The 72,089-nt window shown below is 40.7% G+C and overlaps 1 protein-coding gene across 1 annotated transcript; it reads right to left on the reverse strand.

Moving 5' to 3' along the window:
- Positions 1 to 19,275: 19,275 nt before the first annotated feature.
- On the reverse strand, positions 19,276 to 45,829 carry LOC133110310 (teashirt homolog 2-like). Its single transcript, XM_061220318.1, has 2 exons — positions 45,557 to 45,829; positions 19,276 to 22,707 (listed from the first exon to the last, which is right to left on the reverse strand). The coding sequence occupies exons 1-2, from the start codon at positions 45,594 to 45,596 to the stop codon at positions 19,712 to 19,714; spliced, it is 3,036 nt and encodes a 1,011-aa protein (XP_061076302.1). The 5' UTR covers positions 45,597 to 45,829; the 3' UTR covers positions 19,276 to 19,711.
- Positions 45,830 to 72,089: the final 26,260 nt, after the last annotated feature.

The following is a 72,089-nucleotide window of genomic DNA, read 5'->3' on the forward strand; positions in this document are numbered from 1 at the left end:
CACCTTAACATCAACAACCAATTCAGACCCAAGAAACCAGGTGAGGTGACTTAATTGTGTAATGAACTGCTTGGACTGAGCAATTAATTGCTGAGTAACAACAAAAGCCAGCACACCCTGCGGCTGTCCAGGACCAGCCGTGCTACCTTCTGGTCCCCACGAAAGGCTCCAGCCTAGACCACTTAAATTATAGACCCACAACTTAAGAGTCCTATCACAACCCACAACGGCAGTTAGCCTATAGCTCCTGGAGGGAACTCATCAAATCCTGATGGCATCCCTTTGTAGAGACTTGACTGCAGCTACAACTCTGATACGTTTATTGGTTGCTCCAAGGTTCTATTTGGCAGGGTCAAACTATAGACAAAAACACTAAATCTTATTGAATATTTACTTTAAAATGTAAAGGTCACTAAAAAAGGATTTACAGTTGCGTTGGTTACCACTAACCCTCCTTCCTGAATCGAAGGAACTTTGGACCAATAGAAGAAACAGCGACATCTGGTGGTCAGAACCTGCTACTATAAGACGAGACAAGAAACCAACAACTTACTCGAGTTATTTGCCTATTGAGCACGAGAACTTCAAGGAATACTTTGGTCAATTTGGATAACATAATTGGAATCCGCCTGTCTGAATCATTATCACGAAAAGGTCTGATTCAATTTGGAAAATGTAAACAAAAAATATTGAATATTCTTTGAATCATACTGAAAAATATCAGATTTAGCTGTAATGAATTAGCCTTTTTTCCTCACCTAGCCAAACAAACGCTATACAAAATAATATTAGACCTAGGAAAGCCGTAAATTTACAGAAACAATTCGAGATAGTGAGACAAATGTGTGAGAAATACAATGGAATGCCGGCAGCAGTCAGTGAAACCTCTGAATGCGATGCTTTCGTTAACTGCAGTAAGACTTCTGTGGTGACGAAGACAAATTTGCCATCTTTCAATGTATACCATCTTGAGGCCGCCTCCTCCAACTTGGGCGAATCTAATCTTTGTCGGGGTCCTTGGAAGCACGGCTACTTTTACTCGATCGGAAAGACGTTAATTTGACGGTTAGATAATTAAAAATAAATAGTGAGGGACAGGCTGGTAGCCTACGTTCGAATTTCCTGACTAACCCAGCAAGGGAATCCACTTCGGAACGCCAACTGCATCCCATCATGCTCAGCAAGGCCTAGCAGTCTCACATTCCACCGCCGTCTTCCATTAGCAAACGCAGAGGTTCTGTTTCTGCCAATTTGTCGCCTAGTTAGCCGTAAATGAACAGGGAGGAGCCCATAATTGATAAAGAGATAAAGATAAAGAGATAAGTGCATAAATAATGCCTATTCATGAGTTGTATGATTTTTGTGTCAATGTGGGGACGAGGTAAGAGCTGGTCAGGTAGCACTGTAGCACTGTGGTGAACTTGTGCTTTGGGCCAGCAAGTGCACTGCCCACGCTGGTGTAATGATTCCCAACATATTCTGATAAATATGCTTCACATTTATTTATAGTGTTTGGCTGTTTTATTGGTCTTAACTCAGCCATATCCTTGTGTGTCAGACCATTGTTATTTTTGATGATGATGTTGGTGTATACTTGCAGATTACTTATTCTATTTCACTATTCAGTGAACTGACATAGATTCTGAGTTTGCTTACTAAGGCACACCCTTTTCAAATTGAAGGTTTTTTGTTGCCAGGAAGAATTAATATAAATGAGTTTTCTTTAAATATTCATAAAATGCATATGGTAACTATTGAATTTCAGCAAGAAGCAGAACCTTCAATGCTACTAATAAGGCCTTCAGCTCAGACTTCTCTGGCACTCTCACACTTCGTTCAATAGTACTTTATTATGTGTTTTGCGTGGACATGTTTTCTCTCAGAAGCGGTCAGATTCATATTGGATGGGCTTTCCATGGAATTTGCAGGGATTCACAGCAGCTGTGAGTGTTGTAGTGCACATCTTTCAATTTAAAGTTGTTTAGTGGAAATTAGTGAATGCCTTAATGTCTACCATAAAACAAAACAAAAATTGCAACAAAAAAAAAAAGAGAGACTGTGATTTGTGAAAATGATGAAATTCCCTAATTCTTGAGGTCTTCCAGTAAATTAAAACGACAAGTAAAATTTTCTACCAGCACTGGAAGCAGAAAATGACATTTTCTGTTTATTTCTTATCTTTACTCGACACATGAAATACAGAGTCTTTGGTGAAATACAGAGGGTCTGAGCAGGAGTGATAGGCCCACCTTTCAGTGCTGACAGAACTCTTCCCCTGCCTCCCCCACACGGTCTCAGTCACTTTATGGCATCTGCCACCAGCGGACATCATTCTACATCATAAAGTCACTGTGACGCAAATTAACACCCGGGCTCACCGAAGGCCAACAGCTTCATCTCAGAACCTGTCTACTTGCTGGCACCTTGCCCAAAATTAGCCAGCATTACCGCAGGTGAGATCACCCCCTTCCAATTTCTATTTCTGAGCCACTCTACCAAGTATGTGCTGCAAGAATTTGCTTCCTAATTACACAGGTCCAGATGTTGCTGGGACACTGCTTAGACCATGCACATCCAACTTTGACAGCCATGGCGAAATAGAGTGGTCACCCTTCTCATAAGAACACTCTATTAATTTTATCCCCATTAAAGAATACAAAAAAACACAATGGAGTCTCAAAGCACAAGTGTTTTAACTGAAAAATCCCAGTTAGCTGGCCTCATTGTCTTTGTGTAAAAGCCAATATGACAGATCTGTAGAGCTCTTTTAATCTCTTTAGCAGACCTGTGCCCCAGCAGTGATGGCTTGGCCTCAGTTTCAGGGTCTCTTGCTCTGTAGGGACACATATTCTGGAATCCCTCTTCCATTATCCTCACATCACCCCCCCCCCCCCCCCCCCCAACTCTCCCTCACAATCTGCAATTCTTCTCCATTTCACTTCCCGTGTGACAACATATTTATTTTAGCGTAATGGTGGCTTCTAGCTCTGCTTTAAGACACATCCGTTTGGCCTCACTCGTAGTCTTCCATGGCGTCATTTCTACCAAGACAAAAAGGGAAATACATAAGACGCATCATTGCATTAAATACTTTATTGAACATCATTGAACTAAAATTCTCAGTCTCTGTTCTTATTCCAAATAATTTATATGAGAACAAGCAACTGATCTACTGTTTTCAGGCAGCTTGACTTCTTAGTTTGAGGATTCTACAAAGCTTTGTCTATTGCTGTGCAAGTTTTACATTATGAATCGACTTTCTGTAGAGGGATTTTGCTAGTGGCATTTTTACATTGGCTAAAAGTTTTTTGGTGATGTAATCAGTGACAGTGCAGTGGATTCTGCCTGCAGTGTAGGAATGTTTTATGCAGAAAAAAGAGCCAAAATGGAGGGAAGTAAATAAATCCAATGTGTCCTATAAACACAGAATGTTTTATATATTTGTTTAGATTACAACGGGTCATGACCCAGACATCAACTATATAATTAGGCCTACTCCTGTTTCTTTGAACCTGTCATCTTTCAGTGTTTGACATTTGTTTTGTTTATTCATGATAATATTCACACAGCCATTGGTAGCATTGCGAGATTCTGTCGCATTAACAAGCAGCGTGTCCTATGGAGGGCGGGGGGCGTTGGTGGACTAGATGATCAGCTCTTTTCAGTGGTCCACTCCCAATTCTTTTCTTGTCAGTTTTTTATTTTTAGTCCACCATTCCATCCAGGAGGAGATTCTGAATCGTCCTCTGGAGAGTGACCAGGTCTGTTGTTGTTTTTTTGTAGACCTGGCTTGAGGTTCCTCGTCTCTCACAGGACCTGTTTGACGTTGTTGATTATCCTCCACTGACGCTGGAGCTTGGTGGTTTTACAGACTTCTCTTGGCCTGTCGAGAATAGTCCCAGCAGTCAGGTAGGACCTTGGCAGCAACTTGTTCAGGGACACTGAGGAGACAACAAGGTCCCAGACCCGTCTGGCTATGGAGCATTCCCAGAACACATTATGTATGTCAGTGCATCCTTGGGGGAAGCGCTCAGTTAGTGCTAAGTGCTGTTTATATATGAACCCCATGGAGGGGAGACACATAATGAGTGGATGCCCAAGTTATGGCTTTCTGTTTATTTATTTATTTATTTAGGCATGTATGTGGAACATAAGTCCAGATTGTTGCTGGCTCCAGGGTTGGGCCTCCCTTCGGGGGTTTAATGGTTTGGCCAGATATTACAGAAGTCATTATTACTTTATAACTACACATTGTTAGCCGGCCTCTGGACAATCCAATCCTGAAGGCAAAGTCCTTCAGGGCCTGATAGTCATACTATAAGGGGGATCCCATGTATGGTACTGTCAAGTCCAGCATGCACAGGCCCATTGCCCTCAAGAAGGGAGTGGCATAGTACCTGGTAAAGGTACCAGAGACCTCTACATTCTGGACCAGTGTTACCAGACCCTGTACCAAGATGATGTGTCTGAAATCCCCCTCCCCCTATTCCTCTCCTCTTTCATGAGCAATTTTAAGCTTCTCTGTGGTGCTTCCCCAGATAAACGGAAATATGATTTTACCTGTGGCTGTGTCTGGAGGAAACAGCCTGCCCGCATAAAGGAGAATGTGTTTTCAGTGTCTTGGCTGTTGTGAAGCGCAAACCCCTCATGGGAAACCATTCCACTGAGAAAGCTGTGGAAGACCCGTTATGTTTAGCTTGTGCCAGGAGAGGGGATGTCAGGGGGGAGGGGCTGGTGTATCCCACTGACTAAATCCCTCCCTCCCTGGGGATCTTGTGTCCAATCTTGTGCACCCCTGCCTGACTGCAGTCGTCAACATCAAAGGGATTAAATACCAGTCCATGGGGCCCAGCCATGCTCTGCAAGTGTCCTAACAAGATAACACTCAGATGCCCTCATGTAACATATCTTTTGATGTGGGTTAATATTCATGGAGATGATTTTACATTTTTTATCCAGCTTGTAATATGAAATTGAAATCAAGCAACTCCTTCAAGACTGCCTATCAATCATTTGGAAGAATGTCTTTGCAAATTGAGTTCTCTCTGGCACTGTGGAATTATAAAGAGCTCCAACACCAAAATAACTTCTAATCAGTCCAGGTAACATGTCCTACTTTTTATCAATTCCCATAATTAAAAAAGCCAATTATATCTCACATATACAGAAACAAATGTAAATGGATAAGGAAAGAACTAATGGAGATTCGTTGCTCTCCTTTTCAACAGAGCTCACTACACCTGAAGGCAGCTTTGAAACGGAACACAGAACACCTGCACTATGTGTCCATTATCTTCTTTGGCCAATCTTGAACTGCACTACAGGCAGTGAACGAGCTTCAGTCTATATTTCCCCTCAGCCTTCACTTAATACATAACATTTTAATTTTCTTCCCTGATAAAGCAGTTTAGCACTCTCTGAAATTTCAGCTATTCAAACTGTTTTTGCCATTTCTCCTTATTTATAATTTGATGTAAAGTACAAGGTCATAATCTTTGTGTTGTTGTGGTTCTTTTTCCCCATGCATAAAAAACTGTTAAGTGCTGCTACATATCATTGTGAGCCATTTTAAGGCAACCCTTGCTCCATTATTGTTTTATCTGAAAGAGTTGGATCAGTGAATTAAAGCCGGACCTTAATTGCCATTTCTTTTGACATCCTTATCCCATGACGCAATGCCAATTTCTTCTGCCTCCCTTGTTGCCTGTCTGTATCATTCACAGAAACCCATTTCTGCCATACACATTTTCCTCCCAATATACCCCTTCCTCTTTTTTGGTTGCCTATTTTGTTTTATTACTACTACTGTTACTAAAACACTAAATAAACCTGTCACATGAAAACTTTTCTTAAGACAGGGGGCTACAATCCTGGTCCTGGTGTGCATGTGTGTGTTGGTGTGTTTGTGTGTGTGTGCGCATCTCTGTCATGGTGTTTGCGTATGTGTGTGTTTGTGTATATGTGTTTGAATGTGCATTTGTGTGTGTATATAGGTATGTGTGTGTACGGCCACATAGGAGCCATAAGAGGTCTGTGCAGTGAAATGAGTACGGCTTCCAATGAGGCCATAAAGCGGGGCACTGGGACTTGATAAATCACGTCTGTTTCTCATTGCCAGGCCTTACAAATTGTAGAAATGAGTTCTTCGACGTTCCCTGGCCATTATCTCTCCAGTGGCACTTTATTTCAGAGACAGCAGGAGGGGACGGGGGGACCAGGGGCACGGAACAGTTTATCAAACAAACCCTAATGCCGTCCAAGGGAGGGGAACCTGGAAATCAATACTTCATTACCAAATTGTTAGAGAGAATGAGGAATAACCGCGCCCGCTTGTAGGTGGCGGCTGGATGACTTGGGGCGTGAGGAATCGGCATTGTCCTGGGAAATGACGTTACGAGCACTCAAATGGAAAGACACAATTCTGTGATGAGGGTCTGAGCAGAGAGGAGAGAATCGTCACCTTTTTTGTGTGCACTGAAAAGGTTGTAGATTGTGTACCAGAGCTAGTTCCAAGGTATTCTTCTTTAAAAGCAATGTACTCACTACCTAGGCTACACATAGTGGTTAAATGGCCTTCTTCTGGTTTTAGCTTTTGGTCCTCGCATAAGTGCAGTAAATATGTAGCTTACTGACCTAACACCTGGACAGGGGATGAAATTAATTAGTCAATTAAGTGTTAATTAAGAAAGGGATACCTCCTGTATCTTTGAGTAGTATGTTCTCCAGAGCATCAATAATTCCTCCAATATGCACTCTTCAACAAAAAGATGAACCGAGATGTCTCCTTGCAACGGTAAATTTAGGATGCGTTCTTGTATTAATTTTGCCTGTGGGTGGCTGCGAACATCAAGCCATCCCTCAGCGCGGTGACAGTTTCATCTCCCGCAAACTGCTCCCCACGAAAGATGAGAGAAATATGGTTAAAAGAGAAATGCAGTCACTGCAGGAGCCCACAGCTCTAGCCCTAAAGGCACGTGGGTTCAAAGGCAAGTTAACATTCCACAACAAGTCCAAATGGCATTAATCTTTTTTTATGCTTAGAAGAGGATGCTCTCCTGCGCAATGTCACCAGCTGCTTCTTGTCACGCTGCAGCACATAACTTAAGTTCGCATCGACCAATGGGGGTTGCTAAAGAGCACCGCGAGGCAGATCCCGGCGACTAAACTCATCGGCAGTTCCCATTTGATCCCAGACCATAGGGCCCATCCACAAACTAGAACAGTGCCTTAACAGGTTGCACCACCCTCAGAGCTTTAATCTTCAGCATGCTTCTCATAAGCAGTCATCTTGCCTGCCATTTCCATCTATGACCAGTATATACTGTACGGTAACAGTGATAGGGAGACCAGGGATGCACAAGCTCTGACGCTGGCAGGATACACCTTAAACCCATTGAATGACAAATTCTTATAGTGGAGAGAGCAGTCTGGCTTGTGGCTAACTTCCAACATACTGCGTGTCATAAACTTCTTTTTAAAAACCTAATTACAGCATCTAAAACGCATAATATAAAACTGCAGTACATTTTAAATGGAACCAAAAGTGGAAATCGTAGAACACATTTTCCCGTGCCCTTTCCTCCAGTTTCTACTTGGAAAAGAAAGGACAATACATAAGTAAGATAGATAAATAAAAAGTTTTCACAACAGCAAAGCTTTTTTTTAAGGCTGGAATTTTTCAGCTTGCTTGATTATTTCCTTTTTCTAACCAATGACAATCTGGCAAGCCTTCCCGGGGACCTGGGGTTGCCCGAGCCGGCTCTGAACATACTGTCAGCTGATGTGACATTTCACACACAGCTGCCAGTCTGCTGGGGGGGAGGGGGGGGTAAATGACGACGGGCCTGTCCTTGCTCAATTACCGCTCCGCGCTTTGCATATTTTCCACATTCCTGCTGATGAGTGGCAGCTGTGACTTTCTCCTGCTGCCTTTTATTTTCATTAATTTTGACGTGATGTAAGATATGAAAAAGACAATTAAAAAATGATTGACAGAACAAAAAAATGACTTGTGTCATTCTGGTCACGTTTTATTTTTTCTCCGTTTTTTTATGTACAGAGCGATCCGATTAGATCTAAATGGGGTACCTTGTTTTTTCTTTGTAGTCCAGTTGCAGGTTAAGCCCTTAGCAAGTCAAAATACATATGTTTACATGTGAGATGCAGGTTCTTGATATCTCTTGATATCTCGTGCTGGATAGCAGACTGTTGCCTGAAGCTTAACCTGGATAAAACAGAAAGGCTGTTCAGTCCCTCCAAGTCCTTGCCACTACAAAACATCACACTCAGACTTTATGTTACAGGAGAGTTCACTCAGAACATTTTTATCATAAGATAGAGGTAACCCTAGATATTTGACTCCTTCTCCTCCCATATAGGCAGTAAGTTGGGCTTGGAGGAAACAGATCCGTTCTCAGCACTTACTCTTTGCTCTCACTCAACCATGTACTGGCAGTCTCATTAAATGCAATTAACTTCTTGCTGCTCTCTCTGCTTCTGTTATTAAACACCTGCAGCTAATACAGAATGCAGCCGTATGACTTGCATACAGTCTTCTCAAGCATACTCTTGTCACAGCCCTTCCCATCTCACTTTACTGGCTGCCTGTTACAGGTCACATCGACGGAGCAGTGAACCCTTGTGTAAAATCCAGCTATGACCAGCTTGAATGGTCCAGCTGCCTGCTGTACCTTCAAAACCTAGCTTGATCCGTTTTTTCAACAGGGTACCTTAGATGTGCTGGTTTACTTGTAGATTTGACCAGATTAAACATTTTCATATAGTGACTGACAGTCCTGCTTTGTTTTCAGACAGCTGGTAGCTGGTTAACCAGTTCACACCAGCTCCACGGTCAACATGGTTTGTTGTTTTGAAACAGCTGGTGGCTGGTAATTTCAAGGTGGCAATAGCTGGATTTTACAGCAGGGACAACTTATCTAAAATGTCTATCATATACTATATTATTGAGCTAATTAAATAATTAAGAGCAGATGTTGGCAGAAATGGGCCTCTGCCCATGCCTGAGTTATCGGACGATGGTGTCTGGCTACGATAGCTGTTAAGGGGACTGGACAAACCATACTGTTGTGTCATGCAATGGGTAAACTCTGATTTGGAAAGGATTTGTATAAAACGTATTAATCCCTGTATTCAAGGAAAGCTCAAGAATGTTTTCTTAAAGGAAAGCAAATCAAAAACATTTTCAATGTTTTCTGTAATTACAGTGCATGAAATGTAATTGCTGTTCATTAGTAAAGCATACTGTATATTTAATGGGAAATAATTCCTCACTCTCAGAGTTACATGATATCTTTTTAAGTTTTGATTAAGATTTCCCTCTGTTTTCATCTAGACCTCCAAAGCATCAACTGGGAAAACCACTTATTTCATTTCAAATGTTTGATGAATCAATCCATCAGAAAACGCTCGGCAGCGTGTTGATGAAACAGAACAGATGAAATTAGCATTGAATTGGATATGGAAAGCGAGCTCCGTCAAAACCATCGCTGCACTCTGCATAATTACAACGTTAATTTTGCTTGTCATTAAGGGTAGTCAATCTGAAAGTGAGAGGGAATGTCATCAGTGTAGACAGGTGAAAATTAACAAACAACTGGCAACTAGCTACACCGTAACACAGCTTCATAGGGTTATACCCAAACTCACAGCAAGGACTGCATGCGCAGGCTTTTTTTCGTTTTGGCTTTATATTCCATCAGACTTGTAATGAAACTGACACGGACACTTTTGGCTTAACGGATTGAGGGCATCTTCCATTTCCAGACCGTTTTTTCCCGTTTCGAATTGGTGCCCTATTTATTACCACATGCATAAGGCTGGGTTGCGGTCACTGCGCATCTGGTTTTCTTTTTTGGTTTTGTTTTAAAATTGCTAACCAACGCAGGACCAAGAAACCAGTTGAGGTGAGAACAATGTCCAAATAAATGTAAATCCATGAAATTCTGAATCAAAGAGCCAGCAACAATAGAGCTGTATTCACATCCAGCTTTAGGGGAAGCATTCAGTAATGCCCTCTATGGCGAAATGTCCCCCCATTGGTTTCTTTTCGGCATCGCTGTCTCTATATACTCTTAAGATAATTACACAGATCACCCAATATGGATGTAATTACCCTCATATTGAGGCTGACAATCTGCACTTTACCCTCATATTCATTGTTTTATTTCAAATCCAATGTGCTGGTCTACAGAGCCAAGGCAAGAACAATTTGTCCCAGTAAAAAAGATCACTGTAGCAGTACTTTTGCTTTTAACTCAAAAGTTTCCCCCTGACAGCTCGTTACATGTCTCCTATTGTTCTGTTTTGATAATAGTTGAACATTAAAAGGTTTTCTACATGAAAAGGTGTCAAATGCAAACATGATTATTTTGAGAGCTCTGGTTTACACTTTTTCTTCTACACCTTCAATTCAGAACTGATGAAGAGTCTGATGATACAATTACTGATTGATACTGATGATACCACTCCCCAGAAATTAGGTCAAATAAAAATGCTTGTAGCCTAATTATTTGGGCAACTTTCACTGCACCATGGTAGAGAAGTTGAAATCCACATAGCACTGGGGTCGACACAATGCTCCCCTTGGTCGCAGTCTGGGACCAGTAAGCTGCCAGGGAGATGCTGTGGTGTCATTGGGAGCTCCTCTGGGATAGGGGGCTGTCAGCTTGTCTAGGAGCTCTATCTGGGGCTTTGCGGAGCTATAGGTCCCAGTCCTGGTCTCACTGAACATGCAATGCCACTGAGCACCAAGTGTCCAGTTTAGCTGCTCCACTAGCCCATTGCTCTGTGGGTGGAGTGGTGCCGTCCGGGCCTTGCGGGGCACCAAATTCTTGGCAGAACCGAGAGAGGACTCAGAGTTCACCCTTAGTGAGTGTGGATTTCAGAAGAGGCGCTGAATCTAGCAAACATCCCTTCCAATAGCTCCTCACTCTTGGTGGCAGTGTCAGCTTCTTGGTCTGGGACAGCATAAGCCTCTGGCCATTTTGTGAATTAGTAGTCGAGTGCCACAACCACTAACCCCCCAGTGGGGTATGGGGGACAGCCCAAACACATCAACTCCCACTCGATCCATTGGACAGCCCACTTGTCGCTGTTGCTGGGGGACCCTGTTGGACTTTTTCTGACAGTGCAGGCATCACACCTGTGGCAGTGAGCCTCAACATCCAGCCAGCAGATCTCGCAATACAAATCTTGCTAATCCTGCTTCAGGGTCTTGGCAAACCCGCTGGGAAACCTAGTGCCACCTACAGGAATGCCTCCTCACTGGACCACAACCCTGCACTGTGGGAGGTAGCCACTACCTCCGATGCTGGTCGCTGACCATCCTTCCATCTCTAGCCACACACTCACTTCCTTTAAGTCCAGGTCTTCCCATTGGGTGGCTGCTTATGCATAAGGCATGATTGACATTTGTGTTCAAAGCCAAAGTAGTGTTCATTTAAATTTTACTGTTCATTTTACTACTACTTAATAATCATTTTTCTTCATGAGTTCATGTTCCTTTTGCCACAGATTAAATTAATAATTGAATATTTTGTATGTAGTTTGATCTTTATAGTGTCGGCTCAGCAGAGACCATTAGGAAAGTGCTGCTTATGCCAGATATTCCACCTTTAACCAATGAGCAAGCATTTTTTGTCGCATATTAGCAAGAGTTTTATCTACACCGCAATATGTGAACAAATCAGAAAAGTGGCATGAGATCATCTTGTGACTTTTGTTGGCTAATTTATCCTGTACAAGTCTTGTAAAAAGCAATATGCTAAACTAAGGCCAGAGATTAATATGTCAGCCATATGTTAAATCTGGACTTTTCTATAGCTGTGTTGAATTTTAGCCTGCTTCCCATACTAATCTGAAGGTTGTATTCTGCATGACCTTCTGCCTAAATGTACTGGATATGTATAGAGAGAGTGTGTTCACAGACACGATCTATTACAGACACACAAGCAAAGTGTTTTAACCCTCCTATTATGTTCAGAGTTTATGACCGCTTTTATGTTTGGGGTCAGATTGACCCCAACAGTTTAAATGAACGCATAATTATTGCAAAAGAAAAATGTTGACACTGTGTGTCGCCTTCTTATTGTCTCCCAAATTAATAGCCTTTTATCCATAAATATGAAAAATCTGTGAGAAACATATCATTTTAGAGGTATAGGAAGTGAAAGTTTGGCACCTGTATGGGAAGGTGCCACCAAAATCCATCCATCCATCCATCCATTATCTGAACCCGCTTATCCTGAACAGGGTCGCAGGGGGGCTGGAGCCTATCCCAGCATACATTGGGCGAAAGGCAGGAATACACCCTGGACAGGTCGCCAGTCCATCGCAGGGCACACACACCATTCACTCACACACTCATACCTACGGGCAATTTAGACTCTCCAATCAGCCTAACCTGCATGTCTTTGGACTGTGGGAGGAAACCGGAGTACCCGGAGGAAACCCACGCAGACACGGGGAGAACATGCAAACTCCGCACAGAGAGGCCCCGGCCGACGGGGATTCGAACCCAGGACCTCCTTGCTGTGAGGCGGCAGTGCTACCCACTGCGCCATCCGTGCCGCCAGGTGCCACCAAAATCATCCACAAAAATAAAATAAAAATGTTATAGAGTTATAGGGTCAAACTAAGCCAATATAACACTTGCAAAGTTGATACAGGACTTCTGAGAATGTAGCATTATGTTTATTACATGTTTACTATTTAATCCCACCAAAATAGAAAAATCATACAGTCGAATGAATGAAGATGAAGAAAAGGATAACTGGTTTTTCAGAGATGTCAAACACTGAATGTGGTCAAATTGACCCCAAACATAATAGAAGGTTTAACTTTTAAAAGACATGAGAATTAAGACTGCCACAGAGCTTGGCCACCAACACTTTTGATCTATGCTATTGTGGAACCTACTGCTTTGATAGCCACTACACCACTGAACAAAGGTTATTTTAAAACACTATAAAAGGCTTGAGAGTTGCTGGAGATTCATAGAGGGTAGGAACAAGCAGCTAAATTATTTAGTGGACACAGACATAAGCACACGTCTTCATTCCTGCAGTGTTGCAGAGATGGGAACTGAAGCATTTATATTTGTCACAGCACCCCCTACATTCCCCTGAAAATAATATCATATATAAAATGTTTATGGTTCTTTTTGGCTGGCTGAGGGGAGACAAAGCAGGTTTTCCTTTGCTCTAGGTCTATGAACTCTTGGCTCTGTGTTTGAAAAAAGAAAGAAATTGATAAAGATCTGGCAGATTCACTGCACGCTGCTCCCACTGAGTGATGGGTGACCACAGGCAAGCGCCCTGACACCAGGACAGATTAAAAATTAACGGTCATGACATGCCACAGAGTGCCCCTGTGGAGAGAGAGAGAGGGAGGGAGAGAAAGAGAAAGACTGCTTTGACCTCTCATCCTTCTCTAAGCCAGACTGTATGGACAGAAAGATGGAGCAGAGGCTGCTGTTGCTGTTGTTGTTAATAAAGATCATAATTATAATTGAAAATGGCAACTGTGTGGTCATGAATTAACTTCAATTTATAAAATCTGACTTTAATGTATGAATTGAATAATTGTTTATATAATTCATATTAAATGGCACCTAATAAAAACGGGGGTTTTGCAGTGAAAATCCAGCTGACATCTACCTGTATCTATGAAGTTGCATATTGTTTCCTATCAACGCTTCAGTCCTGTTTTTCCACTATAAATCTCCCTTTTAGTGTTTGTTGAGCACCTGTCCTCTGCTCAGTGTCCATTGTTAGCCGTTTTATCTGACACAAAGTATGAGTGTATTTGTCTTCCGAGTCTACACAAAATGCTCAGGCAAATTTGTCAGGTCAGCAGGAATTAGCGACCCGTTCCAGATTGCACAGATTTGAGCCTGAGAGCCGGCCTGATAATTAAGTATGACGATCAATAAAAGGTATGATTTTGCTGCCTCGGTGTTTGGACGGTGTCAGGTTTGATTTGAGCCAGCCTGTCGCTCTGGGCAGCCGGTGTGACATGTCTGATGGAGGTGCTGATAGACTGCTGGCACTGACATAATTTCCATTAGGTTATTTCACTTTGCTCATGTGGCCATGTGAAGGTATCTAATAAAAATATTGCTTGATTATTAACACGCCCGCTCATCCACAGCATATCTCAGTTTACCTTCTCTGCTCTTGCATGTGATACTGAAGCAATTCCATTTGAGTGCCTTGCCCATAGGCTTAACAGCAGAACTACCAAGGCTTCTACCCTGCAACCTCTGAGAAACAAGCCTGCCTCTTAATTCACTTGACTACTCATAGTGCATAAAATAGTCTGTTTTGTTACACTCCTTACCCTTTTAAGTATTTTCTTACAAACCAATTGGGGCTGCATTGCTAGTGGAGTATTTCTCCCCTGGATTAAATCAACACTTGTATTTAACATTGACTGAAAAAAATATTCCACTTCCATGCACCAAAATGAAGCATTTCACATTATCTCCAATAATAACACAACTCAGCAAAGACAGGTACATTTCTTTTTTTTTTATTTGCTAGTCAGAGTTAAGGAAAGTGTTGATTGGGGTTTTAAATAGTTGGAAAATCCAGCTGTGTTTGTGGGTTCCCTTTAGATTCTATTCTGTGTGGCTTGTCGCACAGTGCTGAGTCCAACGTGTAAAGTAGAAGGTAGCCATGCCTGACTAGGTGACGTGAGGTGACAGCTAAAGATTATTCAGATTTCTGCTTTTGGAGTCCAAATAAGCTGTTGAAGCCCCAAAAAACAAATTATAAAGACATGTCTAGAGAGTGAAAAAGGAGAATATGTTTGTATTTATTCAGACCAGATCAAATGTGTACAGCATTTAGTGGTATACTGTGAAGCATGTAAAATGTAACCTTTTAATTTTTTAACGAAACAACATGCATCAGCTGGTCACAGGAGGAAACGTAATGCACACATTCAAGCAGAAAGACTTTACTGTACTTTTACACCAACCCTGCACATCAACATCAGAAAGAGGTGTGCTGGTGCCAAGTGTTATGCATACATTTATCACTGTTTGATAATGGGTATGAAAGATTGGAAGAAAAATAAATGGTAAATAAAGGTAGATTATGTTGCTAAGTTCCATGGAAGGCGATGGGAGATTTTTCCAAGGGTTTGAGTTTGTTGCCTATCTTAGGTATACTGACTTTTCCCTCTTTTCATGGTACTATAGTATTTATGCCCAGTGCTGATTATAATATTCTGAATGAACCCATACGCACCCTCTACTCCCCACCCCCCACATTCTTGCCTCCAGTGCACATTCTTCTTCAGACTATCACATTATTTGTCCATCAGTTGGAATTGACGGAGTAACAACCATGTGAGCTCTGAAATTGAATTTCACTTCGCCAGCACACAAAGTGTTTCAGATTACGGTTTGTGTGGAGACAGGCTATAATTAACACACACATTGTTTTTAGAGCTTGGAATTATAGGGTTCTAACTGACATTTCTGTCAGAACTGAGTTATTAAAACAAGAATTCTCTTAATTATATTCGAGACAACAGACTGTACACCGCAAATGACTTTGTTAAAAGTTACATGGATTTAAGATATGGGACATGATTATTAAGTCAACAATACATTAATGTAATAATTATAGTTTTAAGAAATATTTTATCCTATAATGCATTTATATGTAAACACCTGAAGCCTTTAACATACAGTGAACAGTGTGTCAGTTACAATATATGGTATTCAGTAATTTATTGCAAGAACAGCATTATTTAAAGTACTTATTTTAAAGAAGATAAATACTGTGGGAACCAGAGATTTCTTGCAAGACACCCCGGTACAACTGTCCAATTTCCAAAAGTACTTTATTTATTGTAGCATCAGAAAAATTTATACAGTTTCCCATAAAATAAAGAAACGTTTCTCTAAGTACACAGATAGTTACATACATGGTGCTGATAACAGTCATATTCAAAACCTTGAAATATGATCTAGACTAATTTCTGTTTTCTCCTGGTTTCCTGTATTAAAAACCCACATTAACATGAAGGTGGTATGTTGTGTTTAATGAGTCATGCAGCTTTGCAGACCGATGCTTACATGAACCGAGGTTCCTTCCCATGTTCTTCTGAAGTTAATTAGCCCGCGGCTATACTAACTTGCACCTAACTCCATCCCAGAGGTTAAAGCTAAGCACATTTAAGCTTGGTAGTACCAGCACTCCTATCTATTGTAATTCAGATTGGTATGGTTTTGGATGTTTCTCTGTGTGTGCAATTTGTAAAATGTTTATAGGTTGGCTTGTTAAACTTACATTTATTTATTTTAGTAATGTTGCCAATATACTCACTAGCCTGGGAACACTGTTGTTTTTTGTAAGTTGAGTGAAATCAGTCATGTTCTCTTACATTGTAATTCTCATGATAAGTGTGTTGTAAATTACTAACCACCTAACCACCTACTGACCACCTAAAAATGTTGATGCTGGAAATGGTGATGTGGGTTACTTGGGGTCGGTCTTCTGTCTAGACCAAGCAGAAAACAGAGTGACAAACATTGTGATGTAGGAGTCAGGATACCATGTTTTTCAGATAAGATGCTGGTCCTCAGATGAGTAAGGTGAAACCAAGGAAATATATCGGCCATGTTTAATGGAATTGTCTCATTAGAGAGAAGGAAGGCTTAAATCTGTCCATACAAACTAGAAACTACAGAGAGAAAACCTATATTTTGTTCAACACTTAAATGGCAATTTCCCCTCTCATATTACCAACATTTGCATAGTTGTCTGCTCTGTGTTTCAAGGATGAATTTGGTTTAAGTGATGGTGGAATTATCACACACAGGTTCTTACACAGCACCCTGAAGTACAGGCCTTGTTATTTTTTCTTTAAAAATGTTGCTCAAATTAGTCATTATACAAATGTCCAATGGTAAATGACTGGACATATGATACCAGTCGCCATTTTGCATATTCATAACTAGCATGTCATTTTTAACCCAACTGCTTATTACCTGTAAGTTCCCATGGTTATATCCCATGTCCATTCTGTCCAATATGCATTCTGTACCACCTAAAATATACAACCATTGCAGAGGTTGACTTAATTTAAAGATTAATGCACACAATCAGTATTCATGTAGGAGGAGATGATCCTGTATTTACAAACCTTCTCGCATGTGAACATTGACTCCCATTAGGAAAGTTAGGAATTGTATACAGAGCCATGACAAGTATTTCTCCCCTTGCTAATCTCCTCTATGATTGCATTGTTGTCACACTGAATGGTTTCAGATCTTTTTTGCATTCATTCCTTTTTTCACGGTTAATTTTCAATCACTATGGTAACACGATATACTATTTGAAAGCGTTCTGTGTAACCTATTTACAGTATGTCATTGCTTTAGCAACAACAGTTCTTTATTTTGTAACAAGTGGGTGGCAAAAGAGGGTACAGTGAACCAAATGCATAATAGTTTCTAATTCTAAAGGTAACTCGGATAAATGTCCATTGTTTACTTAGAATATGTCTGGAGGAATTATGTTCGGTGTCTGTTTCGCCATTGCATACTTCTACAAAGGTACCAAAAACTTGTACATATGCTCTCTGGAACACGATGAGGCCATGTATGAGCTTCTCTGACCAGTATCGGTAATGCAGTAAGGCGTTACCCCATCCATACTTCCATCCATACATCCATACCATAGCTTGGTAGGCTAACATAAAACAACACAGAATTTTTTTGCCTGCGTAACAAAATTGTAGCATTTTCAATACGCACGCTAAGACAGATACGCTTTGGAAAAAATGTTTCTTGTGATTTTATGGCAAAAAATGTTTAAATAATAAATAGCATGTGAAATTGTGAAATGTGTTTGACTTGTTTATGGGTTGGGTATTTAACTATGGGCCTCAATGAATATATTAGTATACATGTTATTATTATGATTATTGTACCTATTTTAGAATGCTCATTTTTGGTGATATTGTCATTAAATTTGACGGGATTTGTCCAGTGTTGTGCGCACCAGGCACAGCCACGATGATCTGTATTCACTCAAAAAAAAATATTTTCAGTGAGAAGAAAAGCTTCCACTTTAATTGTGTTTGCACTTCTGTAACTTGTTTTAGTAATTACGACTCCCCAAAGGGTTACCTTTCAGAAGAGACCAGGATTATGCCTCTGGTCAAAAGGGTTCAATGTTGATGTAAATGACTGTTATCAAACTATTAGAATCATTTGGTTGCAATTAGTTAAATGTGGCAAAACTAGATATTAAGGGGGCAATTATTTTTCATATAAGTGATATGAGTATTTGATAACTTTTCATTAAATAAATGAAATAATGGCCTACTTTAAAAATAGCTTTGTGCTTACTCAGGTACCCTTTGTCTAATATTGCATTTTGCCTAAAGATCTGAAATCATTCAGTGTTGCAAATATGCAACAATAGAGGAAATAAGGAAGGGGGCATATACTTTTTCATGGCATTGTCTGGTGAATCAATGAATAAAGCTGTCTTAGGGCACGGGTGAGGGTCTGAGCATTGAAACAAAGCGCAGAGTGAAGTTGCATTTGTTATGAGTGTTGGTGGCTGTGTTGTGCACAGCATACAGCAATAATTTTTCAAACCAGCTGTTCTTACACTATTAAAGAGGATGAGTGGTCAATATTTTCTCTTCTTTGAGGTTGCAACTGTGAAGTACAATAAAAAAGGAGTGAATTTACATACTTTGATCTTGATGAGGTTTTATATTTATACTTCGGTAACTTGCACTTTCTGAATAATGTTCCAGATGAGCTGATTCGTGCTTTGCATGGCAGCCAGTCGCCGTGTGTGTGAATGGGTGAATGAGAGGCATTAATTGTTAAGCACTTTGGATTAAAGCACTATACAAACCATTTAATGTAGTTTGGTTGTTGGATTTTCAAATACTGATGTAAGTGGCAATCTGGATTTCTGGACTAAGTTCATTAGAAAGTTAATTCGAAATCAGAATGTTTCATGTATGTGTACAAAATGTGTCTTTGCTCAAAATGTACTGGTCTACTATTTCTGTTTCATGTAGTGAAAAGTATGATATTTTCATTCTTGTGTATGACTATTATACCCTTTTGGCCTTTCTACAATTGTTCTGCCATTTCAATCATTGACATGATTGACAAAATCTGTGCCTGGTGATGAGAGATTTATTAAAGTGCTTTTCTCTTTTCTGTTTTACAAAGACATTTACCATGAAATAAAAGTACATTTCAGTGTTGCTTCAGTTGAATTGTCATTGAACTTCAAATCACATTAATCAACATATAATTTGTGTACTAAAATGAAACCTTGGCATATCATACAAATAAATGGTCATAGCCAGTGCTATTGCATGCAAATGTCAGCAATTATTTATCAAGCAGTAATACAGCTTATTATTGGTGATGCATCAAAACATATTGCAAAAAGGTTATTTATCCCTGATCTATGTTTCCATCATCAAAACTCCTCAAAGGTCCAACTGTTAAGTAATGTGCATATCAGTTTATTCCAAAATGGATGGTAATATTTTAAGTAATGTTACTTGAAATTATGTTAAGTGAAACTGACCTACAAATGAAAATGAAAATGGCAAACAATTACAATAAATACCAATGACCTAAATTAAATTAAGACTTACATTAAATAGACAGCAACATTTGTTTTTACCAATTACGCTATTCTTGGTCCATTTCTACAAATTGTGAATGGTTCTCTGGTGATTTGCTGTGAGTTTTACTTAAATGGAGTTTGACAGCATGGTTGCTGACGAATGCTCGACAGCAAAGCTTGCACTTGAACTTGGTGTCAATTTCATCTTCTGCAGTTTGTGTTTCAGCTGGTCTTTCCACTACAGACTTGGTGAACTCTGGCTCGGCTTTTGATTGATGGTCAATTGAAAGTTTACCTATGTCTTTTATTTGGAACCCAAGGTGGGATTCTAGATGGGATATGAAAGTGGAAGGTGTCCGGAATTTAATTGCGCAATCATTGCAGTGCAAGACGGGATGGCCCGAGTCCATGTTCTTCAAGAACTTTGTACCTCCTGTTTTCCTCAACTGATATTTCACATTTGCCAACCAGTGGCTAATGGTGGTCAGGGAGAGTCCAGTAAACTTGGATATATGCAATCGTTCCTGAGGTCCAAGGTCTGATAGCAAGTACTTGCCCTCAGTGGTCAGGAAAAGGCTGGAAGCGAACTGAGCTTGCAAAATAAGGAGGTGCTGCGGGTTCCAGTTGGACTGCCTACCCTTTCGCTTATGGGACATGTCTTCAAAGCATTGCATGTCCGTTTCAAGTTTCATCCTGGGCGGTTTTGAAGGCAGTGAAGGCTTTGGCGTTGTGGCTTTTGGAAGAATCTTGACCATATCAGCAATGTCGGATAAAGCGTGTTTCCGCTGTACTGGAGTGCACGACTGCAGGCAGGAGGTGCTTAGTTTAGGCCTTTTGGATTGGGTTAAGTCCATTGGCTGATCACTGCTCTCCGACAGAAACTCCTTGGTAACCCTTCTTGGTCTGGAGGGAACAGTCAGTAAAGCGGGGCTGTCCAGATTTCTGCTGACTTTCGACAGTGTTGTCTGGACACTAGCAAGAAGATCTGTTTCTGACATTTCAATGGATGGTTTTTTATCTTTCCCCAGATGATTGTTAAAAACAGACTGCAGTGCACTTAGAGGGTTTGTGCGCGTCACCTCAGGAGAGTTGCAGATGAGGGCTGACCCGTTGCTGGTAAGAGAATATGGGGAGTCCTTACCTTTCTTGTCTGGGAATTGAGGGCTCAGCCTCTTTTTGATCGCATCACTGCCTTTTTCCCCACAGTCACGAGGCTGTGGAGAAACCTCTTTTCCATCGCCTCCGTCTTTTTCGCCATGGCCAGCCTTCGCGTTTCGGCACCCCTTGCTGGGGTCACGAGGGCCGCCGTTCTCTTTTTTCATGTCCGAACTGTGATGTTGCGCTTGGAAAAACTTTGCCCCCCGGCCAGGCTGGTGCAGCATTCCCTTTGGGGCTATTACTCTCAGTTTATTGTTTAAGGCCTGTTTCAGCTGGACAGGCGGTGCTGTCGGCAGGGTGGAGTTTTTCGGCAGTCCTGAAAACTGGTATGCGGCATGGATGCTGGGATAGGCACTCCAGCTGGGGGTTCCAGTTTGAGCTTTGTTGATGGCAGAGGTGACCGTGTTGGCTAAAGACTTCAGTATATCTCCTCCTCCTGTCGATACCTGCACAAGGTCCTCTTCGCGCAGGTACTGGGTCTTAAACTCTGTGTCCCCTGGCCTTTCGCCCTCAATATTCACTTTGTCTGTATTTCCTTCAGCACTTCTGCTCTTTGTGTCCTCTTCCACCTTTTCCTCATGCATATCCTTAGCGTCCCCAGTAGAGGTTTTCTGCAATGCTTTATCGAGCTCGCCATCATGCAGTATTTCCTTTCCCGGGGATGGTGATAGCGACTGCATCTTCTCCACAGACGCAGGGTTCATTGCTAGGAGTTTACCCTTCTTAGAGGCAGAGTTTGTTACCTTGACAAAGTGTCCGGTCACCATCATGTGAGCGGTGAGCTGCTGCAGGGTTTCGTGCGAGCTCCCGCACTCCATGCACTTCAGAATCTGGGACTTGCACGTCTCAAACTGAAATGTGTAGCTGGCGCCGTTCTGATACCCATAACTCGCTTGGGAACTGTGTGAGGCATGCGACATTAGTGGATTGATTCTGGCGACCACCCCTGTTGTGGAGTCAGGAGAACAAGGCCTGGTGCCTTCATGTGTTCGTTTCTTACCGTGTGGCACTAATTTAGCCGGCAGTACAGGAATGGGCTCTTTCAAAGGCACTTTTTGGTAATGCTTAGTCTTTATCATGTGGACACTTAAGTCCTGGAGGGCATCGAAAGAATGGCCACAGAACATGCACTTGAGGACCTTCTGGGCATCTTCCTTACCCTCTTGGACTTGCGAGCCCTTTTTTGACCCCTTGGATGTGCTGTTAGTGCCATGGTTGTCATCGTGGTAGTGTCCACTCCTGTTCATGTGGACTGTCAGCTCCACCAGGGTGTCGTAGGCTGAGCTGCAGTCCCTGCAGCGAAATCGACTGGCCCCGGTGAATACAGACCCACACGTTCTGCCACTCTGCCTCTGCAGGTGGACACCACCGAACAGATTTGTCTTGGAGGCAGGCTTCAGAGCATGGCTTGGGCGAAAATGTTTAGAGAGTGCATCCTGGTGCCAGTCAAATTCGCTTTTGGTGCTGCCTTCGTTTGTGCTATCGCAGCTGCCCTTGTTGCCGTTTTTGCCCACCTTGAGGCCAAGCCCAACTCGCGTCCAGTAAGAGTCAGAGAGGAAGTTGGAGTTGGTGGAACTATTTTTCTGTAACCCACCGTTTGTCCTGTCCTCCAGCTTTGTGCTTTTGCTTTCATCTGACTTCTGGCTCTGGGCAGACATGTCACTCTTGTCGGAAGGTATATCACTGACATCACTCAGTCGGGACTCTAATTCAGCCTCCTGATTGGACAGAATGCTTTTGGGCGAGTTCTGGCGGCTGTAGCTGCTTTTGTCATATGTCACTTTGTCCTTCTGCTCCTTCGGATTGGGTTCCTCAGGAAGCTCTTCCCCCGCTTGGGTACTTTTCTGCCCTTCACCCTCTGTGCTGGACTCTTGAAAACCTGATTCATCATCAGGCACGTACACTGAAAGAGAAAAACAGAAACATTTGCGGTTCAGATGTGCATGGTCTAGGACTGATAGCAAGTATTGATATGTTTAGGTTTATTTGGCAGTCTTGGTGTGCCAGTTTATTTTATCCTTATGTTGCAAAAGATTTGTGTTAACATGCACATTTCTGATATAAAAGTGTGAATTTAACCTCTGACAATCATCACTGGATAATGATTTATTTAATGTCTCGTCTTTGCTGTAGGTAGAATACTATATGAATAAGGTAGGTCTAATATTACATGAACATTTCTTTAGTAAAATTTAATGATAATACGAAACTGAGTTTAAAACCTGTAATTTAGTTTGGCTGGCCACATTTAGCAGCCACAATGCATTCATTACATTATTGTTACAAAATGTATTCCTAAGCAATGGAAATACTTTAAAATGAAGAAAAATATATAATTTGTATCTAGTAAGATTAGTTGGCCAGACACGGTACCAGTTACAGTAATGGTACGGACACTCAGAAATGCCTGATGAGTCAAAATAAATTCCCTCTCAAGTGCTTTTTAATCAAAACCAATTAAAAAATATATATTTTTCCATTTGAAAAATATGCTGTTTCCACTTCAACACTTCTGAGTAGTTATGAATATGAAATGCTCTAATCATTTGAGAATACACAATGCAGGCATTTGTAGATCTTGGTCTGTGTCAATGCAAAGGTGCATGTTCTGATAGGTATGAGCAAAGATCATAAGTTTAGGTTGTCCGTCAGGAGTCTGACTGAGGTATTAATGATATTACTATCTGTACTCCGATGCATTGTATTTGAAATGCAATGATGAATATGGCGTTGCAAGAAAAAGAGGCCAGGTTAGAGTTTGCTAAAAACTACATTTAAAAAAATTCTGCAACAAACTCTTGTGGACAGATAAGTACTGGAATGACTGGAAAGAATAGCATGGAGAAAGAAAAGAACTGCTAATGATATAAAGTATCCCCTGCCTCATATTTGAAACATGCTGAAGGTGGAGTGGTTATGGCTTCGGCATATATGGCTGCCACTGGAACTGCCTCACTTTACTGATGATGTCACTGCTGACAGCAGATTAATTCTGAAGTATACCAAAACTGCCACAAAAGTCATTAGACACCACATCACCTTGCAACAGGACCCCAAACTCCCTGCTAAAGCCACCAAGGTCAGTGTAATGTTCTTGACTGACAAAGTTAGTCACCTGACCTGAGTCCAACTCAACTTGCTGAAGACAAGACTTAAGGCAGAAGCCATGAAGCCAAAACAACAAAAATGGCGTCACTGTCCAAATTTGTGCACTAGTAAGTGCACAATATATGAAATGAGCATGTGTCCTCAGTCTACCTACCCTCTATAAATACAGGTTAATCTTCTCCTTTATGTTTTTGAACGTACAGACAGAATCATATCATTAATATACCCACATTGTGAGGTGGCTGTACTGTATGAGGGCTATCATCTTTTTTTTATTATCCTAGAGGCAAGTGCAAACGAGATCTAATGGATGATTAGATGCCGAAAACTCAGTCTGAACTTGACTGAAGCACACTTTGACTTTAATGGAAGTTGTCACCTTTGACCCTCTGGGGAGCTGGGCAAGTCCAAGTTGCCAAGAGAGGAAGTGACTGAAAATCACTTGCATCTGTTAGCTTGTCAGGCCATTCTAAAAAAAATTCGAATTGGCAGTTGCTGTACGTCACAAAATCAACAGCATGGTTCCCTCGCGTTTGACTCTTTGTCTGGAAAGCCCTTGATACAGGGAGAGGAGAAGCAGACATAGACATGTTCCTCATGAAGAGATTCCCGCTACCTTTTCTAGCCAGTTTGTTAATTCCTTGTGGATCAAAAAAAGAATAATGGGCTCACTTAAAGCCTCCCAAAAATGTATTGTAAAAGTATAGCAACAGATTTTTTCTTGGACAGATTGTTTACTCCCATTTATCCTAATGAATAATCTTGGGGTTCATAAAATAAAAAGTAAAGAGAGCAATACATATTGCTTGGTTTTAGTTTTTCTGTAATAGGCTGTGAAGATTACATTTAGAACTGTAAGAACTGTTTCATAAAGCGATACCCAGACTGAATAAAATATTGACATCTTATGGTCCACTGGATGAAAATCTAAATCTTAACTGATTGCTATCTATCCTCTTTTTCCCAGTTCATTTATATGTCTGTACTTCTATACATCTGATACCAAAAACTCAAAAGTAGGATTTGCACAGGCATGGTCCTGTATTTATAGGAAAGACAAAGTATGGACAAAGCCTAGAGACTGCCTGTTTGTACTGAGTCAACTTAATATAAATGCATACTAAAAGTGTACCATATATTTGTGAGAAAAACTTGCTTGATAAAGGAAGTGTCTGAACAACTGTTGGACTGAATTATTCATTAATGTTTCCTTTAATTATTAAATGATGCCTAAAAATGACTTTGTGATCATGGGGCACATGCACTAATTGGAACAAGGTCTAAGCAGGATGAGCCATCCGCCAACCCCAATTATTTAAAAAGTTGACATTGGTAATGCATTTTCACTGTTGGATTGTTGGCCTAAACCCTGCAGTGATGTCCACAATGTCAGTAAGTAAAGAGCTGTTCTGCTGCCTGCTTGAAATACATATATATATGCACCTACAGAGTGAAAAGTCCAGTCTTAAATCAACTTGAACAGATATGTGACTCCACTATAGTGTTTATAGTGTATACTGTGTACAACTACCCACACACACACACACACACACACATACACACGCACACCACCCCTTTGGCTTCTTGAAACACTTAAAATATCCTTTGTCCACATGCTGTGCATAAACATATGAACATTGAGCCTCCCCCCGACTTCCCCCCCTCAGATTCCCCATCTGTTTATGCAAAGGCCCATCAGCATACACATCTCCACTGCAAAAGAACAGGACTTCTCTTAGCTTTTTGTTCCTGACAGGCAACATCCCGTTGAATCAAACCACAAATTCCTTTGCTCAGATGTTAGTACCTTCACAAGCTAATAAAAATCCTGTTGTGAATTCCATATGACTTTATTTATACACTCATTGAACACTTTATTAGATATTTATTAGACTTATTTCTTCGACTATTAAGTAAAAAAAAAAACCCACTTAGAGGTTTGACACGTTGCGTGTTCAGAGATGCTTTTCTGCATACCACTCTTGTAATGCATGGTTATTTGCATTCATGTCACCTTCTTATCAGTTTTGACCAGGCTGGCCCTTCTCCTCTCTCAGTAACAATGTGTTTCTGTTTTTCACACGATTCTCTGCAAACTCTAGCGCAGTCTCTAGACTTAGTCTAAACCCATGGAATCAGCAGTTTCTAAGATACTCAATCCACCCTTTCTGGCACCAACAATCATTCCACGGTCAAAGTCACTTAGATCACATTTCTCCCCATTCTGACATTTGGTCTGAACAACAGCTGAACCACTTGCCCATGTCTGATTAAATATTTGCATTAATAAGCTTGTGTAGAGGTCTACCTAATACATTGCTCACTGAGTATATATTTGGCATGATCCCCAGGTATTTGTAGACTACAGATGCATTTTTGTAGTTGTCTTACCATGCCATACTCTGCTAACTGTTTGTATTTTGGCACACTTGTTTGTGTGGAAGTTGAAATCTGAACATTTAATTCACAGAAACATGCAAATAAGGAATGCAACAATGACCATTTGTCATTTTAATGCATTACTACCAGAAAAAAACTAAGGGAGGGGATTAGAGAAACCATATTCAATAACTTTTTTATTATTTTATTGTCCATATAGAAATAAAAAAGGCCCTCTTAATACTGAGTTGGCTGTATCCACCAAAATATCCATTCGATTAACTAGCACAGTCAATTTCCAAGAGAGAGCAGAATAAAATCTTGAACGATAAAGTGCAATGTCTCATCATTCCTGCCCATATGCATTTGCATTACAGCATATGACAGCATGGCCTACTCCATGTGCCAGCATTGCTCATTAACTGACTCTGCAAGGGGTCACTCTCTTTGCAAGAGGTCACTCTCTTTGCTAGTTCAGCAATCACCATTATTAAATTCTCACATTGTTTAAAACATTTTTTAGGGTGATTCAATGTACTTGGTACAATGATACTTATTCAGGATAATATAAACATGTTAATTGTTGACAATTTTGTCAAAAGAGCACAATAAATTAAGTTTGAAAGTATCACAACAGTCAAAGTAGGCCTAGAGTACATGTTTTGGCCAGCATCATTAGGTCCATGATAGCAGATCTAGGCAACTGCAATACGGCTCAAGCTTAAAGCGTGCATCCATTATTCTGTGTATTGAAAGGCTGGCGGATGGGGGTGAAGCAGCAGACCGGAACAGATACCGGCGTGTCAATAGGTTGCGTGCGAGGGCGGTGGGCGACAGAGGCGAGGCCGACAGCGGAACAGTCGATGGAAATGAGTGACAGACTTTGGGGATGATTTACAGCGTGGCGCTCTGGCACGGCGCGCTCTTGATGGATGAGACCAGGGAAAACGGAGAGAAACCATAAATCACGTCTTTTTGATAAAGACAGAGACAAAAGAGGCGGAGAGGGGAGCAACGGCGCTGACGTTCGCTCTGCCGATAATGTACACTGACGAGCTACGCCGCCGAGCTTTAATTAAAAAAGCGAACACCCTGCTCCGCTCGCCTCGCCCCGACGATACCGCTGCTAATTAAAAGATGGAGTGCGTTCCCAACCCGCTCACAACTTTCTGCTGCAGCCTGACCAGCCCTCAGCCGTACCAGCAACCCTGTCAGATCTTCACAATATAACCAGGGAGATGCCATTCATTCTGCTCCCCGCTTCAATCACTCTTATTGCATAGAACACACACACAATGCACACCCACATTAAAAAGCTGTTAATGCTGAACTATTATCACTTTTTCATATTTGTTTTGAAGTTGTGCTCACAAAGCTACTTTAAAGGTGATACGTCTTTGACAAGACAAGATGTTTTTATTAAAGTGTTTCTCTCCTTTTTAGCTGCCAAACACTTCACACATTACGTATCTAATTGCAGGAGAAATGCAAATTTCTTTTGTATAGAACTTAAGAAGAAAAATACAACTTCACAGTTAAGCCTTGATAGAAGCAAGTTTCTTTCTTTGAACATAATGGATGAATCCTGAAGTAGACTTCCATGACTGGTTGTCAACACCCGCTGTTGAAATGAAGAACTAATTTAGATGCAAACACTATATAGACCTATACTGTATAATATGTGCATCTACAGTAGAAGTGCGTGCTGAAATGATGGAACATCAGAAATGCTCTGAATGTCTGCCTGAAAAATTCCTTCTCCAAAAGTGGCTTACAGGGTTTGCCATGTAAACTTTTTAAATGTAACAGTCAACTCCATACCAAGCTCTGATGAAATCATATGGTATAAAAACTGCTTTGAAATTTCGGTGGACACTTCGATGGTTCACTTGTTTGTCATATGTTTTTCTCTCTATTCATCACACTGCGTCATACACCCGTGTACCTACACATCCTAACTTACTTCAATCTAAATTTATGAGGAAGCTCATCGGCATCCATTGGGGAAAAACTGCAGCACACAGCCCTTATACAAAACTAACAACAGGAAGATTCACCCTCTTGCAGCACATACAGTAGATAACTTCACTCTGATACAGCACCAGACACAAAAACCCTTGCACTCCTGCAGCTGTTGTGCTCAGACCACAGGCAGCTGTGGGCCTGTCTGTGACAGGATGATGCTCCTCAGTCCTTGGACCCATCGTCATGTTGTTCTTGGACTGTGGTGAAAGCAAAGCGACAGTTAAAGGGCCTGGCGGTGGCATTGAAACCAAAATTTGAGTGGCCATTCATCAAAGGCCAGACAGCCAGCATCTCCCCAAGGGGCACAGCCATCTCCCCTGCTCCAGCTCTTAACTACGGCTCCGAATAATTCCACAAATGACAAATGATACTTTTATCTCTGGCCTGCGCCGAATCAATAGGCAAGCTGAAGCGCTATCAATCTTGAGAAGTATTGACAGCGAGGCTTGTCATTGGTGGAGAAGCAGTCTGGCAGTTTTTTTCAGACGCATTTTAGAGGCTGTCTGAAAAAATGAAGTTAAAGAATGGAGTGTGCTTACCATTCGGACACACAAACACAAAGCAAATATTGTCCACGCACACACATGCATGCACATACGCACACAGTTCACATAGCGATGTATTTTATTGATTAACTAATTGTACCCGGATGATGCAAATTGGTGTCATAAAACACCCCCTTTAATCTATGTTAAATAACTCATATTTCTGAATGTATAATCTTTTTTTTTTGTTATGCAGCAGAGACCTCTTGACTCTCAAATATATTGAAATGACTTGACAGTAAACCAGAGTTGTGCTTGAAAACCATGCGTATATTTAACTCAAATTCGACTGTTTCATCACCAGCAGTGGTACCTTCTGAAAACACATAAAGAGCACTGGAGTGTAATACTTCAGAAACATGGCTCCAAAACCGTTATCATTAGGAAAGGCGCTTCAAGTTTACAGAGTAGGCTTCATAAAATCATACATGTTGTATGCCTTGCATTTTTAAGCCAAAAAGCACATTTGGTGTGATTAGCCCCTAAAGGTCAATCATTGACTCAGTGGTGGTGCAGCAAATTATGCCACAATCATGGCACTGCAGGACAATTCTGACCAGTCCGTTCCCAATCCTATGACATACCATGGGTCACACCCACACACTGGAACCCAATAGCTTCACATGATGAGCCACCCAGCAAGCCTTCCAGATCCCTTGGTTAATTTCCCAACCTCAATGATTGCCCACACTAATGATACAGATGCTTGACTGACAAGCGTATGAAAGCAATTTCTTTAAGATGAGTTAATGGATTACATTTTTTATGTAGGCCTGCATTACAGAAGCTGCATCTGATTTGAATAACAAAAACAGTGTGTGAATGTTAGGCCTTATGTACACCGAGAATGACTGGCATTTGTCTACTAGTGCTCACAATGTCATTTTCTCACAACAGTAGCAGAACAGCTTTTGGCAGTCTCAGCATAAATATAAAATTTGCACTGCGTACACGTACAGCCTTGACATTAGTAACCATTTTGAATAATGAGCAAAGGCTAGTCTGTATAGTATCCCAATTTTTGTGAAAATTAAATAAATATGCCTTCATATGAATAAATGCAGCAATATATTTTGTGAAATTATTAAATAATCATGAACTAATTGAAAAATATTATTTCATACTAATTTTCTCAACATTGAAAAATATGTATGGACACGTTTTATTTTTAAATTGATTTTTCCAAAGACTAAATTTATTTCATAATGGTACTTTTTCAGATAGCACATTTCTGAGCATCTCTTTTTTCACTTCATGACAACACTTTTCATTTCATGACACTTTTATTTCAATGTGTGATCATCTGTCAGTCAACACAAGTGGGCCATGGAAAGACAAGATCATTGCTTGCTCACACAATAGATGGCATGCAATCTTTTTGAGTCGAAGACCGGGGAAGAGAATGTGCTACTTGATGGTATGGCTGAGGGCTAGAAGGCTATTTCTGAGCCACTAAGAGAGGCTGCCAAGAGCCAACTATTTGGATGGTATGCCATTCACCTCAGTGTCAAAGAGCAGTTTCACGACTGAAGCTGGTACAGGCCCAAGCCCATATCGACAGGGTGCGCGTCGTGAAAAAACAGAGTGGGATGTTTTTGGAGTGCGTATTTATTCATTAAAATAGTCACAAACAGCATACACATTTATGCACCATGTAAGCCACAGTATATGCATATAGCAGGACCTTTTCATTTTGCTTCTGTGGGGGAAAAAATGTGCTTTTAATTGAGAACTAATTATTACAGTCTGATATCTTTCAACTGATGCACAAGAGTAGTGCATATGCCCAAGTACCACAGAGAAAAACTAATGTTACTTCTAACTTCGAATAATGACCTATTATGAAAAAAAATATTGTTACGGAAGCATATCCGCACTAAAATAAATTAGATTTCGCTTTCAAAACCCGCTGACCAAATTAAATGACCTACAATGACACGTTACTATTCAGCAACATATAAAACCTTATCTAAAAATGTTTTACCGGATTGTAGATGCTGTCGCGTTTGCATTCATCATGCAAGTTCCTATGCGTGAGTCATCATATTTGAAGACAATGGCAGGAATGTATTATATTATACCAGTTGCAGTTATTATAGAGACTTTTACAGAGTTATGAAGGTACGATTAGACACAAGAAACAATGCATTGTATAGATGCATGAAATTGCATCCTGAAATTTCATATTTCAGAAGTTGACAGAACCATCTTCGTGTTCCCAATGTGCAATTGTAACAGTTACTTTTATGTGTTTTTGTTTCGGCATGTAGTTTGTTGCGGTTTAATCAGCTGACTGTGCTGTAAATATAGCTGACATTGAATACTCGGTGTGCAATTGTGCCCACTAATGGATGCATTTTTTATTGGATTTAACAGCTACAGTTAGAGATATGAGGAGGGCAGAAAGATCATGATACATTCTCTTTTGAATCAAATAGGTTCAACTGCTGCCAAGATTTGAAAAGGAATAAAAATGCACCCCGCTCGGATGATCACAGTAGGCTCTTCGACACCACTTGACGAAACCGAGACGTTAAACGGGAGATATCCACATTTCCAAAACATTCAGAGCAAAGCACACAGCCCACACATAAACGCATCCAATATTCCCCGTTTAGAAGAAAGCAAATATCGAATTTACATTTTAAGCATGTTCATTTACATTTTAATCGTTTTTAATCACACCCTCCCCAATGGATGTATTCGAGGGCTACAACTGATTAAAAATGCAGGGATGGGAAGATAAAACAAAAACCAACTGCTAATTCTTGAGAAATGCTATTAAAATAAGAAGATGGGGGGAGGTAGTGGGCCATCACATTAATCATGATTCAGGATCATTTATTTTCTCATTCTGTGGACAGAATCAAACTGGCCACCATTGTATTTTCTGACACCTTAATCAATCACATACGTGGTCAAGACCAATACCTTAAAACGGAATTCAGTGAATCCCAGTCATTATTCACCTACTGTAGCCTCCTGTCTTATGTATGGAGCTTCTTTTTTTCAAAATGCAAGAGAATCTAGTACATTTTGAAACTGGCACAGTGTTTCTAATGTTGGTACATGAAATGGCAACTAAAAAAGTTACATATTTTCAGAAAATATACATTAAAACTGTGAAAAGAGGGATACTTTCAATTAAACCTATTTTCATGGAATGTCTAAACAGTAGTCTAAATTAAACCGCATTTGCTGGACAGTTGGCTTATTCTTGTTTGCCTGAAATCAGCCCTGGGTCTGGAGCTGTCCCATCTAATCTGACACCAAGCCCTGAATTACAACAAACATTTGTCCCACTGTTTTTCGCTAAAATAAAGGCAATTATTAAGAATGATTTAATTGAAATGTTGTCTTACTTAAGTACAAATATCGACTAATCCATGTAAAAGTATTTTTCTTTCCAATTTAGCCAGAATCAGGAATGGCTGATGCAGACTATCCTGTCTGAAGAGTCTTTGAGTTCTTCTTTGCATGTGGAACAGATCGGATTTGAGCAGGTCTGGCAGATACTGAGCATTTCTTTTACCTTGGGGTTTTGTGAACACTACTGCAGCAGTATGTGGCCGCCTTAAAAGACTTTCTGCTGGTCCACCTCAACAGACACTGGTCAAGAAGGCCCATGGATGCATTCAGACGAGAAAATGTCTGCCTGCTCCCCCCCTCCCCCCTTGTTGATCTGAGATTTCTCAGACCCTTCTTAATAATAACCCCAGTAATACAAGTATGAGACATGAGCGTTGATTAATGTTAATGCCCTGAAGAATTTTACACAAGAAAGCAACATCCTCAGAATGCATTTAGATCCTTATTGTGATCGACTTGAATTGGTGTTCTAAATCATTTTTATGTAGGCCTTTGCTAATCTCATACATTATGCAGCATACTGTTCATTAATTTGTCATCGTTAAATTGCTGCACATGGAGACACTGCCACAGATGAGCTTTGAAAGCGCTTTGTTGAATATCTTCAGCGAGAAACATTGTAACACTGTAATGTTAGTTCACCTCGAGCCACAGCTCTGCAATCCCTTTGCTAAATTCAGCTTAAACATCACATACTGTAACTCAGACTGGATTTCAGGATGAAACCCTCAAAATATTATTATTTCATGTTGAGATTATGATTATCCTTTCATTAGTCTCCAATTCTTTTTTGATTTGTTTCCTTTTTTTCTTTGTCTGCTTTGATCTGAAGAGCGGCAGCAGCAGAAAACTGCAAGTGAAACACAGCGAAAGGAAAAATGGGAAGATTTCTGCTCCCTTTGGAGGACAGCATCAGTTAAACGATCCACAGCTCAGGGGAATCTCCACACCTCCAAAATAATTTCAATCCCTTTCTCCCACAACTGCTTTGAGTCCATATGATAAACGACACCTGTCATTCTGTCACTGCCAAACAGCACAGGAGGGAATTCTGCTGATGTATGATTCACTAGAACAGGAAATCAACTCCCCTCCCGTTTCGTCCTCCCCATCCTCTATCCTTTTACTATTTGCCAACCGACTCTGACCTGGACACTATCACAGCAGAGCTGGGGCTGAAAATGGAAAAATAACAAAGGAATACTTTAACCAGCTGATAAGGAACAAGTGATTTACGGTTGGTTTTAGTCATTTACTCAGAAGCAGTGGACCTCACTGGTCAATGACTTTCCCTGCTTCACTTAAATTTGCTAGTCTTAAAAATCTCTTCATAATTTCACTTGTGCCACTTTTGTAGTTTTGATTTCAAGAATTTTATTTTGTAGTTACCCCAAAAATGGTCTACAAGGAATGTGCATTTCAGTCAAATCTTACAAACTGACATCAAAGTAAATGTATTTGTTTTGTGAATTTATAAAACATATGACTGACTTTACACTGGACTCTGGTCTAAGGTCTACACACAAGTAAGCCATTTCACAGTAAACACAGAATAATAAAATACCAACAAAGCTGGATTTCACATCTATTCTATCATTGGAATTTTAGCTAGCTTCCACACAATATTTAAAAAGTACTGGTGTGAGGTTATTAATTCACAAAGGATATGTGTTTATGACAGTTCCCCCCCATTTCCAGTTACTCTTTCACATTGCTGCATGTAAATGTTACATTTCAGAAATCGAGAATCCAACTTGTCTCTTAAGCTCGTAGACACATACTGAGATACTCAGATACGATGAATTGAAACGCAAATCAGATATGCAGCATAGCAATCCGTGGAAAGGAGCGGCAAACAAGATATGAACAAATGAGCTCCACATATGCCAAAGAGTGGCCGTGGATTGCTCCACCTCTTTATGAAAGCAATTATCTTCACACATGTTCTTCAGAAAAAAAAAAAAAAACAGTTTTAAAAGTTCTGTAATCACCAAAAAGTTGCTTGCCAAACTGTTTGCAAAAAATGAAAAGAAAAGATAAAAAAATCAAATGCTTGCATTGACTGCCAAAGTTGAGGTCAGGTGCTGATTGAATCCTGGCTTTTTTTAGAACAAGTCCGTCGCACTCACACGCATTACAGAACGGAACACTGTGTTCCGATCACCTTGATTGCTAGCGGGATGGTTTCAGACCGCAAGGCCGTGTCTACTGCCGATCCTGTGAAGCAGGATCAGTAATCTTTTCCCTGCTCCGCCTTTCCAATAAAGTGCAGGCCTCTCCTTTAGCCTCCCTCTGGGGATGATTGATTGCTGCCAGTCACGGAATGCCATTCCTCTCTGACTGCTTTCAGCCCCTGGAATAAGGAACTTTTTCAGTTAACACCCACCGCACTATTAAAGGTCAGTATTCATGCTGTGCCAAGGAGGGGGTGGGCGGGGTTGGCGGCGTTGGTGCTGAATATCGACTCACAGTGTTCCTTTTGTTCAAAGCTGGTTCTAAGTTAACTAAACTTACAGGCTCTGGAAATTAAGTTACTAATGGTTTGTACAGCAGAACAGCATTGAAAGATGGTGACTCCAGATCATAATCAATGTCAGTATCAATATTAATCAATGAAACTAAATTAAAATGCTACAGTTATACAGGTTTATTTTTGTTAATTCACACATCAGCACACAGTGTTGTTTATACGACTACAAGTTAAGATGGGTCTCACCACAATCAGGAGTTTTGTAATGTTTTCATTTCATTTACAATCAAATCCATCAGGCTTTCCGTGTTGTTAAGCTTGTCTGCCACCCCTCCCTCCATCCGCAATGTGCCACCTCACCCCAGTACCGCCACCTCCAGCTGCCTGCACACAAGCAGTCACACAATGTTTTGATAAGTTTACTTGACCCCTCTTGCCCCCGTTCCTCAGGAGGAACCTCAAGTAGTCATTTTAATGTTAGCTTCACACGATACAACCTTCCCAACAGGGTGTGCCATGACGATGTGTCAGTCATTGATGAAGCAATAGGAGGCTTAATAGTCGGCTACGCACCTGCTGGAACACAGACTGATCAAATGGTTCTGGGTGGCGGCAGACAGCGATAATAAAGTCTGTAATATCACTATCTTTCCCTCCTCTCTAAAGGGATGCTATAAACCCATTTTGAAAATTGCACCCATATATTTGCGGGAGACAGTTAGCTCATCCACTCGACAGGGCAAACTTTCATGGGAGAATAATGCTGGTGTCATTCCCAGACATTTATCCAAAGTGGTCAATTACTCACAGGGTGAAATCTCGCATCAGAGTGCCTGTAGCCTAGTTAGAATTGCAGGAGATGAACTGGAACATGTGTATATTCACAACTACAGAAATAATATGCAAATGTCTGTAAATGGCACACTTTTAAGGGCATCAGAGGTCATATGTTCACTGTGGTGTTTGGGATAAAGACATATTTTTTTATTGATTTGGCTCTGTACTCCACAGTTTTAGATCTATAATCAAACACTTCACATGCAGATTAAGTACAGATTCCAAGCTTTTATTAAAGGGTATACAGTAAATGTATACACTTTGATTTTGATGTAGAAATGACATAGTCTCCCCATTTCAAGGCACCATAATGTTCGGGAGAATCAGGTGTTCCTGATTAGTCGCAATAAGAATAAAGCAGTCAGACACTGGACAAATCTTAAGCTTACCAAAATCAATGGTTGGAACATCATTAAAAGGAGAGCACTGGAGGGCTCAGTAGTTACAAAGGGCTTGGGAGGCCAAGGAAGACTTCTACAGTTGATGACCAAAGAATTCTGTCAGTGACTACTGTCTGCAGAAGACTTCAAACTACAGAGGCTACACTGCAAGTTGCAAGACCTCTGGACTCATCTGTGAAACGTGGTTGTTTGTGCATGTGTGACTGCCACAGATGCTCACTTACGCTTCATCATTGATGATGTAAGTATAATAACAGCAGCTAATTAATTCCGAAGTGTACAGAAGCATTGAATCCGCCCCAGTTCAGTTAAATGTCTCCAAACTCATCGGATGGCACTTCATCCTACAGCAAGATCCAAGACATACTGCTAAAGCAACACTAAAAACTGGAAAACTCTTGACTGGCCAAGTCACTCACCTGATCAGAATTAGAATGCTCATGCATTTTATATACTGAAGAGAAAGTCTCTGTACATGTTAAGTACAGAGACAGGAAATATTTATTTGCCCCAAACATTACGGAGCTTGCTGTACACATAATACAAATTTGCAACATTATGTACCAGTATTTATCCAAGGTTACTATGCTCAAACAAGCCTGGATAGGCTCTGTACTCTGTGTTAATATTCTTACCACAGGTTGAGACCCATTTATCATTATGTCCCGAAGTCACTGACTCTTTACTCTGTATATTTTCTCTGTATGATTAGAGCTGTACTATAACTGGTTTGGAAGTACCTCCTGTAGTACTGTGTTCCTATCACAACTTTGGGATATTGCATTCAGTAACACAAAGATCAACATTTATTTTTTCCACTCCTAAACCACTGCTTTATGGCGATGTATTAAATGGGCTCAATCACACTTATTTTCCACAGGAAAATATTTGGAGAATAGTTTTGTCATCTAACAAAATCTCAAGAAACACATAACTGGATTGCATGCCATAACTGCCTGTAGAAAAACAGATATGGTGGAATAGAGCGGGATCAGTCCATTCAAAATGTGACTGTGGGCCAAGCCAACTCACGATCATTTGTCTCCTAAGCTGATGCTATCTAGAGATGTTTTTCCTGGGGGATCCAAAGCAACCGAAGCAACGTTCTTGTGAAGGATTACATCAGATGAAAAGAGATTACCAGAGGCTTCATCTGGGTCTTTGTCAGGACAGGGCAGGAAATGCTTTAAGCAGATACTTTCTGAGCTGTCACTGGCTTCACTGGGAGAGGGAATGTTACATCTGAATAAAATCCAGGGACACCACATTACTCCTTCATCAATAGGGTTGTACCAAATCACAGTTTCTGTTGCACTGATCATACCCAGTTGTCTAGGTCAGACAATTCACAATGAGTCAGAGGTGGGTAGTGGGTATGTCTCCACCCTACCGCAGGGCTGCATGCCTGTAACTTCCTAAAACCGATATTCAACGTCGTGGACGTACGTCGTCATGTACCAAATGTAGAGAAATTCTGTCACAAATGTCATTGTCACATCGCATGACCAACTTTTAACTACGTTAAAAACAAAAAAGTTATTTTAAAAGTAATTACTCACAATAACACTATGCCATATCACAGAAACCACACTCATTTTACATGGTACCAAGTTTATCTTTCTTGCAAACCAGGTTAAAAATGTATTTGTTCCTTTTTCTCTAAGAGAAAAATAAAAGACGGTCACCAGCACATCCTGGTTTGAATAAACATCCTGAAATCAGATTATAAAATCTGACTCACTGGGTATGTGAATTTTTGCTGCAATTTAGTCTGAAATGCAGACGAGGCACACAAAGAAACAGACATTCATTATCATTATCTATTCCACTGCATGTATGATCGGAGAGAAAGAGCACTGGTTTAATAGAAATGATACAGTGTTTTATTTCATATGCTACGACTGCTCTACTGCTTCAACCCTAAGTGAAAATGGGTTGAATCCAGCATGTTTTTCCTCGTAGACATGATGTACGGCTATGACTGCCTGTGTGGCTGAGACTCCATGGCCCCCGCATTGAGTTTCTCAAATCCAGGTCAGAGAGAGGGAGGGAACCGTATCGCCAGATGTAATTTCAAGAGAAGAAAAAAAGCAGCCGGATCCAGCTCCAGTTTGCAGTGCGGCTCTTGCCAAGAGGAGGTGGAATGAATATGTATGCCCAGAGGTGAAAGGGGAGGGAGATTTAGAGGCTGATGAAGTCCCCAAATGAAGGCTCTGGACAATGGCTGAATCTCCCGGCTGGGACTCTGCCAGGGTGCGAGTACTGATACAGGGCAGGACAGAACACACACTCAGACACAAACAGACACACTTGCACGCACACGAGAGCTCTCTGACGCGCCCACGCACGGACAGTCCATGACACAAACTGGCGCTTTACAGATGAGCTCGTGCCAAGAAATCTACCAGGTGCAGAAGTGGCCACATGGGTTCTGACATTCCCATGAATCTCTCTGATTGATGGCGCAGGGGAGGGCCTGCAGGAAGCAATGACTCCTGACATTCATGACATGTTGTCTTTCCGGGCTTTTCCCAGCATTTGGAGAAAGCCCGAGCGTTGGGGCCTAACTGGGGGAAAGGGTGTCCGTCTAAGAAAATACATTGCTATGGAAAAAAAAATTTAATCTTTATTTAATACGATTGTCCATTACAAATTATTGATGCTGTATGAGTTCAATTCTGAGGTTTGTGTTTCCTCAAACTTCAGTGGTGTTTCACAGGAGCAATACTGATGGCAGAACGGGAGCTCTTTTTGAACCCACATTAAGTATTTATACTGTATGTTGATCTTTGTCCCTATTACCATTCCAAACATATCTCCAGAAGACCTATCTGCATCTGGAAGAAATACTTCCTGATATTAGTGTGTAATTTGCCTTTAACTAACGAAGAGTAAATCCCTGCCGGTGGTATTTGGACAAGGCCGTCGATCAGCTCGCTTTCACGCGCGCTGAAGTGTGAAGCCCACCCCGGGGTGGATTTGTAAAAGGAGGCTCAAGGTTGAGGCACGAGTCGTGCTTGACGGACGGGGAAACAGATGTTTGGCCTGCTGATAAACCCCTCTGAAAGGGCGGGCGGCGAGATGAGACGGGCATGGCAGAGTGGAAGTGGACCACAAAAAAACAAAAACGGGGGGAGAAAAAAACGCAGAGCCAGGGAAGCATGACTGATCCGCGTCGGTCAGGTCGCGCGTGAATGTTATTCGCCTCTTTTTTTTAAAGAACAGTACAACGGCACGGCGCCTTGTCATCCATCACCTGACTTTGAGATCTGCTGGCTTAGTTTCCAGGTGCCTGTTCGCCAGAGATCTTGCAGTGTAAGTTTTGCAGATTGTGAGGAATTGACATGCCAACCGTGTAGCAGGCAGTAACAGGAAGCCATTGCAGAGGGGTCTGTTCATTCTGTCCACATCATTCTTTGACCTCCACTTTGACCTACACCTTTCTGCATAATGTTACATTCTCACAGCTTATATAATATTTTCCATTACATTTCACATTTTACTTTGATATTTACTTTGAGTATAAATTCATTGCAAACCTGATAATAGTAGCATGCAGTATTCACAATTTTATCCGATGTGCCCACAAAAAGTTGAAAAATTAGCTTGCCTTGTTTCTTTGTTTCCTCTTTAATTACAGGACTTTATGAAGATAATGGTCCAGACATGATCATTATCGCAACATATTTCACTGTAGCTAGAGTATATAAAAACAGCAATCTAAAAAACAAGGTCCCAAAGACAATGGAGGTTATTGTAGAGGACGTTGATGGAGACTGGAGTGTGATATTAATAGCGAAATGCAGCGATTTAATATTTTGCCTGCACTGCTCATCGGGCATTGTATTTGTACACTGAAATAATATTCAGAAGAAGAAATAATACTTGCAAGGGACAGAAGATGAGAAAAATAACAATTCAATGAGGTTAAATTATCACAAACATGTTTTAGTAGCACTGTAATTATGTCTATTATTTAAAGTAGCACTGGTGGTCATTTTTGCTCTGAAATATTAAAAGTTTGCAAGTATGATATTCTCACCATTTTCTGGAAGATAAATTGAGAATAAAATATTCATACAATATATTTGCAGTAAGAATTAGTGGTGTGTCATCCTGCTTCACGTAGTTGTATCAGTCATTTTTCTGTATAGCAAGACAAAGTCTTTAAAAACACAGAAAAACCAACACATTAACTCTATTAATAGACATTAAGCAATGTGTGCATTTATGAAGAGGGCAATTCTCATATGCTGGTTAGATAATGATTTGAAAAAAACTGTTTAAGTAGGTGGCGGATTTTAAGATTCTGCAAACAATAGGTTGTCAGCCATTGACGTGACTCTACACCCACAATTTAATAACAGTAATCTTTCACGAGACAAGTCAGTTCTTTCAAGAAACACTGCACATCAGACATAATCGTTTCTGTTTAATATAATGCTGCAAAGTCATTTGCAATCATAGCTCTAAATCCATCATTAATCCATCAAATTGTTTTTAAATACACATTTTCTAATTGACATTTGTATTTGCAATTAGGCATTTAGCAAATGGTATTGTCCAGAGCAACTTCTGTCAAGGCGAGAAGAACTGTAGGTTGTAGGAAGTCACTGACCAATCACTTGTGTGGGCATCCAAACACTGTTTCTCCACAATTTGCTCACACAAACCCTCAGAAGAATCAGTAACACTAAAGTTGATGCACTCAGAAGAAAGTGTTCCAAAAGGCTGCTCTGTGTCTCCATAGAGAAACCCTATGTAGTTGAAGAGTTCTTTGTCAGGGTAAAGTAGTTCAATCTGGGACACACACCTACCAAATTCTAAAAAGGGTACCCCTAAAGAAGATAAAGAAATCTTTCCGAACCATTTTTTCTATTCAGTCTATTTACAACTACAGAACACAGTTATTTACACCCTACAGTGGACACGTTCTACAGGAGAGCCAGTGACTATTTACACCATACAGTGCATGCAGTACTACAGGAGAACCGGGGACTATTTGACACCCTACAGAGCACACAGTTCTACAGGAGAGCCACTGCCAGGGACAACTTGAAATGCATCCTGCAGTACACATAGTTCTACAGGAGAGCCAGATAATATTTTGCATCCTGCAGTGTGCACAGTTATACAAGAGAACCAGGGACTATTTACACCATACAGTGTACACAGACCTACAGGAGTGCTGTAGCACTCACATAGCCCACCCAGAACTACAGCACTACAGCAAAAAAAACTGGCAGTAGTGGTGGGCAAAATTATGATTTAATTTAGTCACTCAAATAGTTTCAGCCATGTTACGCTTTTTCACCCAAATCCTTCAGATTGTCTTTCAAACTTTTCTGAAAACCAACTCTGCAAATTTGATAAAATGCTTACTAGTATTTCTTGCTTTGAAAAGCTTTGATATTGTTATAGTGATATGTCAACCAGTGATGATGGATTATGTCACTATGGACATAGAACTGCAGTGAAACTGCATAGTATTTTCCCCCATTACTTGTTTTTTGTGAGATACAGTAGAAGCTTTTGAGTAGCAAACCTTGTTCTGATCTCTTATGACATCAAAATAAGCCAATTTTATTAAACCTTATAGATCCTAATTGTTTCATTTTAATGCATTTTGTAGCTGTACATTAGTTTAAATGAAGCAGCAATCAAACATCAAACCAACAGTAATCAGGTTCTCATTAGGACATTCATTATGTTCTGAAGGATGTATTCGTTATCAGTGACTCCTTTGTGGCCTAAATTCAAAACTGACTTTGGTCTGGCCCTTCTTTACACTGAACACAGCTAATCCTTAAGTCAAACTTTGCCTAAAAAACATGTATTAATAGAAAATGTGACTTACTTCAATTTAATGCTTGCTTTTTTGCATCAGTGACATTAAAGAGCTTGGTATTGATAGGGCGTAACTGTGTACACTGTTTCCATGTTCACACTGCGTTGAATTGACCCATAACTCAGCCTGTAACGCTGAGGTTTGTATCTCTCAGGTTCGACTATAAACAAAATGGTTTATGGGGAAACAAATTACGCAGCAGACAATGATGTCGGTAATGAATACTCGCTCATTATACGTGAAGGAGGGAGGGAGACATGAGGAACAGAAATGGCTCCATCATTTTAAATATCGCCTTGTTATTTTGACCTTCTCCCGTAACAATTTAACCACAGTACCTTTGTCGACTGGATCTTGAAGAAGAAATGGCTACCTCAAATTTGTGGTGGTGATCCAAATCTGGTCGCAGTCCTTCTATATGAGTGCTACAAGAATGGAGGCGCATGTGTAATTATGTCACAGCCTAGGTTTAAAAAAAAATGGTTGTGTCTTAGAAAATAAAATGCTTATAAAAAACACCTTATCAGAAAGAAACACTACAGCTTTAAGAAGGAACGTATGCCTTGCTTCTTCAACGATCTTATCCTAATACCTTACTTCCCTTGTTCTTCCTGTGCACATCATTAAACACATTATTATAACACGGCTGTCAGCCTTCATCTCTATGCCCCTCTCTCCCTCTGCCAGGTAATCAATTTGTCGTCATTCTCCGTAACCCCAGTAAAGTCATCAAGCGAAATGAGTTACAGCTGGAGAGAGCCTTCAGGAATATAAAAAGAGGAATGACAGTCAGGAATACTCCAGCCTTGTGCCGCGCAGCCTGGGCTCCCGAAGATGAAATATTAATGCGCGATTTGTTTATCTGCAGGCCCACATCTTTCCAGCGCCGAGCTGTTAATTTTCTATCGCCGCAGACAGCGGATCAGTCAGTCATGAACTCTTCACAGCCATTACCCGGAGACATTTTGATTAAGTATTCCTAATGTAGCGGACAAGAAAGAATGAAAACACTCTGCCTGCCAACTTTTGATTGACCATTAAGCTTCTGATGAATGTGCCTGTCAGGGAGGAGACAATTACCTCAACAATGAAGAGACTTCTGGAAGGCTTATTTCTCCACAGGGCTGACACATTTACCAGGTTACGGGCTCTGTGCTTTGAAAGCGCATAAACTTAGTGCCGAGGAATCTTCGCTGAGGTTCTCAAAATAATTGTACATATATAATGTCAGATAAAGGCTTCTGCTGAATGTAGTATGAATGGGGGGGGGGGTTGCTGGAATGGGGGTACCGGAATGTAGGGACTCGCAAGAGGGTATTCAATTCTTTTGGGTGGAGGGGGGAATCTACCGTTACTGGCACAGAAATCTCACCATCTGGAATCTGAAGGCTAAACCGTAAGGAAGAGTGATAATTGCCCAAATGGCTTTTATGCTCTGAAACAACAGTACTGTAGTAGAGGCACGGTGAAAATCCAGCAGTACAGTGCATTTATGTCACCATCTGTCATTTGATGAAGGTAAACTAGCAGCAAAGCAAACTGCAACGTGTCAAAAGACAGCGTAAGGATTAAGGTAGACTGTGAAAGATGTACTGAGAAATCTTACAAGACAAATTCATCTTGAATAAAATGCTGACAAATTATTTTTATTTACAGTAATTTCTAAAAGACAGAAATCCTTCTGAAGACAACAAATAAAATGCTGAAGCTAAAGTAGGAAAAATGCTGGTATTTGCAGTCGCCTTTCGACGTAATATGTAATATAAGTTCTATACTTAGTGCATTAATGGAAAATGCATCTCAGATCCTGGATTTAATAGTGAAGAATTGACTGTGATAACGTATGTTATTTTCTTTGCACAGGCATTGGTGTTGAAGTGACAACATGGCATGACATGTGTGTGGAGCCTTCACACTCAGATTAGCGTTTTCAATCATTTGAATATAACTAGGATATCCAATGATTATTTATATTGATGTAATGGCTTATTTGAATATGGAGGAGCAGGTGGGGGAGGGCCGGGGGTACAAGACACATCACGAACGAAATATGTTGTGCTCTGACATACTGTAAAGCCAATTTCTGGTGATGGACTTAATGTGCAAGCCAGAGAGTTTGACAGTATGTTAGCAGTATCAGCACACTAAGATCAACATTTTCATGAAGTAAAAGTATAGGAAGAACCCTTTGGAATCTGTTCTGGAGTTCTGGATCCAAGCCCTAGTTAACTTTTTAAAGAATTGTGTTCTTCCTTGAAGCATTAGGTGGTCCCAGGGATCATCGTGTAGCCTCATGTGTGCATGACAGACACCCTGATCCAGGGTAACATATTGCTTTCATAACATGACAAACTTGGCTTTAATTTCACATCAACTGGTTATTGACAAGCATATGACTTTACCTTTGACTTGAATTGTTTCTTTTAATTCTTCTTTTGTGGTTCAGCACATTAATTGTGGTGACTGTTGAAATGGCCAAACCAAAGGCCGGAAAAAAATCTGCCAGCCTTTGTATTTGTAGATTAAAGTTGAGGGCAAATTTTGATAAAATCCAGGCCATAATGTCCATTTATAAAACTTGATTTATGTGCAGAGGCAATTTCGATGAAGTACCTTGCTCAAGGGCACAACAGCAGCATCCCACCTGAGATTCAAACCTGCAGTCCATAAGTCCCCTAAAACTATGCCACACTCCATTCTCATGCAAGGCACTTTGAGGACGATCCCTTACTCAAGGGGCATGAATTTCTTTTCGAAACATTAATCCTGCCTTGGGGGTGGAGGCGGCTGGGGTGGTTGGAAGACCATCCACCCACAATATAACCAAAACAAGACAATAATTGTACATGTCTGAGCTGGGGGGACTCAAAGGGCAGGTAATACGTCACTAGCACACATGGGTTACCAGAGCGAGCGACTTGTCATTTATCAGGGACTGATAGATCAAAGCGCACCCTCCCCCTCCCTATAACAGGTGATCAATCAAATGTCAAATCTAAATCTGGCAATAAAACAGAGGGAGTGAGGGGGTGAGAAAATGAAAATATATTGGGACTACGGATTACCAAGGTTGTGCATGAACACACAGATCCCTGAATCGATAACAAGGAACTCGAATGCACAGAATAAAATACGAAACTAACGAATGCCAGCGCTTCATATAGGCTACCTATAAAATAGATCACGACGACTCATTGCCAGCCTTTTGTCTTTAACTACAACATGTGTTCTGCGTAAGTCAAGAAGTATTAACTATGTCTACAGCCTTTCAGAGTTCCCAGCGAACAACTTCTGATCTGTTAAATAATTTTAGCGTGCTCTTCTAAGTCACTTGCATACCTCGTGTTGCTTTTTTAATACAATTGGCATATAACGTGTTCCTTGTAATAATAATAATAATAATAATAATTATTATTATTATTATTATCCTGATCGTCTGTCTCGTAACTGCATTTTGGAGAAGCGATTGAAACATATGTTTCAGCAGTTTTTAAATTAAGTAAGCTAAATAGTAAGTTGATTAAACAACATTTAGTAAAGTATGTGACATTTTGAACGCATATGAAAAACGATTAATTGGGACATTGCGATGTAGCCCTTTGGAATGGGACACGGGACTTATGTGTGATCCAAATATTTTAGCTGGCGTGTTCATCAGTTATCCTATCATTGACATCATAAATCAGCATATTTCCTGTAAAAAAGTTTCGTCTTTAAGAAGCGTGAAAGAGCGCGATATGGACGCATGATAAATGAATGTACCCGCTTACCCGCAGCCCGCTTTGGCGCTTGCTGTTTTCTTCTTGGCATCTTTGAACCTTCTGTTTCGCGACGACTGTTACCCAGGTAAATGCGTAGGCTATGCGATCTGAAATATTACTCAGAAATACAAATCCGTACTATCTCAGTAGCCTACTTACGTTCTCTTCTTTATAATCCAACACCACAAAACGTTTCTTGAAATCATATATCATAGAGAGGTTTAAAATCTTTAATTCCAGGTCTCCGGGAAATTATTTCCTTTTCCGCTACCAAAGCTTAGCTCTTGCTGTTCAATGCTGGTCTCTTCGCTCGTGTATGTAAGCTAAGCAAGGACTAAAGTCCTGGGATACACTGTGACAGTGACACACGCATCACTAACGGGGCGAGGCCATGCCAGCAAAGGACGACCCACAGAACAAACTGAACATTTCACTCCTCCCTCCGCGCTTGGACTTGACGGCAGCAAAACATTTGTTTGACTACAGTACATCCACGAGTCTATTACAGAAGCGCGGAGCGGGGGGGCAGAACGGGTGGAAGACTCCCTGCACTGAAAATAAATGATACACGTTTGCAGCATTCGTGGTAGGGCAAAAAAAAAAATAGATTTAATGTAATGCAACCTGCCTCTGATGGGTAGTCTACTGATAGTGTATTTTATGAAAAACCTGTTATTTTAAGGAAACATCACGTGTTGCGATGGTTATTTCAAAGTAGGAGTCCAATAATTACTTGGAGTAAACCAGACAGAAACGTAAACTTACATTGGGGGTATTTATTTATTCGTTTATTTATTCGTCTGTTTGTTTCTAGCTAGCAGCATTGTTCAGTTATTAAAATAATCATCATAATGTGTGCTTATGTGTTCATATTTGTAATTTTTACAAATATGTTAAATGAAGAAAATGACTAGACATCTAGTGGACATCCAACTGACAACCAAAAATAAATGTCTAAAATGGTTGATCATATTCAGTTTGATTCATGACCTCGGGTTCAGTGCATAAAATAAGTGTAGTGGGCCTATTCTGTTAGTCCTTACTTGAAGGACATTGTCTCAGTGCATGTCTTGTGATGCTGCCATGCTTAAAGTTACCATTGGCACAGGATTGTGTGGGTTCAAGTTAGACTGTAACACCATTTATCGCCATTTTAAATATGTGAAACCTAAAAATGTAAAACATATGCAATGTAATTTCAGAATTTCAAATCAAATTTATATATTAGCACCTTCAGGTTTCCTTTTAAAAGTGGAACCTGTAATTAATAATAGCTTCCTCCTGTTGAAAGGAAGTTGAGAGTAAATATGCATATAATTCATAGTTTCCTCTCAAAATATTGCTCATATAATGTTGCCTTAAAGCGTTCATTTATTGTTAGGCTGTATAGAAAGCTCGACATTAGGTTATGCCATCCTGCCCATGGTTGGGTGGTGGGAGATGGGAGGGGCGCATCCGGTTGATAATCTGCTGCAGTCAGTGTTACCCTCTGCCCTGCAATAACATATTTCATCATCCCTTCTCTCTTCTCCAGGACACAGGGGTGTCATTCGCCCGTCGTGTCTAAGCCTCTCCTGAACTCCTTCTGAACCTACGTGATCAATCACCTTGGAAACCTACCGCTGTCAGGCCCCATCTGACAGCTTTTAACACCCCCCCACAAAACATGCCCACGCTGACAGGCCCCATACATCCCTCCTCTGGAGCGCTATCTCAGCCGGCCCGCTCCGCTCCGCCGCTCGCCGGGTTTCCGCGTCTAATCTGACCTCGTCCGCGTCCGCCGGGAGTCTGGAGCCACAGCGGCCTTTGTTTGCGTTCCCGTGCGAACGTACGCGCGCGTGTCATCTGTCCATCTGGCCCGCTCGCCGCAAAACAAACGAGCGCGTGTCAGCTTCTTGCTGAAAGACCACAAGTTTAAGCGTGAAATGTTGACATGGATGAGTCCAAGGGCCCGGTCTGTCATTTTGAAAACTGTGAGGATATAAACTTACATTGACTGAAATTAGACAAGGCAGGCCTACACTGACATATGTATTCAATAAGTATAACAAGCAAATATTAATACATAGGAATGGATTATGCCGATCTGATAGGCCTATCTGATAATAATTTGCAATTACCCAGTGAGAAAAAGAAGGAATCTAGACCAATCTAAAAATCTAGACGTCTGGAAATCTGGGAGACATTTTGACATAAACAGAATAATTTAGCCTCAATTTAGCTCAGATTTCACCTGGATATAGCCTGCATATGTCCTAGTTGGCTAGAAACCTTTCAATTTTCAACCAAATATAGCTGGGTTTTCACCTTGCTAGATATGTAGGTCTAGAGACGTCTAGATGTCTGGACATTCAGGTGAAAGCCTGGCTCTTTGTACATTGCCAGACAATATCTGTCTGCACACTTATGTATTCATCCTCCTGATGCTATCCTCTGTTACACCGTAAACACATCCAGAAGCAGCCATACATTCCCAACCCATGACATTACCTTCTCCATAGTTTGCAGATCAGGTTGTATATGCTTCGAATCATGGGCTGTTCCTAGCATTCTCCACACTTTCCGCTTTCCATAGCTTTGGTAAAGGTATATTTTGGTCTCATCTGTCCATAAAACGTCCAGAACTCCTTTAGTTCATCTCTGTATTTTTGGGGGGAATTGTAATCTGGCCTTGCGAATCCTGCTGCTGATGAGATGTTTGCATCTTGCAGTGTACCCTCTCTAATTCTAGTCCCACAGTCTTTTGCATGCAGTGGCTTACATATCTTGTCCTCTGGAGTCTGTCTTCTGGAGATTGCTAATGATGTCACTGATCAGTGTCTTCCTTGGCTGTCATGTCCACCAGTGGCTTCTTTTTCTTTCAAGACTTTACAAAATTCTGCACTTGATATCCCTCATGAAAATTCCAACTAAGACCATCTTAGCTTATCTTAGACCATCTAACCAACTACGTTGGTTTACATTTTCAACACTTCTAACTGGTCAAAGCTGGTCTCTAGCTGGTCAAAGTTGGTCTCTAGCTGGACAAATTTCTTAGCCATTGTCATCTTGTCTTTGTGATGGTTCTGACTCCAAATGCATGAACAAGATGAAAACAAAGGTGAATACCAAGCCCAGACTCTCACTGCTGTTTTATGTGTGAATAATTAATGCAGATGAAATACCTGAGCAACAGTTAACATCTGTCAATCATCCGTTAACTTCATTTTGCACAGCTGAAAATGTCCCCCTCAACAGCTGTTTCAGTCAAATGGTAAAATACAATGAAATAAATGCTTATACTTTTGTCTCATATTCATCTTTTTATCACAAATCCAAATGCTGTGAGCATATTGCAAAAACAACAAGGTATATGTAATATATGAATGTGACAAAGTTAATCAAAGTTACAATTTTCAAGCCACTATACCACTAAACCCAAAAGCAACGTAACTTAACTCCATACCATGGATGCACAATTTCACTGAATTCCCACTGATTTTCACAGTGAAACAGGGTAGTCTTCAGCTTTAGCTAAGCATTGCAAAAAATGTCAGATCAAGGAAATGATGATGCAATTGATTATATTATTAAGAACAAATGTTGGCATGAAATCCTGAAATGTGTCCATTTATTCCAGCCCAGCCCTATGCCATAGCACATGACCACGATCTCCATAATAGCTGGAAAGTCTGAACGTTAGGAATGGTCCGTTCAACAGTCAGTGGTCTAGTGACCTAAATTCTCAGTTCAACACCCTGTTGACATCATTCTTTGTGCTGATCCGAGTTTTTGATAACATTCCTTTGAATCTTATCCCCGGTCAATTTTGCTGTTTTGCAAATTGTTTTGCAAATTGTCTCAGCGGGTGAGTGGCTGATATATACAAAGCAGTCCTGAACTCACTGGCAATGTAAAGCTCATTCATGAATAGATATGATCTGTGGATTTCAGTGCTTTTCAATATGATTATGAGAAAACACCGCATGTTCAGCTTCCACTGCTGTTTTATTGCAATCTCCTTTCAAAGTGCCCACATCAATAACAAAACCCAGGCACAAAGAAATAAAATGAAAGAGTATCCCATTTTAATCTAACTGCACGCAATGTATTTTATGTTGGACAAGAAGCGATCCTAGAGGTTCATCAATTTAAAACCTTTCCTAAAAGATTACATCAGGTTTGTCATTTGAGAAATGAGTAAGTCATTATCATCGCTCATTGTGTTCGCGCAGAGACCGGAATGACATCAAGGGAAAGAAATGTTCAGAAATGTGACTCTTTTTTCCACTTTCTTTTGTTCTGTGACCCTGTTAGAAAGATAGAATTACAGAAAAAAATTGCTCGCCAAATATTTTATAATGGAAAGTAGAACAGAAGTGCTAAAGCAGTACAGTATATTCACTCAAACTACTATTTCTTCATACTGCAAGGTATGGGTTTTGGTTCTGTTTTTTGTGTTTTGGGTATTTATTGATTTTTACATTTTGGACATTTTAACACGTTAAATCTGCTTATCCACTGTGCCTAATCACTTCTCTACCAAACACACTCATGAGCTGCCTGCCTTTACATGTGTGTGCAAGCATATGTGTGCGTGTGTGTGCATGTGTGTGTGTGGGAGGAATCATGTGGCATACAATAAAATTAGCCCACTGTTGGTGGGGCACCATGGTTTTATACATTTTTTTTGTGTTGCTAGACAGTGAACTATTTTGTATGTGAGTGGATATGTGGAGTGTATGTGTGCATATGTATGTGTATGTGTGTGTGTTTGTGTGTGTGTGTGTGTGTGCGCGCGTGCATGTATGTGTGTGTGTGTGTGCATATGTATGTTTGTGTGTGTGTGTGTGTGCACGTGTGCGCGTGCATGTATGTGTGCGTGTGTGTGTGTGTGTGTGCACATGCATCAGCTTGACTGTCGCTCATCATGCAACACTGGGATGTGTTTAGTTGTGTGGACGGCCTGTCTGCCCTACGTTTGTCAGCCTGTTTTATCCTGACCCATCCTGTTTGATTCACGGACGCTGACGGACATTTCCGGAGATTCCTCCGAGGATTCATCACTGAGGGCAGTGCAAAATCATGGCACATCTCAAGCTGATGTTTTGAAATACCTTGACAAATGTAGATGGTGGTCAGCTGTTCTGTCATCCTCCATCAAAAGTCCATCTGTTCTGATTCTGAAATTGAGGCTTCCTACAGCTCATTAAGTTCCATCAGTAAGTTTGATCTTGGCGTGATATTTAACTTCCGTCTGTCTTTGTAATATTGAAATTCAAATGTTCATGATCTATGTCTATGAGATGACCTTGGAGTAAATCCAAGCCAGAGTCACTGCTCTCCTGTATTATCTTTCTGTTTTCTATTTTATTATTACACCTGTTCTCCAAAATGCTCAGGAATAGAGTGTATCAGAATGCATCCTTGACTTGAAAGCATGGCTTAATTCCATCACCAAAAAAAAAAAAGTTGGTTATTGCCAAACTCATTGAACTGTGGTAAAACGTTTAATTTTGTTTAAAAAAGGATTTTATTATGAGCCAATGTGTCGGACAAATATTGACTGCCTCCAGGCATGACTGACAGATTAGCTTCTGAAATTCCTCTCAGTTTATTTATATTTTGTGACTTTTTGTGTTCTTTCAAATGTCAGATGCAGGGCTGTAATAAGTAACTGTGCTATTAGTCTTGTTCTTATTTGATTGAGATGGTGACACAAGCTCTCACAGGAGTCTGGTAATGGGTTCAAACCCAATTTCAACAGACATCACGGCTGTCAAGTAATTAAAAGCGCCACTGAAATCATTGTTTTCCAAGAGGGGAACAAGCCCAAGTTTAAATAAGCACGTATTAAGAAGGCAAACAGCTGGTAAGTGCCACGCAGATGGTACGGTGCTTGGCACTTCCGGGGCTGGATCACACGTGCAGATGGCTCATTATTCTAGCATTTGGTTATGCATATTGCACAAAACTTTCTTCTCGTGCTTAACAATCAGTGAATTTAAAACAGGTGTTGCTGTATTTCACACTTCCAGCCAAACGGCAGCATTTCACGAATGCGTCAATACATAGCAAAGCTCGAATTGCATTCATCTTTTCCTTACATTTGACCTGCGATTAATGCAGGTGGCAGTTTTTCCTGGTTCAAATACAGGTTGGGGAGGTCACTATCGATTTCTTGCTAAAATGTGCTTGTGAACAATCGCTCAGTTTCTTGGATTGTCCAAGCCCCTTCTGGAATACACAAGCTATCTCCTCTACCTAAATCCATTAACTGTAGACATATGTGAACCTTGGGAACAAAAGGCACTCTTTCAATGACATTTCCAGGATATGTCAGCCACAGCAGGTCTTTATTCAAGTCGCTCCACTGCTGAGGCATACAGGATCTGCCCTGGGGCAAAACTGAGCACTTTTTCCCCAGAAATAGCTTTGCCTAATTTTTCATGAAGAGTCAGTGCTTATTACCCAGAAAAGATTCTTCTGAATTCCTGTTTCTTGATTGGCAGTGATAATTACGATGTGTTTAATATTGAAGTACTTGGTGTTACTTTGTATTCTTGGGAGGTTCTGTGTCCTGCATGATCTGACAATAATAATCATGAAATTAAAAACATAATGAAAACGTACACAGGCCTGGGTTGGAAGAAAACATCAATATTAAAGGATTGCTCTCCCCAGCACAAACATACACTCAGTGAGCACTTTATTAGGTATTTATTGAACTGATTATTTAGACTTATTGGTCTTCTGCTGCTGTAGCTTATGCACTTAGAGGTTTGACACTTTGTGTGTTCAGAGATGCTCTTCTGCATACTACTGCTGTAATGTGTGGTTATTTGAGTTACTGTCACCTTTGTGTCAGCTTTGACCAGTCTGGCCCCTGACTCTCATTAGCAAGGCTTTTTTGCCCACAGAATTGCTGCTCACTAGATGTTTTTTTTCCCCCGCACTACTCTCTGCTGTGCATGAAAATCCCAGGAGATGAGCAGTTTCTGAGATACTCAACCCACCCTGTTTGGCACCAACAATCATTCTACGGTCAAAGTTAGATCACATTCCTTCCCAATTCTGACATTTTGTCTGAAAAACAGCTGAACCTTTTGACCACATGTGAATGATTTTATGCATTTAGTATCTACATGATTGGCTGAATAAATATTTGCATTAACAAGCTGGTGTACAGGTCTACCTAAATAAGTGCTCACTGAGTGTACATTGAGTCAGTAAAGGAATATGTAACACTAAAGTTCTCACATCTGTTCCTCTGTTCATCTGTTCTTGTGAAGGGGGCTAATATATTTTCACTCAAATTGGTAATTTTATTATGCTAAATGGAAGCGTTTAATTAGTGTGAATTAAACCTACTTTTTTTAGTGCATTACATTGTCAACTCAAACAGATACAATACTGAAATTAGCAACAAACATAATTATATGAAATGAGATTGTGTACAGCATTGAAACACTGGCCTGGATTCAACGGAATGTGTCAATTGCTAGACAAAGTATTTGTTAGTCCCTCTGTTCATTTGTGAACATATATTTGTGGTTTATTTCAATGGCAATAAACACAGATATACCTCTGCTATGCATTGCCAGACTGGTTTAACTGTCTGTTACCACACAGTAACCAGCCAATTCATACATATTACTTGTTGCATTATAATTCAAGAACATCTGCTTTCCGCACCCTTGTCTTGTGAAATGCACCCCCACAATCCCAATACAACGTTCAGGCTTCATGTGTTTCTGTATTGAAAGCTGCCCTAATCTTAGCACCATCCCCCCCCCCCCCCCATCCACACCACTCTACTGAGAACATATCAACAAGGATTTGTTAACTTGTCACTTTTCTGTTTCTACTCATAACACACTGGCCTTCTTATGACCACAGCAGGTTTCTTGTGGGACCTCATCCGGTGCAGCCCTTTGCCCTCTACAAAACCTGACAACCTTTCTTTGGCTTCAAGGGAGGACCCGGATTTGACATGAAATTCTCTAAAGTGCAACTAATTCGATCAATAACAGGGAGCCTAGGCATTTGGTGCTTGGTCCCCTAATGTTGCATAAGAAACAATATCTGTAATCCTGTCATATTCAATATCTAGTTTAAAGAATTCTCTCTCACTCCCTCCATTCAAGTAGAAACACACACACACACACACACACACACACACCTATACACGCACACACACACACACAATGCATTCATTTTAATTGGAGACAAAAATCTGGACAGTCTCCCCTGACATATTTGTTCTTTAACCAAGAGAAAATACACTGCCATCTGACTGCAGAACAATGGCAAGATGAAGATCGTCTTCATTAAGCGCATTAATATTCATGGAAAGTAGAACGTCTGACTCCAAAGAGGACACACTTGGTAACCTTTACTCATATTAGATTTTTCTTTTTTTTGCTTCTTGACACAATTATAGTCCAGCGATGTCTTAATTAATGCTACTGTCTGTCAGTGTGCCATAAAGAACTGTCGAGCGGGGCCACCGGTCCTCCTGTCACCCAGGAGTAAATGTCCATCATCTCACGCTGGAAACGTCTTTTATCCTTCGTACAGAATCCATCCTGAACGATTTGTGTCAGTCTGCAAGGTTTTGGGATTTCATTAGTTGGCTTGTGGATCCTTTTCAGTGCTGTTTTACCACAGTGGGCTGGCTGATGCACACAAAGAAAAACAGGGGATTTATACTCTTTTCGGTATTCATTAGACTTATTTTTTTGATGTATCGGTGTTATAGCCCATCCACTTTAAAGGTACAATAGGTCATTTCGGACGAACTGTCAAGAGAGGAATAGCAGCAACAAACACCTTCAAACCACAACACTGCTTATCCCACCCCTTCTCTGTAAACGCGCTGATATTGAAATGCCATTGGCTATGGCAATTAGAACCAATTTTTAGCCAATGTGCTTGAATTATTGTACAGTTATACAATGTTTACACAGTGTCGACTATAAACACTTGCAGAGGGTGAGTCAACATGTCAGTTTCATTTTCAATGATTGGAAGGGATTTACAATGGTCTTGTAACAATGTTAACACAAAAATATTACCTATTGTACCTTTAAGGTTTGACGTGTTGTATGTTCAGAGATGCTCTTCTGCATACCTCTATTGTAGGCAATGGTTATTTGAGTTACTGTCACCTTCCTGTCAGCTTGAACCAGTGTGACAATTCTCCTCTGACTTCTCTCATTAACAAGGCATTTTCACCATAGAACTGCCTCTCAAACCCCCCTCTCTGGCACCTACAATCATTCCATGGCCAAAGTCCCTTAGATCACATTTCTTCCCCATTCTGTAACCACTTTACAATTCATGGATTTCATTTAATGTATTAGTTAATTTGATAGGGACAATAATATTTCTGTGAACGTGCCAGTCATTTTTTCATCTGTAGTCCCTGGGCTACATGTTTTGGCTGTGGGAGGAAATGGAAACTCCTGAAGGAAGCCCACGTGAACATGAGGATAACATGCAAACTCCACTCAGGATTGGGTCAAACTCCAACCCAGAACCTCCTTCTTGTGAGGCAACAGCGCTGCACTACCGTGACTGATTGACTGACTAATTAATGAATTTGATTGCTTAATTACTAAGGCAAGTTTGGATATGCACAAGGGAGCCCTGCCTCTCTGGACAGTAGGGCAGCCACAGTCTTCCTGCACAAGCTGCATATGGAGCGTCCTTCTTTGTCTCGGCATCTGTGAAGTTCAACCGGTGGACTATGGAGTGAAAATGAGCAGCGCTGGGCATGGCATGTTCTCGAAGGAGAGGACAAGGCTTACAGCTGTGAGATCGGGCTCCCTGGGTGCACATGAAAGAGTACCAAAGCATCCACAGTCAAAAAAATACATATTTAAAAAAATTATTTAATAAAATAATAAAATGCTCTTGTGAATATATGTCATAAATAATCACGGACATGAGTTTTGGTGTCCCTGTACAACCCCTGTTCCGATGATCAGGCTGCACCTATGTTGGAAAATCACTCTTAAAATAAGAGGAGATTGATGAGCCCCCAGAACAGGAAAGGGGTACTTTTCAGGCGGCTGCACTTTCTGCCCTGTGGAGGATCGTTTCGCCGCTGTGCTCCTCTGTTGGCAAAGTGGGCTGAGCTCTAATGAGGTTCTGGAGGAAATGGGCCTGGTCAAGTATGAAATTGCCATTCCTGACAGATGCACACACAAGCAGATTTGTCACATTAAGCCATTGAGCAAATAGGCACAGGGGCCAGGGACCGCGTTGAATCGGATCTGCTCCATTACAGAGGAAGGGAAACCGTGAGCAACGTTCTTTACCCCTTCAGAAAGGATCCCTTGACCTTTCGCACACCAACAGCTCGTCACCTGGCCCCAAATAACGGACACAGCCGGCATGCTGACGGGCGAATGTCAGGCAATGCTTTCGCAGGTGTGGATGGGTGGCGAAGTCAAAACGCCTGCTATATCAGCGCTTATGAGCTATTACACATACTCTACATTTCACATGCGCTTACCCAACTTGCTCCTGATTGAATCGCAGAAAAACGAACGTTTCATTGGTGAAACCCATTATGTATTCAAATTGGAAAAGTAATGAAAAGGAGCACAAAACTACATTACCTACAAATTTTAAAAGATGCAACAATTTACTATATCTGTCCTGTATGACTGCAGGGAAAATGAACGCCTAGCCCTTATGTAAATACAGACACAGTTCATTTTTAAGCTGTAAGTTTCATCTTGAGAATGTGGCCTACCTTTCATGTGTTATTTAATGTATTACTGTAATAGATTTCTCCCACAGAAAGTAGGTTTTTATCCTCTTGATTTTGAAACATTTTTATATTCATCATTAAAGACTCTCTGCAGGCAAGATGATTTGAAATTAAGTCCATTTTATTCAGTTGAGATTTGAAATTAGCCGAATGGGGAGGCTATGGCCTTCTCCAGCGCACCTTAAAGGGAGCCCTGTATAACAGGCCAGGGCCATCTTAAATAATGTCCCATACTTGAAATGGTAATTTCAATAGAGATCTCAAAAGGGGCTAACCTGAGGGGTACAACCAATGCTACATTTTCAGGATTTGACTTTTGTTGCATTGTCATCAGTAATTACACTGCTAGAGCGAAAAAAGCATTTAGGGCGAACATAACTCATAAGTGAAAGGAGCTGTAACTCGTGGTGTTCTGCGAGTGTTTTGAGAGTGAGTTCCCTTAGCTGGCTACAAGTGAATAGATGTTGATGGAGGACGAACATCTGGTAGGTGTTGACTGCTGACGATGCGTAATTTAGAGTGGTGTCTGTGACTGATAGTGCAGGAGTGTGCTCTGAATAGGAAGCTTTTATGGTGTCTGGCAAAAGAGGGCCCAGTAAAGCTTCACACGTTGTAGGCCAGGGCACCTCTGGTCATTTGGCGCAAAAATATGTGTCTGGTTTTTATCCCGTCTGTGCGTGATTGCACTTTGATTTATTGATTATCACAGAGCAGGTTCTGGACCTGTGCGTTCACAGCCTGAATGCTGAAATGGTATCTCCAGAAGATTGTTACCTGAGATGGAAGGTGGGACTCGTATTTCACAAAACCTCACCTTTGAAAAATGTGGAAAGAAACAGGAAGCAACTGGAAAAGCAATCAACGTGTGCAGCGATTTCCATTGTCTTGCTCTGGCATTATCCGGATAGCTTGCAGCTAGTATGTATTCAACAGGCCTTTTTTATGAATTAGTCGTAGCTTTTGCAGCACTACATTCCATTCTGTAAATACTTTTGTGTTAGAAACGTGTGGAAAAAGTGGTGTCATCCTCCCTTCCCAGGGCTTACAGCATTTGGAGTTGAAATGACGTTCGAGCTGTGACTCGAGAGCTTTGTTTGTTGGCAGGCTGCTGTCTGTGACTCATATTGTCGGAGGGATTTGTTGTTGTCACTGTCAGGGAAGGGATGGAGAGGTTCCAGAGCTGCCACCGCACTGTGACACCAGTGGGGTTTCACCATGGCAACATATGCCGTTACAGATGTCCTGTTATAATGGAGATTGGACGCCGTCTAGGTATTGACACTTTGGGGATTCTGTCTAAATTGCACAAGGCTTCTGCTCTCTGTTTGGGGCATTATGTCATTTTCCTTCAAAGGATTCGTGTACAGAGCCAGCCACGGTCTGTCAAACCAGACAAATTCTAAAACCAGAAAAATCTTGGAAAAAGGAAAAACCTAAAACATATACTCAGTGAGTGCTTTATTAGGTATCTGTTAGGCTTATTGGTCTTCTGCTGATGTAGCTTATCCACAAAGAGGTTTGGCGTGTTGTGTGTTCAGAGATGCTCTTCTGCATACCACTGTTATAATGTGTGGCTATTTGCATTACTGTTGCTTTTAACAAGGCGGTTTTGCCCGCAGAGCTGCTGCCCTCTTTTTTTTTTTGCACCATTTTCTGCAAACTCTAGAGACTGTTGTGCTTGAACATCACAGGAGATCAGCAGTTTCTGAGATATTCAAACCACCCATTCTGACTTTTGGTCTGAACAACAGCTGAACTTATTGACCATGTCTGCATGCTTTTATCCATTTAGTTGCTGCCACATGATTGGCTGATTAAGTATTTGCATAAACAAGAGTACAGGTCTACCTAATAAATTGCTCTCTTGGTGTATGTGTATCTGAAGTGTGTGTGTGTGTGTGTGTGTGTGTGTGTGTGTGTGTATACTGTATATATGCAGTATCTTTCTGACTAATATTCTTTCATTTATACAGTATTAACTTTCCATGTACCCCCTCCCAGGCAACCCCAGTTCATCCACCTATATATATTCATTACTATATTCATTAAAACATGTGCCATTATACACATTCTCGTGTGCTTACATGTTTTCTCTAAACTGTGTGTTCTATTGCTAGTTAATTCAGTTGTTTTCACTTATCTAATCTATTCCCCAATCTGTGCTGCCTCTGGTCCCAGCAGTGTCAGATATCAGAGAGATTACCGTGTCACATCATGTCAAAGCCTGTGCCATGTGGTACATGCAAAGTGTATAAATTATTTGAATGATTTTAAAGCTTATGAACATTATCTGCCTTTGCATTCTTTGTTTTGCACACCTTTGTGATGAATTATTCATTGTGTTTCCTTAGTGAAAGGCAGAGAGAAACAGTGACATATCTTTCTTGAAAAGTTTCAACAATCACAAAGAATATCTGCTTTGGAGCAAAAGTTTTGGCAATGTATGAAAATTAGTGATATAATGGATAAAACAGCCCGAAGGCATTTTCTGTTCTGTCCTCTGTGGTTCTTTGTTCTGTGTGTTCCCAAAATAACTGCATTTGCAATGTGTGAGTTTTCAGCAGCTGGGTCTGGATAAATCAGTGGTCTTCATTCTGTTGTTTTGTGTGATTCACGATACATACATGAACAAAGAGGGGAGCGTGCTGCATGTTACAGCAATTATGATCTTGCTGCTGAAGTGAGAGAAAAAGGATTTTAGCAAGCTTAGGGAAGTCCCATCATTACCCCATCCCAGAAAAATAGAAAAGCTGACTATGATTCCACAAATCATAATTCTGATGAATGTTTAAAAAAATAAAATTTTAATTAGCCAGGTAGAAGTGAAGGTTCTCCTTCATATTTGATTCCCCCACCTTCATGCTGAAATAGAAATGAATTACACATGCCTAATACAACTGGCCTAGTTAGCTAAGCAGGTCTGTGTTTATGACAGTCAGTGATGGCACATTGAGGAGCTGTTGATTGAGCTTGGTGTTTGTGAAAGGCTGTGTTTTGAAGCCTCTCGGCCCTCTTGGGGGGAGGCAGGTGCAGCCTGACGTACGCCTGGAAGCCTCGGTGTATACAGGTCTATGCGGGTTCACATGACTGCTGGGAACAATGCGCATCCAAGAATACCTCTCGCTGAGTCTTTGAAGCCAGCCATTGATCATCCAGGCCTCTTTCACGGGCATGCTAGTTCAAATATCCATTGCCGCTGTCTAGGAGGCCATTAAGACAACGTGGCCTAAAATGCGAAGCTCATTAACAGAAGGCCAGCTTTGGAAATAATGAAAAGTGTTTTTTTATTATCCGTGACTAAAGAAAAAAGCTACATTTAAAAAGTTTCCTGTGTTATGATATTTAAAATTCATAACCTGGTAACATTTAAAATTTATTGTTCTTGTACAAATGGTTGTCATGTGTCTTAGCAGTAAACTAATCTAAACACACGCATGGCTCAGTGAACTTATCCAGACTCATATTTCCTTTTTTTGTGAGAAACCTCAATGCTACAGATAATTGCATTAGATGGAGATTAGGAGACGGGTGGAGTCGGCGTCCAGTTCCCTGGATGTGAGTGTGCTGAGATTCCACTGTGGGAGTAATGTCCTTCAGCTGTCTCCACTGCCTTTGAGCTCCGGAGGTTTGCTCAGACGTTTGCAGAGATAACCCATCCAGAAATCTAAAACGGTTTCATTATATCAGCCAACTGAGGCTTTCCTGCTGAAAAACATCTTTTTGTTCTTCATAAACCATGCCACCGGGGACTCGAACCGAGAAGTGACGTTGTCATTTCTGAACAAAGCCATGAGGCTCCCTTGTGGTAATAATGGCACTGTCCCTGCACGAGCTATCCTCACTGAGTATAGTACCTTGGATATCTTCAAGTGTTAATCCATATTTTTATCATATTAAGAAATAACATATTTGATAGCTTTTCATCATGCCATTTTTGTAGCAATATTGATTCAATGTGTTTGGTTGTATATATCCACCGCTTGTGTCAGGTGCACGTATTCAAATTTGATGGAGTGTAACGAGAAGTCACAGAAAGAATTACAGATAGATACTTCAGTAAGTAGTAGAAAGAAAGAGATATAACCAAAACAGTAATTAAGGAAATATTTTGTGAGAGTCCCTGGAAATGACCCACATTTTTGGTGTGAAATGGATTTTGGTCAAACACGAACAGCACTGTACAACCCCCTGCCAGGACTTGAGATGTCACCTCCAACACCACAGCATACATTTAAGACTGACCAGCTGAGTAATTATGTATAAAATGAAGAAAAACGGGTGAGCTGCGGTGTGTATGGTTGTGGCCATATTCACACTGGGAATACACAGCTACTCAAAAACTAGATTTTACACTCAACCCTGACATGCTTTCCACCACTAACTTTTCTGCTCAGTATTTGTATGAATGCAGAATTAAAACCATTGCGTCATCCTTTTTAAACGTATTCAGATTAATAAATCATGACGCCCATAAAGTATCAGAGTAATTGTAAGCAATCTGTGACTGACATGGGCGATATGAAACTGACAGGCCTCCACATGGAAGAAGTTGTCCTGTCCGTGTGGGAGAAGTTGTGTAAATTTTATGAGTGACAAAACAGATTACGTAAGTGATTTTTACATACAAGTTTGATCTCTGGAGCAATACACTTACTAGGAGACTTAAGGGGCGGGGGGGGGGGGGGGGGGGTCATGCTTTTTAGTTTGCAAAAACAATGGGTTGGAACTGTATTTGCATCTGTAAATAAAACAGACTATGAAGCCACGCAGGGCAGAACATCTTGTTCTTGTCAGTATAATGTTCTTTTAAGCAAATCTGATGACTGTATCAGTAGATGACATGCAATGAATAGGAGATTTAGCTCTTAATGATATCATTTTCAAAATCTGCACCAATCAAACATTGTGGATCGAGCTCATATACTTTGGAGAAATGTTCAACATGGAAAGGTGTGGTAAGCCATATGTCCCAGTATCATACATCGTGCTGGCATACTGGTGATTTTTAATGAAATGTTGACAATTCAACTGCTTCAGCGTTACCATGATGTTGATTGGCTCCCTGGGGCCGGGGGCAGGCATGCTGAGTTCTGCTGAAAAATTGGGGTTATGGGAAATACAGGTGAAGAGGAATAAAAACAGGGTTTCAGTAGCTGATGCTTGGACCCCTAACAAGCACATAAAAGATATATTTTTACAGTCTGTCAAAATTTGTATTTATTTCCTGTTGGAAGAGAATGTATTTGAGCTCCATCTGTAAAAGACTGATGTTATTCTGAGGTCTGGGAGATCAGGGGGTGGAAGCAGAACAGAACAGATGTCCTGCCTTGAAGAAGTACAGCTTCCTCTTTGGACACATGCTCGTGGGTTGATGCACGCTAAGCTCGTTCACATTATTGGTGCATTACACTGCTGCCAGGTCACTGTGCAAGAAAAGGTGATCTGCATGACTGCGGCAGTGTTGGTGGATTTCTGCTCATTAAAGCTGCTTTGCATGACTGCAGCAGTGCTGGTTGGTTACTCTGCATTAAAGCTAGGTATGAATTGCTGAATTTCCGGATACTTCTCTTTTAGTAAGCTGTTATATTTTAATGTAATCATCTCACACTAGAACCATAAGACTTGGATCTATGTGAGAAACAAGGAATCCACTGCATCCCTTTTAAGTCAGAACCACAGCTTTATTTTACGTATGCATGGTTGAGTACCGAAAGCATTGCATCTCTTCAAGGTGACATTTCTATTGTTAGGCATTACATGGTCCAAGATATGCCTCTCAATAAAACAAGTTTCTTTCATCAAGTGTATGGGGGTTCTTGGTGATAAGTCATAGTGGCAGAATGGTGTTCTAGGCATTTACAAAGAGATTGTGTCTCTTCTTGGCAACAGTTGGTGTTCATCACAGTCTTGACATTAACTTCTAGGGGAATAAAATAAACATTATTTCAGCTGGAAAAACATCTTTGTATTCTCACTTAATTGACAGGTCTAAACTGGATTAAGGCTGTTTGAAAAGATTATGTCTACACAAAATGGCATAAATCATTCTTAAAAGATTAATTTTCCTGTGAAGAGTGGGGAATCTCTTGACTACTCTTTTTTTTATCAAGCAAAGATTTCCATCAATTTGCTTTAGCAATTATTCCATGGAAAGACACGTACAGCATGTGATTAGGAGGGTAAACGCAGCGTCTATAAAAGATTAATCCTTCTTATCACCAACAACAAGCCTATATTTTTTAAATTCTGCCATAATTTGACAGCAGCCTCTCTGGGAGGTGAGTGTCCTGAATTCAGCCTGTCCTCTGTACTTTGACTCATGAATAAATGTAAGCGTTCTTCTTTCTCTTCTCAAACACTTCCATGAGTTCAGCAAACAACAGAATTAACTGGATAGGGGATATGATTGTGAAGAAAAAGAATGGTAAATAGTGATTATTAAATGTTTTTGTTATTGTTGTTGGTGGTAGTATCGCAGTAGTAGTAGCAGCAGGAGGTGGAGGATTGTTAGTTTTATTATTATTTGTTCTGACTGATAGCTGTGTTAGAAAAGGCGCAGAAGTGTGCAGGTAGATCCAGATCCAGAACTCAGACATTACTGTCCACTTCCAGCTCACTAGTTCAATGTTTCAATCACGGACAGTAAAGGAGGCCCTGACAGGTGTGATGTTTGCAGCCAGCTGTTTCTGTGGGCTGAAGCTTCACGGATGCTCAGCCAAGCTGAAGGATATCTGGGAGAGCATTAAACAAAGTGACATGCAGAATGACTGCATTCGCTGTCAGGAAGGCCCATGCTGTTTTCTTCTCACGCACCCTTCATAGAGCCAAGCGGACAGACAAGGGCCTGGATTCAATCAACATTTGTCCTTAAGGTTGACTTATAAATAAAACTGGTCATTCATTTAGTTATCGCCAAACTTAATTAATTGTGCATTTACTCAAGTTTAGGTTGTTAATTGTTGATTGAATTGCATACAATGGCATTAGTCAGTTGATGTCAACTAAAAATGATTATGTGGAGGTGTGCTAGGATGGCTGTATTTATTTCTGAATCATGTTCATTTCTGCTCTTAATTATTTAATTAATTTGTATGATCTGACATGTTAGCTAAACGTATTGGTAAGCTTTCAAATGTCAGTCTGTTCTTTGTTCCCTACTTTGCCACTCCCTAGGGTGGCCTGTAGCGTAGTGGTTAAGGTACATGATTGGGGCACGCAAGGTCGGTGCTTCAATCCCCATTGTAGCCACAATAAGATCCACACAGCCTGAGTAAGGCCCTTAACCCTTTCTTGTGATTTGGGGCCAATGACGACAAAGTAGGCTGTAATTATGAATGAACAAGCAAGCAAATTTTAAAACATGACTAGCAAAACTGAATAACTTATAGTTTGTGAAGATATATAAAAAGATTCCCATTTGATTCTTGAACTAGCGCCTGGTGTCCTAGATCCGACACTGGCACGCACATGCAGTATAGCCTATGATTTATCAGTTGATTTCCGAATTGGAGGGCCACTCATGTTGTTCCTTTCAGTTAACCAATCAACACAGAGCACGTATTTGGTAGACTTTGTGGAATTATATAAAATTGCCAAAAGCATAATAGGGGACCTTTAAGTTCAGCAAGAGAGAACTGTCACACTCAGTGAATTCACTAGATCTTGAACTTACTCAATCAGCATTCTCTTCTAAGCCAGCCAAAAAACCATCAAAACGGAGCATGTTCACATTTGTCTCTGTAATAGGCATTGCGCTACAATGATGGCAAAGTTTATAGGCAAAGAAAGGTTCAGATTTTCATCGGAAAGGTAACCTGCAGTGCCGCTCAGTCGTCTGAGAAACATTAACTCTGCAGCTTATTTACCCGGGTGTGCCATTATAAATCTCACGGGTGCCATAACCTGTGTCTCCCTCGCCCGGAGGGCCTAGCTGTAATTGTACCTATGAAATGAAATTTTATGGCCTGCAAAATTAGCCAACACTAACGCAAGGTCAAAAATAATAAAATCGATAGGCGGGCTGAGTGATCTACACATTCAGGGTAAATTGCAGGTGGGAAATGGTCTCGGAAACACAGCGGAACGAGTGGACCGCGCCGATGCGTTTTTGTTATTCCCGATAATTAAGCGTCTTTGTATTCTGCGGCTACCATCTCCAGCGAGGGTTTAGTGCCGTGTCTTCGAGCTGTGGGACCCCGGCTTCCCGCCTCAGAACCCCGCTCCCCTCCATTGCTTAGCAATTGAGAGCGAGAGAGCACCAGTAAAAGCATGTCTCAGGTTTTTTGGAAGCCTTCATGTACTGGAATTTATATATTTGTTTATTTATTTCTTCATTCATGTATTATGTATTTATTTATGCTCTATCCCTTTATTGCATTTTATTTGTACAGTTATGAAAAAAATTATGAAGCTCGTAATGATTTTCTGATGCATATAACACTGACAGATGTGAAAAAGTGCCTTCAGCACAATAACCTCGACCTTGAAATAAGCTTGGCCCATTTGTGAAATTGGCCTACAGGAAAAAGATGGCTCCCATAGAAATGCTTTACAGTATAACTGGGAATAATGTAGGCTCGTGAAGGGGGTTCTATTTCATATAATTAAATAGTATATTGAAAGCCTTATTACTGTGGCTGCATAATCTGCATAGTCTTTTATTTTAAGAAATTAGGTGGTAGCATACAATTGTGTTACAGGTAGTTCAGAAATAAAATGGCATCAGAAACAAAGGCAGTGCACAACAGATATATGTGGCTTCCAAACACTGAAATCCCCTGGGCCTTAGAGCCCAAAATGCACATGCACACCTTCAATAAATCTGGCCCCAAATTTTTCCTCAGTATACAATAGTAACCATTTAATTTGATTTATCAGTACAAGCATTGATGCAGTCATAGCAGCTGTTGTGTTCTCAGTAAGAACTGCTCCACACCTCTGTCTATTGTAGTGAGCAGGTCAGATATGTTGATTCCAACGCAAATATAAATATATATATGTATGTATGTCTATGACATGCTCAAACACATTCTATGAAGTGTGCTTGCACACACATATCCCAAACATGTAATTTTTTGTAATACTGGGAAAACATTCAGGGCAAGATATCTTCTTTGTTCTTGTTTTGTTCAGAAACCTCATCTCATTTCATTGCATGTGTTCACATGTAGGCGGACACAGTGTGATTGATCATCGTTGATAGTCATTTCAAAACAAGAAATATTCTGGAGGAGGAGTCCTCCTCCCATCTCCTCCTCCTCCCTTCTCCTTACTCCCCAAAACACCCCGCTAATTATAATACTTTCAATTACACGGAGCTGCGTGGCTCGTCTTGAGATCCGCAGACGCGCATGAGCTGGGCGTCAGCTGTTTGGCTCTGACCAAGCGTGACGGCCTTCGTGCCATCATCGCAGAATCCATCAGGCCTGTCTGCTCCCACGTTCAGAGCACTTGTCATTTTCCCAAGGAGCGGTTTTATGGAGGCAGCTTGGAGGCAGGCGATGCAATCAATACACAAAACATTAAACTTTTCTATGTTACCTGTCCTCCCTGCTTCCACACTCCCCACAATTTACTACAGGAAAAATGCTTGTCTGCAGGAGAACTCTGACTGGACTACAGGAGAAGCTGCTTTATAGTACATAACTTTATCTTCCGATGAGATGATATTTGGGGGGGGAGAAATGGTGCATGGTTGGCTAGTTTAGTCAACAGATATTTTCTATGAGATATTCTTCAGATTCTCTATGATGGTTGGGGTAGTATTCCTATTTCACTCTTCCAGGTCAAAGGTATGTATTTATTGAATCCGGGCCATAGTCTAAGCCAGTGTTTGTTAATCTTTTGTGGGTTGGGTCGCGGGAGTGTGTGAGTTGGGTCCCAGAATGAGTAATCTAGGCCGTGCTAGTATGTGTATTGGATGGGTCCGTGAAAGGTAAATATTTCTCACTTGGGCCGCCGTGTTGTAAAGTATTTCAAAGTTTGGGCCCAATATTTCAGTACAGTTTAAGAACCACTGGTCTAAACTGATTTAGCGTGTCCACTATATGCATGCCAATGATGTCATCATGGTGCACATACAATAAAAAACTACTAATGAAAACTTTTGTACAATTATTTTATTGCATATGATAGTGAATGGTAGGTTTATACTTTTGATTGTGCTTCGTGTAGGCTCTTCTCTATTTCCTCTTTTGCATATACAACATGTATACTTATTAGTGTTTGGCTTAATGATAATATGATTATGTTTTGTTATACGGTCCTTAATAAGCACCACGATGACTGGGTTTGCTTGTATTTATTATAGTCTTAATCAAGGTACTTAGGTCATTGACCACATCTTTAACACACCTGTTTAGGATGAACTAATCATGATGTAAACCCCTCCCCCCTGACCTATATATGTCGGACAGCATCCCACACGCTCACTGTTGCTGCCTGAAGAAGAGTTCACGATTGGAAATGCGTTGCAATGATAGTGATCTGCATTTATCAAGCCAGTGTGTGATCTGTGACCTTCTGAAAACGCTGAAAAGGGTGCATATTTCTTAGGTATTAAAATTGTTTTTTTTTGCACTATACAATGGCTTCCCTCTTCATTTCTTGTATTTTGGACTTTTGCCTTTTGGGAACCCTGTTTTCCACTTTTTTGTGAGGTTTATACAGCCAACATGTGTAATGCCTGGAGATTACACAGTGTATGTTTTATTCTCAAATCTAAATCTAAAGTTTAATCTAAATCTTAATCTAAAATGGTAACACTTGGAGTGGTAAACTTTGAGTGGTAAACCATGAAGGAGAATGTCTTCTTTTAGATGGAAACAGTGCTGCTGTAAATATTTGTCATGTAAGTAGGTATCTCCAATAGCCCACTTAAATGTGGGAATACATTAGCAGTTAGTTCAGTGTAAATTAATTCCAAATTAACACATATTTGAGCATGTAAATGTAATCAATGTATCGCTAATCTCTTTCTGATCAGACCACGCATGTCTCATTTAGTGTTTTCTCTGATGGCTTTTCTGTGCTTTCTGGAGGCCAGCCTGTGAAACTTGTTTTTGTTTACCTACTGATGAAGGGGATTCGCTGTATGCCGATGTGTCAAGTCATTTTCTGTTTAAGACCAGCTCACACATACATACAGACATAACTATGAATAAACTATTTAAAGCTGTTTCTAGGACTACAGCCCAAACAAAGTAAAAATCTGTTAAAATCCAGAGCCGTTCTGAGCAAATTCCACCCAGCTGGCTCCACTCTTCACCCGAGGTATCAGAGGTATCAGATTGTGAATAAATCATCATTAAGTCAGGGCTTTAGTACTATACATTGTTATATGTATAAGTATCATTAATATTTTCCTCCACTTAGGCCATTTTTTACCGGAAAGCAAAGCGCAAGCGATAAAAACAACTAGCTCTAGATCTTTCAGCTGTTGCCAGACAAATCAAAGGACTGGAACACTGCTTTGTGATTGGATTTATGGAAATGTTCAATACATATCAGCTCATAGCAGTACATCAATTGATCTTCATCTTATCTTGCTAGAATGATGGTTAATGCCGGCTATAAGATTTATCTTATCCAGGCAAAATAGAGATCGGTGTGCATCTGTGCAGCTTGTTCCACTTTGACGCTAGCTAGTCGGCTGTATGTTGGCTGATTTGCATCATGCTGAGTTTGTGCTCACGCCAATCAATCACTTCACACCGGCTTATCACAGGCCAGTGGTTTCCCCCTAGTTTGAAAGACCTCTATCTGTTTCTCAGATTTTTTTTAGAACATCTGCCAAGTTCTTGAAAGTTCTAATTACAAGGAAGAAAAATACTCCTTCAGAACATTCATTTAGACTTAGCAAACAAGACTTTAAGTAATTCATCATGTTTATTTGAGCCCATAGAAATCTACCATGATGAACCAGAATATAATTGGTTTGAAGAAGCAGTGGAGTGGAGTGCCTTGATGGACTGGGCAATGATTTCGTTTATCAAGCTTTTTTTCTGGAACATGCAAGAAACGTGGGCTTGATTTAAGCACAATGTTAGGAGAGAGCGCATATTAGCTTCTGCTTGGACCTGGCTGCATTCCCATATATCCTAACAATATCCTTCTGATCATGAATTTGCCACCTGAACGAGTAAATAAAAAACTCAAAAGCACTGCTGAAACCTCTTTGTTGCCTGTTTATATATTAAATCCTCTTGGAAAGCAATGAAAGATGTTTTAACAAATGAATCTGAATGAATTTTTAGTTTTCTAAGTAATAAGACAGACAAAAGAGGAAAAACAACTTTGGAAAATGTGGATCCCTGTCATTACAACTCAAAAACTCCAGTGGATACCAGAAGTATTGCAGTTTATTAAGCCTCTGGTGCCAAAAAGCTACTTTCACCACTGAAGACCATTCACAAAACTATGGGCAGTACTATTATACCATAAGTTGAGTCATTTTTTAATTCTAAATTTCTTCACATTGAAGTAATTACTCTCCAAGGACAGATTTTTTTTTCCCCTGAGCTACAGTTTTTTTCCCCTTTCATGCTTAGCCAGCTAGTATGCTCTGATGCCAATGAAGACCCATAATCAAACATGACCGCCTCCATGAACTGACTTCATGCGCTCTTGAGCTGCTTCCATAGAAATCCATGGAACCAGAAATGGAAGTCTCCTCCAGAAATGGAAGTCTCCTCCTCAATACTCTCTCCACTGTTTGAAAGGTCAAAGGTGGAGAAGAGCAGCTTATTGGCTCAGTAGGGTGAACCTCTGTGCCACTAGGTCCCATGGCTCCTTCTTCTGCTGCTAAAAAATGAAATATTGCTCTTAGGGGAGTTTGCTGGATACTCTTTTTGGCTGTTATTCCAACTATGTCTTCATGTTTTCACCTGTCTTTCTTGTTATTTCTTCCTCTACTTCTCTTCATAGTGTTTCAGCACAGAGAATGCTGGGCTCTTCCTCTGTAATTTATTTAACATAATCGTGTGTTACGCATGTAATAAACTCCGGATGACCGTCAGAGTTCCCTGTCGCTCGGAGTCTGGTGAGAAGATTCCATAGGAGCAGATGGGCAGATGACGTGGGTACTTATGAGGGGCTGCCTTACGTCATCAGTGTCACAAGTGACTTTGTTTTATAAGGTCTCAACCTGTGCCTGCACGAGGTGGAGAAGTCCAGTGCTAAAGCACTGTCCTCTGACGATCAGGAGGAATGCAATTGGGAATTATGGGAAGGTGTTTTGTGTTTTACTAACGACTGTATAACTGTATAAACCTTACAGACTGCAAAGGGTTTTCCAGTTCTGCCCTGTAGATAGATGGATTCTTTTAGGGTATGTAATGTATTTATAAATAAATCCTTATCATAAAGATACCATTAAGTTAAACAAACCTTTAAATCATGCGGATTTTGCCATACCTTGTCATTGACATTCCATTTCGATCTTGAGAATAAATCAAACAAACTGAACTAACGGACCAAAAATACGGGCTGCTGCATGTCATTGCAGTCCTCTGTCATTGAGAGGAAATGTGGGACTGTGTGGTGATTCTACGGTGGAAAGAACCAAGGGTGTGAGTCCTGTAATAGAGTGCGCTATAATCTTCATTTGCCGAGGCTGCTCTTTTTTGGGAGACAGGTAATTTATAATTTAGGCGCCCATTAATTTTAACGAGTCCGCTATCATTCATTTTAAGGTATCCCACCTTTCTGTGACACGGATAGTATTTCTTCTTTTTTTCCCCCTGACAGGGCGGCAGTCCTACTTTCTACTTTGTTTGTTCTCTTGCTCGTCTGCCTCTCTAACGGTCAGTCCGTCTGCCTTCTGGGGATTGGGAATATAGAATCAGAGCACTACCTGCAGTTCTGCAAGGACACTGGGCCGCAACTTTCTCTTTCATATGAGACCCAAGTAAAATGTGACAAACTGTGTTCTCTGTTTATCCTTCTAGTGATTTCCAAGATCATTAGCTTTCAGTTTATCTATAATCCACACACACAATTATTTAAGACAGTAACTTTTAATTTTTGCAAATGTACCCTATAACAACAAAAAGAGAGCCTGTCTGAACAAAAATGTTAAGTAATGCAAGTGACCTTTTGAATAATTGATTGCAATGGTTAGGCCTACTTGTTTTCCGAACTATTTGGGAGTGGGGTTGTTCAGAACTCTTAGGGTGAGTTTCACAGACACAGGTTAAACCTAGTCCTAGACTAAATTTAATTTTGAATGGAGATTCTCCATACAAAGCTCTATTTAATCCAGGACTAAGCTTAATCGTGTTTGTTAAACTGGCCCTTCATGTTTCGAACAATTCATTACAAAGGGTTCATGTGGTTTTACCGTATGACTTCCTATTTAAAGCTCTGAAGCAACAGGGTTCAAAACCTTTACAAAGGTCTGAAATATTTCTGCAGGCACATGCAAATGTATATATAGTATATGTATGTATATATGGCCTATATACTGAATATAAGCTCAGGAATTGTGTTAGTTCTGCTCTGGGCTTGTTTTCTTACTGGGCTGCACATCTGTACAGCATGTGTTAACAATGAGCCTTCCCATTCAGATTTTGGCAGCCAGCTTAAGGGAGTATTTCAGAGCCTGCATTACAGTAATTCTGAATCATTATGGAAGCTGCCGCTCAGATCTGCTGTGTCTAAACAAACAGCCACAATAATTCATACTTTTGATATATTACCCCTGTAATAGAGCAGCTGTTACAAAGAGAAGCAAGAAATTCTTCAAAGCCTTTTTCAAAATCTGGAAAAAGCAGACAGCCTGGCAAGCCACTCTGCATAACACAAGCAGGTAGAAGTCGGTGGAGAGGTTTAAGGGTTAACCAGAAAATTAGCCTGTTAATCCATAGAAATGGGTGGAAATCTATTATTATCTCTGCCTCGCTCGGCGCAGGAAATGAGATTTTCCCCCGCTTGCGCCATGGCATCCTGTTCACACCAGTGGTTGGCAAGTGCTACAGAGGACTGCCCCAGCTTGGCCAGCTCTCTAGCAGTTTGAGCCCTGGCCTTGAGCATGCCAGCTCCCTCCCAATCACTGAGAACCTGCTGCCAATGCACACGCTTCCCCTTCATCCCTGCTGCCTGTTCCCGCACCCATTTTCAGCGTAGTGTTTGGGCACAGATGCACAGAGAATATTCTGCTCATAGTGTTTGGGCACAGTGAATACTGGGCTCATTGTGTTTAGGCACAGATTCACAGATAATACAAAAGGTCTATAAAGGGTGCGTGAGTGTTACTCTCTTTTTCGTTGTGCTGTTCTGCATCTGATGTGAATTTTTAGAAAGTTTTAAAGGCTGAGACATAAAGGATGATAATCATGGTATACAGTAATCAAGCTTTTGTTTTATGAGATAAAACTCCTGAATTAGATTTCTAATTGACAGTTATGAAAGTATTTAACTCATGTACATGATAATGTACACAAGGTTCATCAATTGTACTGTGCTTATTCAATTTGATCCAATTCCAGAAGTTGTTGTAATATACTGTAGTATGTATTGACTAAATCAAGAAATTAATTTGATGACCCATCCAGATAATCTGGATTCCTGAAATCTGCACCACTTTTTCATGGTGCCTAATAAGATTGAATTTGGATCAAGAACAAAAACAACGGATCAAGTTTTTAATTTGTTTCTCCTACCACCCTTTCCATTTCACTGCCCTGAACGGCGAAGCTGGCATTGCCAATCCTCTCCCAACGTAAAACCCATCCTGTCACCATGTGTTCTACCCAGCCATCCATCATCAGGGTGCTTGGCAGT

The sequence above is a fragment of the Conger conger genome, chromosome 14 (genome assembly GCF_963514075.1).
Source record: "Conger conger chromosome 14, fConCon1.1, whole genome shotgun sequence".
Lineage (NCBI taxonomy): Eukaryota > Metazoa > Chordata > Actinopteri > Anguilliformes > Congridae > Conger > Conger conger.

Coding starts and splice junctions, on each gene's coding strand:
- LOC133110310 (XM_061220318.1), bottom strand. CDS start 45,596: ATGCCAAGAAGAAAACAGCAAGCGCCAAAGCGGGCTGCGG. Junction 22,708..45,556: donor AGCGCCAAAGCGGGCTGCGG/GTAAGCGGGTAC, acceptor TTTCTCTTTCAG/TGTACGTGCCTGATGATGAA.